At 40.2% G+C, this 70270-nt stretch overlaps 1 long non-coding RNA gene across 1 annotated transcript; it reads right to left on the reverse strand.

The window, feature by feature from the left end:
- Nucleotides 1-25093: 25093 nt before the first annotated feature.
- LOC129204255 (uncharacterized) lies at nt 25094-60313 on the reverse strand. Its single transcript, XR_008576306.1, has 4 exons — nt 60227-60313; nt 33421-33577; nt 28795-28862; nt 25094-27329 (listed from the first exon to the last, which is right to left on the reverse strand). It is a non-coding gene; the product is annotated as an uncharacterized LOC129204255 (long non-coding RNA).
- Nucleotides 60314-70270: the final 9957 nt, after the last annotated feature.

Below are 70270 nucleotides of genomic sequence, written 5' to 3' on the forward strand. Positions count from 1 at the left end.
TGAAGTAAAGGGAATGGGTGTTCTTTGGGACCTCTCAAACTTCGTGTCTTCTGCATGAATGGCAGAAAACATGGGTTCTGATTATCAGTCATTTTCTTCTGGGAGTTAAGAATATCCAGTACTCAGCAGAGTAGAATTGCTGCCACAGTTTTTATTATGTAGGAATAGGTTATCAGCTCCTTTAGCATTCTCTAGTTTCACTAAAGACAGCAGAATTAACCAATTTTGTCTGCTCCTACACCTACAAGGTTCTCTCAGAACCTCTTTTAGAACTGAAAGTACGGCACTTTAATCTGTGGGTACCCTGCGCACACTAATGCCACAGTCCATATTTACCACACCCAAATAATGTGATCACTGAGCTCTCTGGAGCAGGCTGAGATTTTTATCTTGTAACTGATATCAAACAGTCTTGTCAACAGAAGCAGGATGTCAGAGAGGCTAGTGATCAACCTGGCCAGAAAGTCTGTAAATCTTTCCATGGCATTCCTGTGACACTTCCACCCGCACAAAACTGCAGAGGCAGAAAGAGTTTACAGGGTAACTGCAGTAAAAATGAAGTCATGCTCACTCTTCCATCCAGTGTTGCAGACATATCATGCTAATTCTTACACATCAGTGCTCGGTTATAATAATTTTGTTTGGCTTGGCAAAATAGCTGGAAAAACAACAGAGAAATATCACTGGGGGAGAGGGGGGACTTAGATCATATTCCCATGTCATTTTTTCATGATTTCCGTTAAAAGTATAATTCCTGCTAATAAATCGTTAAGACCTATAAAAACTATGCTAAGAAAAATCTACAAGATGAAGAAAGAGAACATAAAACCCTTCCAGCTAAGATGGAACTTGCATGTATAAAAACATTAATGTTGCCATTTCTTTGCAGTTCTGACCTTTCACCACCGAAGTAGTCATGATACCTCCTTATTCTGAAAGATATATACATGTAAATGCATGCGTATAAAGGTGTACATATAAAGACAGACACATATGTAAAAAATGCTCTTAGATAGATACTAGGAAAAATTTCTTCACCAAAAAGGGTTGTCAAGCACTGGAACAGGCTGCCCAGGGAAGTGGTTGAGTCACCATCCCTGGAGATATTTAAAAGACGCGTAGATGTGGTGCTTAGGGACATGGTTTAGTGGTGGGCTTGGCAGTGCTAGTTAACGGTTGGACTAACTGGTGATTGTAAAGGTCTTTTCCAACCTAAATGATTCTGTGATTCTAATGAAAGAGTATTTTGGTACTGGGTGCAAGAGGTCTGGGGAGCATATGATAGGTCTGAAACTGGACAAATAGCAGCATGATAACATATCCAAATAGTGCTTTTATATAGGAGAAGTCCAAGGACTCATATTTCTTTCAGAATGCAAAGAAAACGGAAGTTTCCTTTCAGCAAATATCCTGGGCAGCACCTATTGCCTCATGAGGGTTGTGAATCATAGGTGATGTGAAAGCCAATGCTACACAAGAGAAAATTACAGTAATATTTATTTTTATCATACTTATCTCAATCCAAATGTGTTGTTCTTTGTACTTGGCACAGGAATGTGTGAGGAAGAAGACTGACCAAGAAAAAACTCTTGAAATTTTCACTGACAAGGCACACAAAAAGCAAAAGGCCCCAGAAAGGTAAAGCAACTGCCTGGGTGCGCAGCAGAACTGCAAGTTCCTTCACGAGGAGTCTGGTGTTCTCTGCATTGAATCATTCAGCTGTCTATGGAAACCAGCCCCTCTGTGGGTAAACTTTGTTAGTATTTCCATCCATCACTGCAGTGTTCTTTGATCAAGACAATAATAAGCCCTAACTCGTGTATTCTAGCATGAATAAGGTCTGCATGGTTTGGTCCAAAGCTCTCTTAATTGATGTTTGCTACTGTTCCAGGTTCCTTAAACTCCCGTTTAAAATGCAATCCATACTTGACTATTTTACAAACACTATTCTCAGTATGAAAAGGTAAAAAATTACTGAAAATTAGCATAACATCAAGAATCAAGTTGTTTACAGAATCAATTCTATCTACATTCTTCTAACAGTAAACACTAATTAACAGTATCTGCTAGCTCTAACATAAATCAAAACTGTTCCTTTTCCTCTCCTGGGCACTGCACTGGAAAATATCAGAACAGCAAAAATACTTGGAATGTTTCTTACTTTTTTTTTTATTTTATTAATGATAAAATATTGGATGTCAACATGCAATGCTTTGTGCATTGCATCAGACAGCTTGAACAGTAATTGTGATGAATGGGAGTGGAAGGGCCAAGGTTACAGGCATTTAAAAAGGCTCTGTGGATTGAAAATATTAGGATTGATTAAAGGTCAAATACTTTATGGATTTATCAGTGCTGTATACATTTTCTCATGACACAGAATCACTTACACTACCTACAAAATGAAATAGAAAAGAGCTGCAAATCAGATAATTTTTAAGTCTTTAACCCACATACAGGCTTAGCCATTGAGCGTAATTAATGGCACTGAAATGTTTTGATTAGTTAAGCAATAAACCAGCCAACCCCCACACCCCACCCTCCAATAATTCCTCTGGCTTCACGCAGGTTCATAGGTAATGGTCTTTCTCAATTAATGTTTAGTATTTACAAACTTACCATCTGGCAAAATATACTTTTTATAATGTTTGCAATCTGTATTTATTTAAACCAACCCAGTTTAGTCTAGAGAGGATCTTTAATTGCGCCCATGTTCTGTCTTCCTTGTTTTCTGGGAAAACAGAATTTGAGATGGATATCGATATATTATCCTTGATGCAAAGATTTTTCTAGGATCCAGACAAGCAAATGGCTGTTTCCATTTGTTTCACAGTGGATTTGAACTGGCCTTCCTGAAGTCTGTGTGTCAATTAGGACAGCACAGAAGTTAGAAGTGCAGGAATCCGTCAGAAAGGGCCTTGGATTTGGAACTTTTCTTTAAGAAATGGTGTGAGGTGACTCTGCTGGTCTCGCTAACATCAGGACTGAACCTTTAGCTCAAAGTCCACAACATACCTAAGTACAGTACTTACTTTAAGCAAGTGAAATCAGGTTGACTTCAGTGGCCCCATTCTTCTGCTTCAGAGCCTGATCGAATTGTCCTGTGGAGTTCTTTTCATTGCCTTCAGAGAGCTCTGCACAAGGTAGGTCTATGTCAGTGGCACATCTAGGGGCTTTTCGGTGTCCTCCCAGCGCAGCATTGTGGGGCTACTTCCGTGTTCAAGTCCTGTCCTGGGATTTGCAATACACCGTCTTTTGAACTTTACTGAAAAAAATGGAAGTAGAAACTTGATAGGAATCTCACCATAGTCTTGCACCTGCTTTTTAGGATAGTCTTTGCTATCCATGTGTCTTACACATTTGCACAGTTGACAAACACCTGTGGAGACTGAGCAAAGGGAGAGGAAGGAGAGGGTTTTCTGAGCCAAAGCTTTTCTTTAGGTAGGGTATGATTTCCTTCTGTTCTGAAAAGTTCTTGTAAAGATCATCTCTTCCCACACTACCAATGGTCTCATTCACCAAAGAAACTCTTCCCAGTTATCTGAGTTTCCCAAAAGATGGCATAAATTGCTGTGTAACTTATCACCTAAGGCTCAGAATGGAGAAATAGTCATCAGCTTAATCAAGGGATCCCAGAAGAAAGGCCCCAGTGGGACAGGTTACTGGTAGCTACATTGTGCTGTTCAATAACTGAGCAAATCTTGTTCTCAGTTATCCTGAGGGGTGTGAAATCCAACCCCAAAGGCTTTGTGCACAGCAGCATTGCAAAGGCTGTTTGAAGTGGGTGCCTGCCTCTGCTCTAAATCGATAGCAGTGAAGAAGAGTCAGAGTGTGTTGAGGGCATCCACAGAAACCTCTGTAAGGGTGTCCTGGTTTCAGCTGAGATAGACTTAATTTTCTTTCTAGCAGCCAGTATAGTGCTGCGTTTCGGCTTTAGGATGAGAATAATGTTGGTAACACACTGATGTTTTTAGTTGTTACTAGGTAGTTGTAGTGTCTATGCTAAGTCAAGGACTTTTCAGCTTCCCATGCCCTGCCAGGTGCACAAGAAGCTGGGAGAGCACAGCCAGGACAGCTGGCCCAGGCTGGCCAAAGGGATGTTCCCTGCCACGTAACGTCATGCTCCGTATATAACTGGGGAAGCTAGCCGGGAGGCGGAATCGCTGCTCGGAAACAGACTGGGCATCGGGTTGTGGGGTTTTTTCTGCATGTGGTGAGTAACTGCATTTGTGCATCACTGGGTGGTATTATTATTATTATTATCCTTTGTTATCCTTTGTTATCCTATTAAACTGTGTTAATCTGAGCCCATGAGGGTGGGTTTTTTTCCCATTCTCCTCCCCATCCCCTTGGCGGGGGGGCAGGGGTGAGCAAGCGGCTGCGTGGTGCTCAATTACCCGCTGAGTTAAACCATGACAAAGGGAAGAAAGATGTCTTTGCATCTGAACAACTTAGGCATTTTCCCATTCTGTCTCCTGCTAAGAAGCTGCTGGTCTTACTGGTTTCCTAAGACTGTGGACATGCAACTTCCAGTCCACAGGTTTTGGATGCTTGCATAGAAACAAGGGTTAATGCAATAGAACAAAGGCAACCAAGTTTAAATTTTGGCCTCTAGTACGTGCCAATTTGTCAGTAATTATGATTCTATTAAATTTGATAGCAACCTCTAGTGGGTGGACATATGAAAACTCAGACCTGTTTCCTCAGCAAGGAAACCTTAAAGAATAACACCCATTTAGTAATATAACATTTGATAAAAGCAGGCTCAAATATCCTAACTGTAAAGGTTAAGCACAGACATGTGTGTCACACATGATGCAGTGAGTAAATGATGTAATGTTGATAGACCCGTAACAACGAAAAACATTCCAACACCACATTTTGGCAGAAAGTTTGATACCACATAAAATACAATTAAATGGCTATAACTTGCATGGCGTGAGAATCAGTGTCCTGTAAAAATAATACAATATTTATCAGAAACTTTCCAAAATATTTAATTGCATTGCAAAACAACTGCTCTGCTTTTAAAATTGCAGGTTCGTACTGCGCAAGCTAGCTTTCGTAGTTTTATTTTGGCAGAGTAACGATATAAGCTGCAGGCTGTTTCAAGTGCAATCATTTATCATATCCCTGGAATTAAAAAACCCTGCTTTTGCAGCAGAGGAGGTCTAGCATGACTTTGCTTTTCTCTAAAAATGAAATTTAGTTTATGTCACAGGATCCCTGCACCACTGAGAGTTTTCAGGGGAACCGAGCCCCAACCTTTACTGGTTCATGGGTACCAAGGAAGCTGCAAATTTTTAAGAAAAAAAAATAATGATCTGGACTTATATAGAAAATGTGATGATAAGCAACATGGTTTTACCAAAGACAGATCAGACAAACCTTGTAGCTTCATTTAGAAAGTAAACCAGTTTCCCAGACAATGGAAGATCTCACCTGTCTATGCTTCTGTAAATATTCAATATAAGGCCAGAGGGTAAATTGTAAGGAAAACTAAGGGGAAAAAAAAACCCCAAAAACCCAAAACCAGGATTGACAGGGAACTGGCCAAGAGGAGGCAGTAACTGAGAAGCATTATCAGCTCCATCAGAGGCTACTCATGGAGTTGTTCACAGTTGGGACTGAGCACATTTGATATTTACACCAGCATCCTTTGCATAAAAACCTGAAACTGTGCTGGCAAAATTTGCTGATGATTGTGATACTGGCAGTATGGAAGTGTCAGAATGACACTTGAGGTCTTGAGGTCACCCAATTAACAGAAAGGAGATTGTTACATCATACAAGATATAAGATAATGTACAGAAGGAGAAATAACAAGAACTTCTAATGTAAGCAGTGTGTTCAGCTGCCAGAAATACATCCTCCTTGGTTGTTTCTATGGACCCATGTCTTCAAACCAATCATACAATGCCATTGAGTTGTCACTGTGATGTACCCATTAAAAAAGCTGAACAGGATGGACTGCAAGGTATTTTCTACAGTGAAATAGAAATACCTGGGCATTGCACAAGCTATTTCTGTGATCTCTTATGTCAAAACATACCGTTCTTGTCCACGGTGCTCAAAGAGCTTGCCAAAAGAGCAATGGAGAAATATCTGGTGGGCACGGCCTGGGAGGAAGAGTGTGTGGCATCCTATGAAATTGCCTTTCAGAAGGTAACAATTAAATGACTCAACTTCAGGGAGAGATCAGGACTGGTGTGTCTGCTCAATGCAATGCAGGACAGAGATGAAACTCCTTGCACTGAATAAGGTGACCTGGTCACTAAGCACAGCCTGTCTATGGCAACACCAAGATCCTCAGCCAAAAAACGAAGTCTGAATCCTTAGCTGAAAGGTTCCTTCTATTACAAAACCAAGCTCATTTAAAACTTAGCTGAAGTAAAAAGCTTTGTAGTAGTTACCTATAATTAATATCTTATTAGACTTCAGTAACCCAAAGAGCATGTAGATTCCAAATTTTAACCAAACTTAACCTCAAATGCATGGGGACAGCCCCACAGCAAATATAATCCTTGACAGTGTGAGTCCATCCCTTGAAATTACAATATTCTTTCTCATGCTCTTTCTCTAAGCAACGAGCAGACCCAAGCTCAATTTGGTTTTGTATGAAGTGACATTTGAAAATTGCTCCTAACTGGTTTGTGTGCACAGAACAGTTAAATGACAAGGAAGGCATCCTACTTCACAGTTCACATGCCAGCTTTACATATGCTCATAGACATACCAGATGCACATTTAAAGCTCTGTGATAATGTGAGAAAGAAACACTGACAAAGCCATCTGTGAAAGGAAAGGTTTTGGGGTCTGTTGGCTCCTTGCTTTCAAATGAGAACATTCTCATCCCCAGGCATCTGTGAATGGTGATACCAAAATCCATAAAATGGGCATAGTGAGAAATCCACAGCATATGTCCAACACTAGAAAGGAGACAGCTAGCACAGAAAAACAAGGAGTTTTATTGTCCTGCTCATATCATACGGAGCATGGTTAATTCATTTATTTATTTTTTTCTAATAGTCTTATCCTTTTATGTTATTACAGCGCTTCAGAAAATCTCAAGGTCTAGGGGGAAGTTTAATGTTTGCTGTTCTGGGATCATTTGAAGCCATGCATTCAAAGAGGACAAAATCACTTTTAAGTCTGCCTGTAGGAAATCTATCTTGGCAACCAGACAACTAGAATTAGTTATTAAAGGCATGTCAAATGAATAAAGACACCTCTGTAAGGAAAACCGCAAAAGCATTTACTTTTTCTAATATGAATAGTGGGCTAATACCAAATCAGCTTTCATTTTCCACTCTCCCTTCACCTCCTAGACCAGAGGTCAGATCCAATAAAGACTAACGCAACTGAAAATCATTTCAGTTTTTTGCATCTATTACATAGCAGATGTATATTAAATAACACTGCCTGGAAATGAAGCAAACTCACATAATCTGATGTGGCAATCTCCTTGTGGAACTGGTTCACTGCAAGGTAAAAAAGTGAGTGGTATTATTAAAAGTCAGGAGGCACACCAAATAGTGGGGGGGGGTTTCCCCTTCCAGAAGAAAAAAAAAAAAAAAAAAAAAAAAAGAGGTAGAACTTTCTAGTTCTGTAATGAAAATGAAGATACTGAGACAACTACATTCAGGATCAGAGTCTACACTTCTTCCTTGCAGTGGGCAACCTCCCTGGAATCACTTAGTCAACTAGTAAAGACAAAATAAGCATTTTCATGGTAGCCAGAGTCTGGAGGAGTGGGAACAATTCCTGGTTTTACCAAAAATTTCCTATGTGATACCTTCTAAATTCCTTAGATCAAAAGAAGAGACTTTGGGATTTTCATCTTTACCATCAGAAAAGCAGAACCACTGTGCTGTTTGACTGTTACGTCTGTCTCCACAACTTTACTTGAAAATGTACAATTTATGTACATACCCGCTGCTTTAAATCTTCCTTATCAGAATAAGGTCAGATTTGACCAAGGTCCAAAAGTAAGCGTAAGCTTCTTCTAGACTTTTTTGTTAACTGCTGGATAACATCTAATAAGAAAGGAGCCAGAAAACCCATGAGTGGGCAAATGACTGTCCCAGTGTAGTATTTGTTGCAAGAAGCGACTACAGATTGTGGTTTTATCTTGATCCACTTAGTCAGGAATATTTATTTGGACTAAAGTAGCCATAAAAAACAGCTTTAGCTGTAGCTATAAAAAAATAGGTAAATTGTTTTGACATCAGGTAGCATATACAGTTACTAAATTTGTCAGAACTGAGCATTATCAAAGGCCTTCTTTTTAAGAAAAATATACTACTTATACACAAAGTAATTCACCTGCTTAATCAGACACAGGAAAAATTAAAGAAAAACACGGGGAAAGGAAATCTTGTGGATGGAAAAATACTTGTACCATGTATAGAAGTTGCAGGTTAGCTGCCCAACACTTGTTTAGAAGACTTTGGAAAAGGAAAAGTTCCAAATCTTATAAAAAATAAGCACCTTTCAGTTCATGCAGTTCAGTAAAACGTAACCCAAAGGAGCTTCTAGCTTGTGGTCTACAAATCAGATAGAAGTTCTCCATACTTGCTAGCTGCTTTATCACTTCCCTGAGAATTTCTCAACCTTCTTCACTTACTCCTTGCTGAGTCCTAAAGCCCGTTGTCATATATGCTACCAGACCACTTGCACTGTCTCAGGAAGAAAACTCTTCATTCATACAACGTATGAAGTTAAACACTGGAAAAAGACGTCCCGGATTTCTCATAGCATGTGTTGACTTTTCTTCACATTACACTCACGGCTTAGCTCCAACGAATTTCTCTGTCACTCAGTCTAGATACAGCTAACAGAGTGAATCCAGCTGAAATGCCTATTGAAATTAACTCTTTGGAGCCAGACGCACCCACTGGGGAGGGCATTCTCTTAGGCCTTTCTCATACCTACCCCTAAGCAGCAAGAGAACATCATCCAGCTTGACTTCCACGTTCTCTGACACATGTATACCACAGGGCATAGAATTAACCCAGTTGCTCCGGTATTGAAACCATCACGTTCTGATTTACCAACAAGTATTCCATATGTCTCCAGTGTCAGCTTGAGAAGGTCAAGAAATGGAGAAGCCACCACTTAGTTGATACTTTGTTAACTCTGATGAACATTTTTGCGGCAATGATCATCACTCCAGAGGAGGCAGGATGGTAACTGCCCAGCATGTACCTTCACCTCCATATTTCTTGGTTATTGATCACATTACCTTGATGTTCTAACCTGAGTTCTAGAGGCTTAACCTCAGTTGTTGTCCACATCTTTGAAAGGCACAAAGCCCCATTTCTGAATCTTAGTGCTTTGATAATATGGTATTCACTGTAAAAAGGATTCAGTACTTACTGCAGCACCCAGGTTGTCAGCAAGGATGGGATACATTTATGTCTTCTTGGAAGTATATGGAGATACAATTCTGTGGTAATCACCACAGCATATCAAAACAGTAGCCCACTGCTCTTATGTAGTCTATCTTTGACTGGGATTTGGGGGAAAATAGCCCAGTACTTCAGCAGGAAATTGCATATTTAGACTTAAGATTAGTTCCTACCTAAACTTCCATAGAGGTTGTTTTGCGTCCTGAAACATGAAGATTTAAAGCTTCTCTGTCATAAATTTGAATATACTTTTATTCACATGAATCTTCAACATTTTGAAAATCTAGCTCATAAAGCTTTTTACCTGTTTTGATATCTTTGCAGCACACAAACTTCAGATGAACCATGGGTATGTAAATAAATATTATGCCCTTGGTGACTTTTTTCATGGGCATCATTGCATATTTACTTGCAAAACACAGAGCTGGCCTTGGATATTTCTGAAATGCCTTGTTATAACAATGAAGGTCTTTTTTGCTTTGAAAGTACACAAAACCAAAGTCTGCTGTGTGCTGGCAGCCCACAGTGCTATTTTGACTTCAAAGCAGTCACCTTTCAAAAGGTTGGTTAGTTGTGCTCACAGGAAGAAAACTACTTATACTAAGGAAAGAGATATCCATTTAAGGAAGCTTGAAGGAAGTATGTTTACTGAGGGGAAAAGAAATAATCTAACTTCTCTTGTGAAAATTAGTGAAAGCAGTGCTCTGCTCTGTAACAGTGCTCTTTATAGCGATCTCTTCACTAAATGGCCATGGTACAAGGCTTCAAAGGAGCAGCTGCAAAATTATTTTATGTTAACATGCTGCTTATGACACACTTATTTTTTCTGTCAAACTTGTTTCACAGCCAATCAGATATATCACATGAAATCAGGCAAGGGAAGAAGGCTCCAAACATTCCTTCCTTTTACTTTCCATAGGGCACAGAACAAGGAATAGCACTCTCTCATTTCAACAGATTACACCAAACTTGCATGTTATTACAGCTCCACCACTAAGCATATGCTTAATTTCCTGTGCATCCGCAGCGTACTAGGGTCTAACAAGGCTGAGCAATACAGCCTGTCGTATTTTCTCACATACCAAGACAATAAGGAACCACGTAAGTTGTCCCACAGATGTCTGCTGTTAAGATATGTTTTTAATCACAGAAGGACAAATCTAATAAACTGAGAATTTTTATTATGCGGTTCAAGTTGTCGTCTCTGGTGCCTACAATGGCATTGCATATCCGCTAGGCTTTTACCCCACAGCAGTAAATTGGAAAAGAGACAAAAGGAGCAGATCCAGAAGTCACTGCTATTCCTCTCATTAGTGGGTTTAGAAACAGAATAAACTAAAATTCACATGAAAGAGCAGATATATGCCATATTGGATTAATAAAATTAATTTCCTAGACTTCTGAATCTCCTTTACTTTCATTGATATGCCTCTCTCTTACAAGTTTAAATGGTTTTTTTATTACAAGCTGACCTGCTGAAAATGAATCCATGCTTGAATTTTAGACTACTATGGTTCTAGTTTGTTCGTCAAAATAAAAGTAAATAATAGGAGGAGGAGGAATATGTGCTTGAAGCAATTTTTTCATAGCATTATTGATTGAACATGACACCTCAGAGAAGGCAGTAAAGAAGAACTAAAGAACCGAAGAACTAAAACTTGGCTTTTTGTCATAAATATAAAACTGTATTCTACATCTGCCAAACATGAGTAGAGTAAGTACAAAAGTGTATCCTTAGGGAAAGAAATCGCAGCACCATCCATCGTCAGAGCAAAAAAAGACTAGGTAGGTACAAAAGTGTATCATTAGGGAAAAAATGATAGCATTATGCATCATTAGAGCAATAAAAGAGAAAGTGTAGTCAGTTTTTACTCTATACGTAAAAGGGAGAGGGTTTTAACCCAGGTTTAATAAAGTGGTCTTTGTACTTTTAGAATGGAAGGATGATTTCTATTATTCTCCTCTCAGCTTTCTTCTCATTTTCGCTTAAAACATGAATATATTCTACACAAAAAATACCTGAGTTTTTCTAAATGCATACATCAGGATATTTCATACCCAGCACCTCTTGCCACTGCCACTGGAAAAGACAAACTACCTCTGCTAGTCCGTAAGCTGGAAGAGAGGCTGGTAATGGTAATGTGAAGCCAGCACTGCCACCAATATGATACCAAAGGATTTTATAAGCAGAGTGTTTTTCTCACCTATTTAAATCACAGATTATAACTGCAAGAGGGTGTGACTGTTACCAAATAGATTCTTTCTGTTAAACTTCATTTTTAAATGTTTGAGGGTCTGCACAATCCCTAAGCAAAAGACTAAAAGCAAACAGTAGAGATTAAGTGCCACTGTCCACGGAAGCCTCACAGAAACAAAATATCCAGAGATCTGAAAAACTAGTTATAAACAGTCTTGCCTTTGGGTCACACATGCTATATTTCAGGAACATACTATACTATACTATACACATACTATATTCAGGAACACACGTACTATATTCCAGTACAGTTTAGTACACATTTAACAAAAGTTGGGTCATGCAAAGAGTGTATATAATCATTATACTTTCATCATTTCTAAGTTAGCACTGTAACCGGAACAACAGATTTCTGTACCCATTGTCCTCTTATGGCTGAAAAGAATTCTATCCTACCTCTGCTCTATTTTCAGAGTGGTAATTCATTACTGAAATATAAAAGAGCCCATAATGGTAGTAGAGCATCATAAGATTTACATTTTTCAATGCATGGGTACTCCTAGTCTGGTAAGTTTTTTACAAATGCTCCACAAAGTGACAGGGATTTCCATTAAACAGATTCCATGATGCTACTAGAACTTTCACAAATTTCAAACTTTTCACAGACTACCGTGGTATTGTGGAATCCTGACAAAAGGCTATGATTTCCAGTGCATGCTATAGTCTCCTTTATATTTTTGTATTTGTGAGGCTTATTCCTAACTGAATATTTTACTTCAGCCCTGGACCAACTGAACAGTTCTACATTTTCATTTTTAAAAAAAACCCAAAAAACCATAAAGGACGGTTACTTTGCATTTCAATTCAGTTCTTCCCTGGTAGCGAACCAACACCATCACTCCTTGATGCTGCAGGGAGAGTGGAGGGAAGACAACTGCTTCAATTCAAACCATGTGAAAGGCTATAGCTGCACTAGTGTCTCTTGTTCTGTTCGACAGCCTGATTTCAGAAGACTGTTTGAAGAAGTAATGCAATCCATTTGCTCAGTTTCTAAATAACGAGAACTGACAGCCCTGCGCTGCAACTGCTGTACACAACGCTAGTGCTGAAGCTTTACTCACAGCAACGTGTCACGGGGGAGGTGGCGGTGAACCTTATTTTTAAGTAGCTTGATGCTCTTGAATTCATTGTTTTTCTTCCCTTGTATGTGTTCCTTCCTCAGGAAAATGTTAGCAGCCTGCCAAAACAACAACAGAGCATGAACATTACGAGGGCAGACTAACACCGCTGGCAAAGCCGCAACAGCCACGTGTGATATCTGAGAACTACCAGAGCTATTTTAGCAGGTGAATTGGAGGGATGACAGCCATGCTTCAGCACCTAGATTACAATGCATTGCCTGTTTACACACGAATATTTTTCTTTCCCATGTTCAGCTTCTCGCACTGTAAAAGCAAGGGAGCAGATTTAAATTCGAGCAGGAACATTAAACAGAGTTAAAAGAAGGTGAGGGCCTGCACCTTAAGATACGTGCAGGCACACTGCTCATCTATTGGGCAGACCCCGAGTTATTTGCAAGAACAGCCAGGCGCAAAGCGAGGAGGTAGCACAAGCGCGCAGGCCACCAGCCAAGTGCAGACCCGGTACCAATACGCAGCAGTGTAAGAGCAGACCAAAGAGAGCCAGGGAAGCTTTTCTGCACAGCTCCGCCTGCTAGCCAGGAAAAACTACAAAAGAAAAAGATTCGTCTCCCTCTCCAGCGGTGACAGAATTTGGTGAACCTCTGTGGCAGTTGGTCCTTAGTGTTTTGTGTTTATTTTCTCCTGTTATAGGACTTTATTTTGAAAAGATATATTTCCTAACTCGGCAATGTGCTACTTCACAGCCTACACTCATCCAAAGCAGCTTTTTTTAAAGCATTATTCTCATTATTATATGAGAAATCACAAATGTTGCTATGAAACAATAGTCTGGGGAAGAATAATGAATTATCTAATGAGAAACTGAAAGTGCTTGAGAGAATTATGTAGTAGCATATTCTATCTTTGACATTTGCCATCTATAATAGATTCTACTGTATCTGTCATTTCATTAGACCCTGCAAAATACAGAACTGGGACTGTCCTGTCATTTGCAATTTAGTTTTCCTGTTCTAGTGAACTGCAATATTTCTACCATCTCTATATATTCCTTTAAGATTATGCAAAGTCATATTTATCTGGAAATTCTTTTTGTCATCCAAATAATTTAGATAAACTGCAATAACACCAGTAACCCCTAAAAGTTTCTGGAGAACAGTGTCACATGTTGAATACTTCTCACTGTTCAAGAATCAGTGCCACATGTCTGGTTCAATAAGACATTCCTTATCATCATCCTACAACCCAGGCTTATGGGTCACCGTCTGCCCACCACGACAGTTCACTTGGGACATCACCCTTTACTGGTCACACAGACTAATTGAGCGCTTGGTGGCTGCTCCCTGTTACCACCTTTCCACTCACCCTGCATGTGACAACGTGCCTCACATTGACCGCGCATGTGTCAGTCGGCTCTGTTGCCCATGGCTGCAGATTACAGAGTGGAGGTTAGGCACCAGCGACACATCCTACAGATACAGGTACTCCACTTCCAGAATTCATGCAAAAGCAGATTTGTTTAAACCCACAGGTGAATTTATTTTCACTCAAAAATCCCGTTCCCTTTGAAATTATTGTTTTGATAGGATCAAGGATATCATCAACTTGTATAAAGAGCTGAAGGGAGGATGCAAAGAAGACAGAGCCAGGCTTTTTTCGGTGGTGCCCAGTGACAGGACCAGAAGCCATGGGCACAAACTGAAACACAGGAGGTTTCCTCTGAACATCAGGAGGCACTTTGTTACTGTGAGGGTGACTGAGCACTGGCACAGGTTGCCCAGAAAGGTTGTGGAGTCTCCTTCCTTGGAGAAATCCAAAAGCCATCTGGACATGGTCCTGGGCAACTGGCTCTAGGCGGCCCTGCTTGAGCAGGGGAGTTGGGCCAGATGACATCCAGAGGTCCCTTCCAACCTCAACCACACTGTGAATCTGTGACCACAATTTGAAGAAAAATTCCCTCAATCTCCTGTGTAAAGTCCATTCTTAAATCCACCCCAAACACATATAAACTCTGCAAAGAATATGTGCTGTCAAGACGACAGTTCTCAGTTTGATTCCCTTCTGCCCGGAGGTTGCCTAGCTTAACCAAGAGTGAGACAAACTGACTTACTACATCCCAAAAGAAGTTCTGCTTTTACAAGAGCACATAAAGAAAAGTAGAAACAATTCCCTATTCAAGTCCCTGAAACTTAGTTCAAGTGCCCAATTCACTAATGATGCTGCAGACGGACATAAATTATCTCTCCCTACTCTCGAGTGACTGGAGAGACACAGAGGTCATTCACACTGTAGCTTTGCCTTCATCGTGGAGTAAAGGTTTATGTTTTACCATGGAGTGTACACATCACCTCAGTGAGGTTTTGCCGCTAGAAAAAAATCACAAAGAGGAGGCACCATATGGGGCTTAGCTAGCTGGCAATAAAAATGACAATTATGTTGTCTCCATTGGGATTCAATGCAGGTAACTAAGATGCACTGGCTAATAATTATTTGTGGGATAAGTATTTTAAACGGTGAGGGGCACATTTATATCCTGATGTAGGATGGCTAGATAACAAGGTGGTAAAGGCTGCTGTGAAGATAAGTTGAGAATGAAGCTTTTGCCAAGCCCTGGCCATGACATCCTTATAAACTAGTATCATCACCTTTGAGACTTTGTTGGCCTTCTATGACTTTCTGAGCAGGAGAGGACATACAGCTACTTGTTCTCCTGCATCATGTACTATATGTGAAAAAAGTCTGGAATTATACTCACTGGTTCCCCATCAGTCATTCTGATGTTGAAAGGCCCAGGTATGCTCTGGTTACTTGCACTTTCTGCAAGAGGTCTCACCTTAGCTAGTTATACTAATAAAGCTATTGGCTTCAAAACAGCTATTTTGAACAACTTAGAGACAGAATTTGGAAAATAGATTAAATACTACGACTCTCAATCCTACTGTAACTCAGACTAGGTGAACCTCATTACCTCCAGAGTTACTACTAATTGACAGTAGTGTAAGAGGAGGGACGAGTTTGTACCTATAATTTCAAAATGTCTCTCGCGTTAGAATACATCAGAAAGCTGATCTGAAAGACAGAACAAATTTTAAAAATCCAGACGAGTCCCCTGAAAAGATTTGCACACATTTGTCACACCACCACTTTGATGGAGCAATTCAGACATTGCAACAGTAATGGTTTTTGACCTTTTAATCAATTCCATTTTGCAAGTACTCCATCTGAGAACCACAAAGGGTTTTTACAGGACCCATTCTCTGGAGTCGATGGAAACTTTCTGTCAAATAACCATCTGCAGAGACAGATAAAACACATAATGACAGGATATGTTTGTGGAGAATCTGAACGGATTGAAAAAATAATCTGGACCTGAAAGCAGATGAGTTAGAACAAAGGGACCCAAGAAAGATGTAAGGCAGCAATTAGGGCTAGAAAATTAAAAATACTGAGGAATCTAATCAAACAGGACAGTCTAATCAATGAAAAGCATGCCACATGCTCTCTGGGTAATTGCACACACACACACACACACCCTTTTTTTTTGTGGTGGTAGTAACAGCCCATATTTAAGATAATTGCATTCCTATGAAACTCAGAAGTCTAGGACTACCATCATTTTCATATTTGTCACATGGGACTTCATGCTCATTCCCCTGAAGTCAGCAGCAGCTGTCAGTGATTTCAGTGGAAGCAGGAAGGGCAGTGATGATGGACAAGTAAGTGGCAAGTGGAGTTCCAGCACAAACAGCACCATGATCTTTTCTTTTATTGCCTTTCCCTAGAAGCCCATCTGATGACATGGACAACCTGAGTGCTCCTCCATGGCAGTGCGTACTCAGACACTGTGCAAGTAGGTTTCCTGTGCACCACTCCCCATCTCAGCCTGGTGTAACTATGTCACTTACTCAAAAGTGGTGAGTAGACAAGAATTAAGTGTAAATCTTAAAGCCAAGCTGGACAGAAACATGCAAACAAATCCTCTTATTAAACAACCACATCAATGATTATTATTTACCAGTTCGGTATCTCTAGTGCTTTTAGCCAGAGAGATGAATTAAGTCCTTTAGAGATGCTTCTGATCTCACATCTGAACCAGTATTTAAAGGTGTGATTTTAAATCAAGTTATTAGCATGATCTAATCAAAACTTAAATGAAAAATAAATAATTTTATTTATGTGTACACCTACATTACAGCCTTTCGGGAAAGACACATCTATGCTTGGTAAATGCATCTTACACACTTACTTGTTTTCGCATATGCCAATAAATTATGCTAATTCAAGAACTTCTGTAGTGATGCAACCGCACACACGAGGAGGAGCTAGACTAGTACAAGAGCAGTATTTTGTGCAGCCTTTAGGATTTTAGGTCCAGAATTTAGAAGGAGTTGTAATCGTTATAAACCCACACCACACACGCTCCTAAGTACATAGGGCTATCCCTACTGTAAAATAACATCAAAATCTCCGTGCCTTTGATCAAACACTCCAACAGACAATCAAGTGCTAATAACAGGGATACTGTTTGGACTTACCATATTTTCCTGACTAGCAGGCTAATGCCATTTTCCTGATGGGAGATTACAGAGATTTAATTAAAGCTAGCATGTTTTAATAATGGACTCATTTAATGGAAAAGCTGCTTTGGAAAAGGACAGTCGGTCTAAATGCCAGTCTGTGTCTGGGACCTTCATAAAGTTCTTTTGTACTTAATACTTGTAGCAAAAACAACAATCAAGTCTTTGTTAATAATGTCCCTGCAACAGAAGAGTGGCAGTGAAACTGTAGAAGTTAACTCTTTCATTCTATATCTTATTATTGGTTCCCAATTCAATGCATCTTTTTTAAGGTATAGTAAAATTACCTGCAGCGGACTCTATACCTACCTCCACAGAAAGCAGTCCGGACCTGACCACTGCTTAGCCAAGATTTTAGTCCAAACTGTTTTAGGACTAATGATAATAGGCTAGAGAGAGAAAATTACTATTGGCTATCTTAAGTTTAAGAAATACCTCTTTTAAAAACAGTATTATGTCTTATAATTAATGTAGTGGTAGGTAATCAGAAAATAGTTTGTATAAAGGTAATTTTGATTCTTGAAAAATCAGACGCAATATCCTTGGGATACATATATGCTGAAAGTTAGGATGCTTCAAGAATTTACATCTAGAACTACCTGAAGACTGACATATACAAAATAGACTCCAACATCTAGGAACTCCAGAACAAACCTCATATCTCCTACAGGCTTTCTAAAGCCTGCTTGCCCTAGAACAAAGAATATTGTGCAACGCCAGCCACTGAGTGACATCCAAAAGTAGTTTCAATCTCAGCTTCCTCTCAACCATCAATTGTGTTTACTTCAGTGTATCTTCATTTATTAATTGCTCTTTATCATCTCTTTTCCTTGGTCTCCATTTGTCTTTGGTTTTCCCACCACAAATGGAAAAGACGCATTTTATTTTAAATTTATTTTTTAAGATAAATTTGCTTCTCTCTGCTGTTCATTGTGTTCCATAGTGCAGTTCACATCTTGATAGTCTGACAATATACTTATTCCCGTACACTTCCCTCATCTGGGATTGTGTTTCCAATAAGTCTCCCAAAAGCACTGTAATATTTACTAGCATAGATTTTGGCACACATGAAATGTGTGATTGTATTTATATTCATGCCTTTTGCTTATATACATCTATACAGACCTTGAAAATATTGCAAGTGTTTTTCCTAAGCTTTTTAACAATTTGACCCTATTGGTGTTGCCTGCTTTAAATCCCAGTATGACTCTTTTTTTCATCCATATCATTATAAAAACAACACAGAAACTTTAAAACAGCCAGATGCAAAACCCCACCAACTGCAAGAATCCTCTAGTTAGTTTGAAGAAAAGGCTTGAAATATATCTGTATTCTGAATTACATCTTAGGTAACTTTTATTACCATCTGTATCAGCAGTAAGATAATTTCCTTTGAAAAGAAGCATGGTGATTTAGTCTCTGTGGTATTTATTGATATTAATACTATTAACAATTCTTTAAGATAAACTTTAAAAAAAAAACCCCAACAAAGTAGTCTCAAGCACGGTCATACTATATGTAGCATTTATGTGAGGAATGCACTAAGAGCAAAACGTGACATTAAAATAATGTCATATGTTTAAAAAAATAAATTTAAGTTAAAGCTGAAGTTCATTCTGATGACTGTCTGTTCAAAGTCATTCTTCCTTAGATTTCAGAATAGCTGCTTTTCACAGATAGGCAGCATACAGGGTTTAATATCCAGAAACACCTAGAAGAATTGTATGTAAAATAAATAGAAGCCAACCTGAGTGGATGCTATAAAGTAAATTTTAAAAAGCACATATTCCATGGCAGCTTTTAAAGCTCCCCCAGTCCAAAGAGGATTTAGATACTTGATTCAAAGACACAATAGAAGACAGGCTGCTTTAATGGATAAGCTTAAAGTCAGGCCCTTAACTCACCTCACAGGTTACTGAACCCTTCTCAGGACTCTGGAGGAGCAGCCGCCCTTCTCGATGGAATAGCAAACACCTGGAGTAGGTTGTTTGGTTAGGTAAGACTTTTAAAAATGTGGTCAGAACATAAAATAAAATTTAGTGACACATCCTTTTAAAAAACACTGCTGCTTCTATATAGCCAATGCTGCCAAATTGTATAATAGATACATGAAGAACAGCAGAATAAACCCATTTGGAAAATCCAGCAAAATGGTATTAAATTGTGCAAAGCAATTAGAACTGAACCTTTGCATTCTTTTCAGATTACTGAACCATGTATGGCCATTCAATTTTTTTCAATTACAACATTGTGCAGAGCTACATATTTCAAAGTGCTTCTCTAGGAACTAATATATAGTTCAACCAGGGTGGTATCCACAGTGTCACCACCAAGGGCAAATGGATAAAGTTACCAGAGGGAATTATTCTTTTGTGGCAGGTTGATTTAGTCTTTTTAAATGACAGCAGCTGAACAATCAACTCTTATTTGTTTCTGTTACTAATAGGGAGGTGTTAGGTGGGTCGGCTTTGTAATAAAGTTTTTCTGTGAGAAGAAACTGCCAGTCTCGATAACAAAATTACAGCATCGGTAATAGGAAATAGAAAGACCGAGCAGCCCCCAGAGGTGTTTGAATCCATCACTGAAAATAGCCTATCTGTTGTGTTTGGGAACATTGCTTTAGTAAGCAAAAACATTTTTTTTTTTTTTTTTACAGTTAATCAACTCTAATATTACTTTTAAATAAAGACCGAGGTTTGAGACCACAAATAGAAGCTTCAAAAACCAAGGATTGTGTAGCAAATGAATGTAGCATTAAAAATGAGTCCTAATAGCTAGAGACTTGAGAGAAATAACATGTCTCTATTTACATATTTGAAGAGCAACCATAATGTTGTATACAGAGCATGCGATGTAATGCCCTGCCCCTGGGACAGCAAATATCAACAGGCAAAAATAAAATAAAATGAAACTCTCAGTAGGATAATCACAAACAGATCATCAAGATAGCAGTTGCCAGTTCATCAGCAGCTTGGAGTGAAACAGTCACCTTACCCCTAATTGAACTTACCGTAACCTGAAAACTAACAGCCTCGAAGGCTGAGGTTGCTCCACGGGGGAGGTGAGCGCAGCACGTGCTGCACACCCTGCGTTGTGGGAGGGAGGCAAGCCGCCCGGCTGCAGTTTGACATGCCAGATCGCTTCGCACATGGACCAGGCTGTGACTCCCACCAAGCATGCAGGGAAGGCGTTTTCAGGCGATGTTTCTATGCAGGAGCACTGCGATGCCAGCAGAAACTCAACAGGTGAAGCCAAGTGCATCTCTCCAGCTGCATGGCAGAGACTTTCCCCGCGAGCGTGGCAGGGCTGTCCCCCCAGTCCCTGCTCCAGCAGCACTCCTGAACTTAATGTGATGTCCTGTCGGACAGTTTCATACAACTGGTCTTTACTCCTCAAAGGAGTATGGATACAAGGCATTCTCCCGCTGGCCGCCAGCTCTGCCCCCATCCCTGCAGCCAACTGGCTCACAGGAAGGCCTAAAAGACCCAGCCCAGCTCTCAGGAGCAGTCCTCCGAGCAAGGCTGGACCTCAGAAACCCCCACCCCATGCTAACAAGTTAAGCCAAGTTACTCCATTCCTGTAGCCAGTGGAGCCCAAATTTGTCACCGTGACACCATGGTTTGGCTACTTGGTCTTCCATGAACTCTGAGCAACGCACCTACCAGGCTTTTTATGAACCCCACATCCATAGCAAAGGAAGTCTTCCAGAGACAAACCCATTCCTCAGACCACTTCATATCCTGCTGGGAGCGTCCCTGTTACCGGAAAGACGAGTTCAAAGGCTTTAGTAGGTAAAGTCCCCTGCATTTCCAGTGAATATACCATCTTGATAGTTGACATGGCTTTGGTCTAGTAAAAGATATTTTTTCCCCAAATTCAATTGCAAAGTTCATCCTCATCAACTTTTTTACCCATATATGCTGAGAAATCCTTAGCTGTAAATCTTGTGTTTCTATTTCACCTGTTGTTGCCTACAGCCTTTCCTGAAGCATCAGTGTGTTGATCCCACCACCACACTGCCTACACCTAAACTAAAACTACTTCGGTCCTCTAAAATTGCCACGCAGATAACCAAATTGAACAAAGAGGGGTATTTCTCAATCTGTATTCTGCTTTAGGTAGAAGTTTTGCATCTAGTTCAGACTCAGAGAAGGCTCCTACATCGTGCTTTACGCAGCTACATAGCTTGGCTGACTAGAAGCTCTTGCCTCTGTATTCAGGCCTTGCCTCAGCTATACCCCCAGCCAACCACTAGCAAATTGTTTCCAGATTATTTTACCTGCTGCGCTGGTGTTCATTGCTCCTCAAGGAATTCCACTTGTTTACTGGCACTTTTATCACCCCCCTTCTGCACGCTGTGCACTCTCCATGAACGCTTCCAAACTCTCTCCGGGTGATGGTAGCTCCTCCAGTTCCTACACCTCCTTCCAAATGCCGGGCATCTTCGGGACTCAGGATTGCCACAAAACAAATGACAGGCTTCAGGCTTCACCTGCCTTGTGATTTTCTGCCTTTTCTTGGTAAGATTTTAGATTCACCAACATGTCCAGAGAGGCATCTTTTTATCTCCAGATAAAAATTTCATTCTGAAGCCTGCCCAGCAAATCCTGAGTGCTTCCCTAGGACGTCTTTCAGATTTCTATTTGTCTCTCAGCTTTTTCTCCTCTGTGTCAACGTGGATGTCACCTGCAATTGCTCAGGGCAAAGAAGATTTTGTCAGAGGTCTGCTTCACTCCAGAGAAGAGTTTCTAACTGATGACAAACCAGGTTTACCCATTACACAATAGGCTGCGGCAAAGGATGTCATTCCCATAACTCGTCCAGTGGCTAACACGTTCACAGGGAGAAGGCTTTGTGCATCAGTCCTTCCCAGCCACAACTAGCAGATGTTCTGACCACTGCGGTGACTAACAGGGCGAGGTCCTTTCCCTTTCTTGCCTTTTGAGTGAGGATAAACACGACCTGCTCTCAGAAGACTAAACCCTGCAAGTGAGACATCCTCGTATGGTGTCAGCCTGTCCAGGATTAGTCAGAACCTGGACAGAGGGAATTAACGAAGACTTTTAGTTAAGGAGTGGTGCTTTCCATATACATACTTTTGGACTGTGTACACAGAATCTATTCAGTTCTAGACCTTTCCTCTTTATTATTTCAATTTTTTAAAACAAAATCTCAGTCTGGGGCTTGAAAATACACTGACATTTCAGTGAATCACTTGGGACTCCTAGGCCCTGCCCAGCACTTACAGGATTTACATCAGGCTGGAGAGTACAGGGGTATATTGGGTTAAAAAAGTATATTGCGAAACACAGTTGTACTTAAATCACTGAAAACAGAGAACTACAGGAAACCTGTATTACTCTCAGCCATTTTAAGAGCCTGGCCTTACTAGATAGACTTCATTCAGAGGGGCTTTAGAGGTGTGATGGAGAAAGCCCGGCTCCGTTACAAAAAAACTGCACAGACAGCAGAGGCTGAATAGGCATGGCCCAGCGCAGTGATTCACCATCACCTGTCTGCTGAGCTGTGAAGCAGGAGTGGCATCATTTCTATTTAGTGATTGTAAATAAACTGGCCAAAGAGAAAGAAAATCAAAGCCAGGGGTGAAAGGGCGGGATAAAAATAAGATATAAATAGTGAGAAAGATTGAATACCAGAGATTTTATTGCTTGCTAATGGATTTAACAAACCCAAATGTGTGACAGACTAGAGCATCCCTGTTGCTTAATTGTAAAACCATATATTTTTCCAAAAGCTAGGGAAAACCACTACAGATATATAGCACTATTGTAGTCTTTCCTTGTAAAGCAATTAAATTGCACGATGAAGAAATGTTAACCCTGGAAAACTAAATTTATACAGAGAACTGGGTGTCAATCTGGGGGCTGAATTTACTGCAGTCTCCTAAAGGGAAGATCTTTGAAACCAAACCCAAACTTTATTTAAGCATTTCTGTCTTGTTAAAGTACTTTACAAGGTGCTACCATATCCAACTGAAGTTCACACACAAATGATGTCATTTGCAGCTACACTTGAAGAAAAAACAAGGAATTGTTTAAGAGGCGTTTTATGATAAGCTACATATCAGAAATGCAGATGATAATAATACACAGTAATTATTGCATGCTTTTGCGAAATCCTCAAGTGTCAGTAAAACACTGAACAAGGTGTGACAGCACAGAGAAGATACCCCAAGGCAAGCTCAGGAGTAACGTTTCAGGGCATTAACTGCTCTCAGAATAACTGTCTGTGTAATCAGCGCTGTACATAGCTGTGACAGATTTACCCTTGAGCAGAAATGCGGGGTGGGAGCATGTGATGGGGCACTTAGAGGAGAAGAGCTGACGAGTTGTGTGCCGTCACCCTCGGCCAGGTGCTCTCACCCTGTGACACATGGTGACCACAGCTACCTTCTGCCATCCATCTGGAGCTGCCAGCCTGAATCATAGGGCAGATCCCTGTGGGAGGCATTGGCCTGAGCTACCTCTGTCTGCCACACATGGTGGTAACCTGGGAAACTAACTCAGGGCATCTCCATCCCAGCCAGTCACATGTTACCTTGTTCCTGTAGTTCTGCTGCGTAGTTGAATTGCTTGGAGGTTTCTGCTTTCAGGCTCCGGTGCTGGGGGAGTCCACTGCTGGAGCCTGATGCAGTGTCTGGGTTATAGGCACTACTAAACAAGTGGCTGCTTCACCAGCAGAAAATACCACAGAAATGAGAAATGTAATTGCAGATGAGTTCTAATTGGAAAATCAAGGTATAAAATATTCTTCTGATAGTCTGGCTGTCAGCAGTCCTGTTTTTCTTTTGATATGAAGCAGATTTGCAGATCCTGGTAACCAACCAGAGCCACTGTTCTTTCAGACCCCAGTATTTTTCTTCTGTTCTGCTCAGCCCGATCATAGACAATGTCCATCCTTCAAATTGGACCACACTTGGTTGCTTGCTTCAATAGGCTTCTACCTGTCTTTTCATAATTTATTTGCCCTCTCTCACGTTCCCACCACTGTAACCATTAAATACTCTACTTTCATACTCTGTTATCCCTCTGATTTTTTAATCTTAAAATAATTTTTCTTTATACCTGATGCTTCTTGAAGAAACCATAGCAAATGTTTTACTTAAGGCTGTAGTTTCTGGTCCACAGAGTAATGCTGCTAGCTCACCAGTTTTATAAATTTCTTTTTGATGCCAGCACAATCCTTTTCACAGCCAGTGGTGTTGGTTTCTTTGTAGCACTCCATATATCGCATATCTTCTTTTATCTGATAAACATCTACCCTTTCAGTAGAAGCTCCAGCAACATCACCTTTCTACACGCCCTTTTTTTCCTACAATTGCTTTGTTGCTTCAGTTCAGCAGTTTGCCTATTGCTTTTCTCCCAAGATGAAGCCACTCTGTGGCACTTAACATTTAGTGCAAGTCTAGACCACGTACACCAACTCTGTAATGCATCTGAAGAGCATTACCAGTAACTTGAACATCCATGGTGTAATGCCAACCACATGACCAAGCAGCTTAGCCCTTGATCAGACAAATGCCATGCCTTCCAACACAATAGTGACCATGAGCACATGGTGACATTTGAAGACACTTGGTAGACTAAAATTTCACTCTGAAACATAGAAAATGATGAACCTTACTTGTTTTGTCAACAAGTCACTCACTGCCCCTACTGCATTTTTTCCTTTGGAAGAGATTAAAGGTCACAAGGAGAAGAGGAGCTGGGATGCATGAAAATGACATAAATAATTTGACATGGTCACTAATCAATAAAACACAAAACATCCAAGATGAAAAAATAACAATTATCTCATTTTGAGGTTTCATTGTTTTATTCTGCCATCACCTTCCTCCCTTAAGGAACAGAGTTTGCTTTCTTAGAACTTTACATAGAACTATGGTGTTGCCTGTAAATGTGGCTTTTTGTAGCAGCTTCTCGTAGGACAAACACCTTAATGCTGTTCCTTACCATCCCAGATCATGAGATCATCTGATAGTATTGGATTCCCAGTTCTTCATTTTATTTTCCCAATTATTCTAGTCCTTATTTTTCCCCAAAAGGGTAGACAACATGACATTTATCTGATGCAGTGTGGTCTTTTTAAAGTCTGCAATATGAACATTTATCTCAGTGAGATCTGCTGCTGCAAGGTCTCTTTCAGCATCACCCCAATAAAGGACTGGTCAAATATTACCAGGAGAAAAGTGCGGCAGGCTAAGCCAAGCCTTCAAAGCATGGGGGAACATAGCTGTCTGTCTTCCAAGAAATTTCCTGTCTGCAAAGGAAAAGGATCACTGATGCTTCCTGAGAGGGAAGCCTTCCCCCCACTGCAGTTCCAAGAGTGTGTGAGGGAAGGAACGAGAAGGGGGCAGGAGAAGCACACGGGATCTGTATGCTACAATGTGCTTCAGGCTCCAAACAGCCATAATCTGTCCCTTGATTCCAGTCTCTCAATTCATATCTGTAACTTCCATCAGCAAAAATCTTGAAATATTTGCAGTAAGCTCTTTTGCACATTCAGCTATTAAAATCAGTGACAAAAAACATCCAAGTTGCACCAGATGCTTCCTCAACATGCAGTGGGCGTTTCTGAAAGGGAGCATCAACTTGCTGAACATTGATTTATAGAATTTTTTTCATTAACACTGTGTTTCCACAATGCTGAATACATTTTCTGGCTGGTCTATATTAAATAGACTTCAAAAATTATGTTACATGCATCATATAGAAGAAAATACACATTTCTATCTTCTCTATTTCACAACGCCAAAACCAAACTAATTAAACACTAAGAATTAAATGTCTTGCTGCATTTATTAAAGTAATTCAAAATTTCTACAGCAAAAGGCCTTGCAAAGCATCATGTACGATACTTCAGACAAACAAACAATTTATTCAATTGTTATCAACTTGTCTATGGCAAGGGATTATTTGTATACACATGATACAACTAGCTCACAGCCAAACGCCAACTGAAGAGGGTTATCTTGATTTGCCTGGCAAGGTTGGGGTTTCTTCTTGTAATGGTGGCTTTCTTTTTATTAATAAAACAGAGCTTCCCTGGCAATTCATAGTCCTATAAGTTATTAGCCCTGTATTCTGGTAGTCTTAAATGGCTATCAAGGGCTTGAAATAAAAGGAAAATTATCTCTGTGCCACTGAAACAACACAAATTTGCGGTCTGTGCTACAGCTTTATTGGTTGGAAACACTCCCAAAGCTAAAAGAACATGAATTATATTTCATTTTTCTAATTAGAGTTAATAGTCAAGATGTGCTCAAAACAATTAGCTAGATTTAAAGTCATTTAGGACAACAAATTCCAAGTTGTTTGATCCTAGGTTAAACAGTCTGTGATGTCACACAAGCCAAACAAACCACAACTGTGAAATATTTCTCTGTTCTGATTTTTTTTTTTCTTACCATGACACATCGACTTCTTTGGAAACTGCAGCGCTGAGCGTGATGTTATGTTTCTCAGACTGAGGAAGCGTTCTGATTGACTGACGATCATTTTAATGTGGGGCTGTAATCTAGTTAAACCACAGGGCTCAGCCAGAGCAGATGTTCAGTGTGTTTCTGAACTGACAGCCCTATCTCCTTTCAGCAAAAATATATACACTTTTATTCCACTCCCAGAATCTCCAAATATAGTATTTTAGGACACACCAACCCAGGTTGCAGCTAGGACATGGCTGCACTCCTAGCAGCAATGAGATACAGTTTTCCTCATCTGGGCTTTCAAAAATCCCAACACAGGCATTTTGTTATAAACAAACATCTGTTCGTGTCTCAGTAACAGAGGAAAATAAAGTGTTTTTGACAGAACTTTGCCCTCTGGTCAAACTTCGCTTTTCACTAGTGTCTTTCATTTATTCCTTTTTGAAGACTATTTGCACAGGCCTCTAACAGGATGTCGATAAGCAGATTCACTGATATGGAGAAAAGTCATCCAACACTCTGAGTATAGTTTTTTTAGAGCAAAGAAGGAAAATTGGGAGCCTGTAACAAACAAAAAAATACATAATCAAGTATAACAGATCAAAGCTGATATGATATAGCAACAAGGTTTTCTGGCTGCTTTCACTGAGGTTTAAACATGATTATTTTCTCTCATACAGGACAAAGGAAAGCTACAAACTTTATCACAGTGCAGCTAAACTGCCATCCCTCCACACTCTCAGCCATGGTCTCTAACCATGAGCATCAGAGCCTTCTTTCCTTGTTAATCACAGTAAAACAAGCTGGCATTTTGAAGTTCACAAATAAATTCCATCTTTGCACATTCAACTTTACATGCACCTTTTTGTCAACTGAACTGTTATCTCAGAGGTCTCCAATGAAGCTGGGATGGGAACCACAGGAGAGACACAACCAGGAGTGCTGCCCTGCCTGGGAAAGTGTTCTTCCACATCTCAGTCCTTGCCTCTGTTGCCTGAACCAAGAAATGTAAGGTAACCATAAGCCTCTGGTTTGCTAAAGAATATTCACTGATACAACACCGTAAGTGCTGACATTTTACTGACACTCCTGTAATATGTAGGCTAGATTGAAACAAAGTAAGTAGGGTTACCCTTGAAAAGACAGGTGACATTAAGCATTTACCAGTTTCTTCAACAGTGTGAAATAGCAGATGTCAATAACCGAATCCAACTGGATATTAACTAAGGATGCTATCCTTACATAGCCCCTGAAAAGCACCTTACAATCCCAGTTCTTTTAGATATTAAGAGAAACTGAGGGAATTCATCAATTTGTACCTTCCAGAAGACAACACCAATAATTTCACAGAAGAAAGACCAAAGTAGGAGGTTTATTTTAAGTGAAGTTATTGGAGATTGCAAAGGATTAGGAGGGGTTCTTGGGATACATGGTGTGTTGGGAGGCAGTACTGATACTATGCTATGGTATCCTTAAGACATTCTGTATGCAGAGTGGGAGGAGGAGAAGTCCATTTAATGTTAATTTATTCTTTTCCTTTCAGAGCCTTCATCACATACCAGCAACTACCCTCTTGGCTCTTGGAAGTGTTTGGAGAAAAAAAAAAAACGACAAAAAAACCAACAAGAGAGATGAGGTTGAAGGCACAGAAATTCTGCAGCAATCTGTAGACAGAGTGCAGCTGGGGAAATTGGGAATTGTGTTTTACTCAGTCTACAAACTCTAAAAAAAATACTTTTCAGCACACGCAAATTTCTCCACTGAAACTGCCTCATTGGATGCTTTCTTAACATCTATCTATAGATGCAGCCAGAAAAAACAGTCTTTTTAATGCAAATCCGTAGTCTTCATATCCCCTGTGTTTGAACTGCACCACCACATTTTGTTTTCTCTTTAAGAAACAAAGCAAACACTCTGCAGCAGCAGATAGGCTAATGGTAGTAATCAAACCAATCTGCTATACGTAATTCTTGGAAGGTATACATGTTCCTCCTAAAACAACAAATGAATGATTTTCTTTGCATACCTTTCTCCCAAGAGCAGGGATAACAAAATTCTTGCATTGGCATGATGCTGAGATTTCTCTCCTGGGCTCTGTAAACAATACATTATAAGAGGTTATCCACATGTACTGCAAATACAACCTGTTTTTACGACTAAGCTACTACCAGAACATGAATGATAAACCAGTTTCTTCCATGTATTCCTGACATTTCTCTTTAGAAAAATCAAATTTCACTAACAATGAAAACTAATATTTTAACCAGAGGCGATTTAGCCTTTGGGGCTCCGTGAACAACATCCAACTATCTGTAATATTACACTGCTCTGCGGGTTGACAGCTCATATTTGAGCTCCAAGTGACTGAAAATAAAACAGCCTCCAAAAGCTCTCCTGTCATAAACAGGAAGAAAGAAAAACCCCACCTATCTACATAGACTGAGGTGCAGCATTTCCCAACAGAATAATGTTCAGTCATGATATGGAGGTTTAGCTAGTCCTGCACAGATGTCCACTCACACAGCTAATTAATGTTAAAGCTCATACAGTAGCAAAGCAATTTAATTCCACATCTTGAAGTTATTATTCTCACTTAGCTAGACCCAGTGTCCATGGATGTTAACTCCACTACAGGGATGGCTGCTTTCTTGCCCAGTTGTGACATTTGTCTTTTGTGTATAGTACAGCCCAGCACACAGTGTATAGACAGCTGACTAGGCTCCACCCAAGCTAACACATGGGGAAGAAAAGCAGCTTAGCTACAGCAACGCGGAGCCCTGCATATGCTATATACACCCTCGTGCTCTGCCAAAGACCTAGCTGAGCACTCTGGTGTAGGAGGTCTGGCTGTGGTACATCAGGTAGTGCATTTAAAGCCAGTTCTGGTATATCCAGATTACTGCACTGTGCAACATCCTATATCACCTTACAGCCCTCTGACGTTACACTGATGGGCACCAGCCGAGCGCCTCAAGTCTTGCTTCCAAAGAAAACAAAAGGAATGCTGCATCTGACTTCTTCAGCTCATATTTTTTGTATTTTTCAAGCCATAACAAGAGGTACATGTGCTCCCTGAGAGATGAGAAGCGTTTCTCTGTAACCCCTTTTATATCTTTAGGTATCAAGTCAGGAACACACCTTCCATCACCATGTACAGTATGGCTGACAGTGAGTGTTATTTCCTGTCTGGAAACATAGAGGCTATCACATTAGTTAGCTAAAGTTATAAAAGCTCAGAAATTGCAGCCAGACATCAATATGCCCTACAGAGGGTCTCAGGTGTGCAGTAACTCACCTTCACCATTACTGACACACGTAAATGCATTAATCCATGGAGCTGATCCACTCCTGAAATATCAGCCCTGCAATACAACTGCTCTGATAAACTGTTGCAAACTGAATTAAAATGCAGCTATTCCAGAATGCTATCCCAAAGAGAGGAATATATTTTTGAAAGGAAAACATACTGTTTGCAAACGTCTTTCACCCACATAAACAGGCTTGTAGCCTTGAAATTTTCCCTTTAGTTTCCTTGCTCTATTTAGCTTTTCAGCACCTAATCATAAAGCAAGTATCGATACACTTCAGCTCATCCCTGGAATTCTTTTCCCATATTTCCTTGGTTTATAATTACCTTTCTTAACAGGCACCAGAAATTAATCTGCTTTTCTATTAAATAGCTTATCAAACTGCAGGATGCCCAGGAGGGACTCCCAAACCTACAGCTATCTCAGCTGTTGATGTTCTTCACTGGTATCTTGTCTGAACAGGTTGCTTTTGCCCTAAACAGAAAGCCCTATTGAAAGCCCTACAGGACAAAAAGTCTTCATACTCCCTAGCTTTGTTGCAGTGCCACTGTGGACAGAAGATGCCCAACAGAGTAAATGCCACCAGGTGAATAGTCACTGTATCTTGTTCTTCCAAGGGCTTCTTTTCCTGCCAAGCAAGGCCTCTTAAAGCATTTTAGTCTTATCATACTTGCCATCTACTTGAATAAATTAGCCTTTAAAGTAATTTGTCAATCCATCTACATCAGCAACATTTATTTCATTAATTGGAAGAATTAGCTCTTTGTAGCAAGTCGAAACCTATGGAGCCAAAATATACTGTACTTTCTCCCAAGTGACCCAGAGACCCTTGGATGAACTCTTGGGGTGCCATTAAAATGAATAGTTATATAGAAAAAAATAGCATTTTAATGTTTATTTAACATAGCTACCTTTCCAAAAAAAGGAACTTTCAACATTTTTAAACATCTGGTTGCCTTATTTTTTAGTTTGTTTCTCCAGTGGTATGAGCAGAACGTCTTCAATTTAGAAAAGACAAGTCTGTATTCTTAGCCACATGGATGCTCTCAGGTTACAAGCAGTGTGGAGGAGGAGGAGGAGAAGATATATAAATACCTTTTAAATTCATTTTAGGACTGACATATTAAATTTTAGAGGGCCACGTCCTACTGTCCATTATGCTACTGAGATCAATGAAGCTAGTCTGGAGCTATAGTTGTATACACAATACTAGTCACACCAGATACTGCTGCATTTTAAGCATAAAAATATCATATAAGGTAAAGCAAGATGAATTACAGCAGCCTAATAAACGAATTAGTTTGTTCTTTTAAATGGCTAAGAATTTTACACAGACACTATTGTAATTCAGAAAGTATGTTATCACGAACCTCCTAAACATGCATGCACACATATATACATATTTCCTTATACAAATACATACAGAAATAGATAAAATTATAAACACTCGAAATACTGGTATACATTATTTGTTATACATGTTAAGTTGTACACTGTGTACTTGAGAGCCTTAAAGATCTATAATATCCATAGACCCTCAGAGTATCCCTGGAATTTTTTTCCTGTGTTTCCTTGGTTTATGATCCTCTTTCCTAACAGGCACCAGAAGTTAACCTGCTTTTGTAATAAATAGCTCATCAGTCCTATCTATGAGAATAATCACCTCTCCAATCCTATGCAATATTCTCCCACCTATTCATACAATAATGTAGTCATGATCCTAAAAGCAGCCTAAAAGCTCATGTTAACTTAGGTGACTACCATGAACTTTCAGGATCACTGATTTCTAGCATGCAGAAATCTCACATGCAGGGCCTTCTTCCTCTTAAATACAGACCTTTGTACTCGCATTTGTCTGTGATATAATGCCTGTTCTTCCAAACATACCCTATTAAACAATCCCCTCTGGTTAGCAAAAAGGTTCTACCAGAACAAAGTGTGATTAAATCAGGATATTTTTCTAACAATAACTTCATACTTATTTCCAAATAACTGGAAGAAGAGAGTCAATTGAATAGCACTGGGCTAGCAATCAGCCTTGCTGACTTCCTGAATAAAAAAAAAAAACCCTTCTATCCTTGTGATGATGATAATCTTTTTATAGATACTTTTTACAAAATATTTTTAATCCTTGCAATATGGAGTGAGTAGTTTTATCTCCTACTAATTATCTTAATCTAATCTGTTAAGTGAGCAGCTTGTCATCACATTTAACTTTACCAACAATATTTGAAATTTAATCTAGTTATTTGGCAAGAGCAGATTTAAATAAAACTATCTTCATTGGCAACAATTACTTTACAATCTTTAGCTAATTGTTTGTGCTAAGATTATTTAAATGATTTTGTTCAGAATCAGTGTCAGATTAGCCTTCCTACAGTTTCACAGATCCTTCTGTTTATTCTCCTTAAACACAGCCTCCTATAGGCTTTTATTTTTTATTCCTTGGAATTTCTTTGATGTTTCAGAGCTAACATTTACACTGAATTCCAGTAAAATAATTAAAATGGAATAGCAGCTCCATCTCTCTCAGGATCCCAAGACTTAGATGTGTTAGTATTTGTAGCTTCATGGCTGTTTTCTGTAAATTTGCACAAAATTTCTCAGGAGTCCATTCTTGCCAGATGGTATGATATTTCATAGTCACCAATACAAGAGGTGTAGAACCACCTGCTTTCTGGTTCAGTTCTAATAGCTCAGCTATCATTTTTAGAAAAGAATTAAAACTTGCACATTAAATCATATGCAAGGCATTAAACATCTCACATTACTACTGAGACTTAAAATCAGGTAAATCCCTTTTTGTTCTCTGTTGTGAAAATGAATAGTCTCTTTGGTGTAGTTACTTAGAATGCTGCGATAAGTAAGTGCTATTCTTCATGGCAACTCAGCATTCAATGCAATAAATTACTTTATGGCAGGTTAAATGGTAAGGCAAGGCTGGGGTGTTTAATAACCATGAAAAGCTGTTTATTGCACATGCAGTACATTGCCACTGGCACTGTATTTTCATAGGAGAAAGCACTGAAAAACTTTTTTTTTTTAAAGAAGGAAAATGGAAAAAATCAATACAATTCAGATTTGAAAGTATTTTGCATCATCTTTCCTAGCTCTCCTACATTCAGGTTTTCAAAATCCAGCATCTCTTTCTGAAATCATAATATGCACACATAAAAATTGAATCCACTCCCCTTTGCATGATATCATTTGGGAGCCCTTGAAATTCATGCAGGCAGGCAGTGTGAGCCTGTGCCACGCTATCTATGTTCATGCATCAAGTAGCATTTTCAAAATGAATGCTCTTTCTAGTAAGACAAGCAGTATTCTCAAGGAAAGAGACTCACTAAGCCACCACCAGCTGGAGCCAGGAGGGAAACTCTTCACGTCTCTGGGTTGAGTGGGCTGGGACAGAGACCATTTGCTATGTCAAAGGTTTTTGGCAGCTGAAGCAACCATCTGCAGGTTGGCACAGCAGAAGTAGGAGTAGGATGATGATTTCATCTGTGCAAAGAAAAATAGCATTTTGCTGTTAACTGGATCACAGAGCAATACAGCCTTAAGGATACGGATTTTGTGAAGATGTTTAGAAGTTTGTGCTGATCTGACACCACTGCCTATGACAAGCTGTGACCCTAGCTGCATCATTAAGTGGGAAAAGCGTATTGATGTTTTACTAGCAGAACAAGACAACCCAAAAGTATTGTTGGATGTATAACCATACATAACTTTAAATTAATATATAAAGTGGGTAAAGTGAGCTATAAAAGGACATGTTTAAAAAATTATTCTTTGAAATTTTTCCTCAATGTGACTAACATCTGTTGGTCATTTTGTCGGTCAGCCCAAGGAGGTTCAGAATATGAAAGAGGTAATGAACTGTGAGCAAGGCTTTGCTTTGCAAAAGTGTTTCTTTGATTTTTTTTTTTTTTTTGTCATAATTGTAGTGGCCTCTGACCAGTCACAAAATAACAAATATTAATTGAACCCCTTTCATTTTGAGTCTAACCTTGCAACCAGCATAACCATATCCTCCAGTCCATCCTCAACCACAAGCAGTGGAGTAAATGCTGACACGAGGAGAAGCCATTTAAAGCAGGTATCTATTTAGGGCCTGTTATAATCTCTCATTTGGAGTAAGAAAACCCAGGTGCTCCACATAGCAGCTGCTTGTCACCCTTCCTGATAGCTTGGCAGGTCTGAAAGTGAAGAGAGATCTGAAACCTTGTGCAGACATAATACATTTCATTCCCAAGAAAATTAAACCATACTTGGAGTTTCCCTAAGTGATGGTTGTAACAGGAGTCACAGCACTGTCAGCACCTGTGTGGGAGCACCATTTGATGGAAACTGGGAACCTTTGTATAGTGCAGACTCAGTCCCCAAAGGCCAAATGTGATCAGCCTCCTAAGAATAAAACATTTCTTCCTCAAATCACTGCTTTCTATGGGTGCTCTATCACCTCCAGGCTATACTAAAAGACTGAAATAATAGTGCTCAACTGTGCCAACTAATCCTACCATTCACACAGATGACTTGGTAGTGGACAAACAATCTGAAGAAAAACTGGTCTTTTATACAAATATTCATCTGTTAAAGACAGAAGATGCTCCCAGTTTTCTTCTAACATTTTAACCCAGAACAGTGTAATGGCTGTTCCTTTAAGTAAACAGGGAACTTCCATGCACTAGAAGCCCAAAGCAAGCTATCAAGGTCCTTCCTACCCCTCCTACCTTTGCCTCCACCGCACATTTCAGAGCTGTCGACACAGCTCCTTGTGTGGTCTTGAAACTGATGCTGTTCAACAGCAGCCAAAAGAGAGGGGAAAATCTGCTTTTTTTATTTATATAAATCTGGCTAAGAGTTTTTATTTATTTAGAATAGAGTTTAAACTGTGCTTGACTCTAAATAAATAAAACACGTTATTTTCCCTCCCTACTGGTTGCCACCAAGCCATGTGAATTTTACAGACCACACAGACAGCAGCGGCTGTGTGGTAAGATGGGGACTGATGCGAAGGGAGGCAGCACACCAGAAGGCTGGGGTTTGCAAGGCTTGCAGGTGAAGGAAGCACTATGAAAGGCATGCATTAAGAGTATGGGGAAGTGTGACTCTGAAAAAAACATCAATTCCTTAGATATTATGCTGATCCTTCTCCTTTCCTGGCTACCAGTACATTTCTCCTCCACAGGACTGAGCCTTACTCACTCCTATCCATCACAGTGACAACTCTCTGTGAGTAACAGCAGCCCTGTGAGAGTGTAACGGTGTGGGGACAGGCAGGGAGAATGGCAGGACAACACATTTCAGGCTTCAGTTAAGTGGAGAGGAGAGGAAAGGAAGAAAACATCTTTAAGATTTACTCTAGGCTGGCCATTACCAAGGACAAATCAGCTTCAGTCAGAGCCTTGATAAAAGAAATTATAAGGGAAGAATCCCAACAGAGGTGAACATGCTGGGACAAGGGACTGGACTCTTTTTCCTCTCCAGTCAGTCACAGGCAACATCTCTGTAACATGTATGTCTTCTTTTTAGCCTTTAAGTCACCAATTCAATGGACCAAATAAAACTCATCTTTGGAGTAGCCCCTGGGATGAATTTAGATCTAGCTTTAATAGAAGTAGTGTTAGATGAAAAGTAGATTAAAATTGTGCAAAACAATCCTTCATACCCTGCTTCACGGGTGAGTCCCATCTCACTCAGTGATGAGACTGACTCCTAATGTCCCACACCTGAACATCCCTTATTTCTTCACATGGTCAATAAATGATAACTTCAGACAAGTTGACAAGTTCAGACAAGTTCAATTCAGATCTTTTGGAAACATCAGGTTCCCGAGATACCTGTCTGCCAAAGGAGGCACCTGCTAAAGCTCCCAGTGTTTGGAGGAAGGGAGAAAAGCAAAAGGGAAAAGCACTAACTGCTTCTCCTTTTAGCATCCAGTCACAAATATATTGCTGCTCTCACACTACCTGCTTATAACAAATGCCATATAAAAGCCATGCATTTATGGAAAGCTCCCATTTTAGACTGTCAGACAAATAAAGAATAGATCCATCCAATACTCCACTTGTCCCTGAACTGCTGCACCATTGATCTGCATTCTTATTTCTCCTATCCTTCCATCATTTCCCCTTTTGAAAGCCAATAAAGAGGAAATCACAAAATCCATCTTCTTTGCAGACATCTTATTATCATTGACCAAGGACTCCATCATACCATGTTTTGCCCCTCTCTTTGTTTTTGTGGTTTACCGGTTGTTAACCAGAGGAAGAGATGATTGCAGACAAAGTAATTTTTCTGGTGGACTGTGATCTGCATTTGATCTAAAGAGCTTAATCTTAATCTCATTGATTCAACAGAGGGACCAGCATTTGCCTCCAAAATTACGATTGTATTCACCAATATCAACCTGAAAAGCCTACCCTTGGAACATGAAGGGTTCCAATAGGCTATTTCTCAGGACACATCTACAGAGCCTGCTTGCAAAGAGTTGAATTTGCCAGTTTATGCTAAAATGCAGCAGGCAATAGTTCTATGAGGCAGACCTGTCCATACTCATGATTAAAATAAGCTATTTTACAAGTTTCAATACAATCTGCAGCAGTAGCATCTGCTGACCTGGTGTGAATGTGAACTTGAAAATGTCTTATTCCTGGGATGAACATCGAACATCAGCAGAAGGATTGGAGCACAATTAAGCAGCAGCCTCTGAAATTTTCTCTTCTTTTTATTGGGAGAGGGAGAGGTATCAGTGAACTCTTACATGTGAAAAAGAAAAAAGCTTAATACAAAGACTGGCAAGGCAGAAACAGGTCAAAGGAGAGTAGGAAACTTACTGGGAGGTCAAGCCAACTGAAAAGCCTACATTTTTCTCCAATAAAGGCAGACATTCAGAGTCCATAGCTTGTGAGGCACTTGGCCAAAGTCAAAGTGAGACATACAAAACCCTACCACAAGACAGACAGAAAGAAATAAAAACATCCATATCTCAGCAGAGCAGTGCAGTTGGCTCAGAATTTACTGTTGAAGGAAAGGTCAGCAGACAGCCCTTATTCAGTGATGATTGCTGAATATGAAGACACATGAGCACGGGGAAGATAAAGAAACTGAGATTATTAGAGCAGCACCAAACCCTCCCCAGCTGGGAAGGGTGCTGGACAAAGCACATATCTCCCTGTACTCCCATGGATACTAAAAACCAGAAGCAATTCTGAGAGGGGAAGAGACCAGTAACCCTATCTGGATTCACCACCTCTTTCCAAATTCAGCTGTTTCAGATAATGATGCAGCACAAAGATTTCTGCAAAGAGCAACTTGTCATTTCAGGACTGTCTTCTACTGACAGGCATGGCGAATATGTTGTTTCATGCTGGCTGCAGGGGACTATCAGAATCCCACATGGATTCAGGATCCCTGCCCCTCAGTTAACACACTTGGCACATTTCCACCATATCTGTTCAACATGAAAGCTTCCTATCCTTTCACCCCCTTACCTTCCTCCTTCCCCTCTCTGATGTTCTAGGTGTAACATATACTGTAAGGCTACCCCTACACCCAGCAGTACTCCCTTGCCCCCATCTCTCACATCTTGCACCTCAGATGAAATAAATGCATAAACGCAGCCAAACGTAAGGACAAACCACGAGCAACACGTGTCAGAATGGCTGCAGAGGACAAACGTAACCCAGAGTTCCCTGTTAACCCTAGTCTGCAAGACATTTGCCTGCCATATCACCGGTCTTTGCAGAGTAAGGACCATGAATTCTTACTACCAAGATCAAGGATGTGGATACCACCAAACTCAAACTCCCCATCTCCTCTCCTCTGTGTCTTCTTACTAGATATTACAGTAGGACTGTTCCAAACTACTCAGACATGTTTCGAAAGAAATTTTCAATATACTGTATTCTAACAGACTGGGTTGAGGGTGTGTGGTTTGACTTTCCTTTTTTTTTTTAAATCTTTATGCTGATTTCTGGGTGGCAAAAGAGAGAAGACAAATTTAAAATGTTTTAGAGATTCTATGAGAAACCTCTTTATATTTGTGTGTGGTCCTGTAGTTTTGTCAGTTGTCTGACATTTTAATTTCCTGTTCCCCTCTTATGGTGGGATTCTGATTTCCTTTCACTCTTTCCCCTTTCTCCATTACAGAAACCTGACAGGCATTGCCATTTCTACCATCTGTTTCCTATTCACTTTTATAAATATTGAAACAAATAATTAATTTGGCAAACAGGCATGATGTAGCCTGGCTCATCTTCTGTCAACATATAACTCCTACCATCCCTTTCCAGTCTTCCAGCCTCTTACAGATATTAGCTCCTTTGCACCAGACTATTCATGGTCTAACTCGTCAGTGAAACTGGTCCAGCTTTAAATGGTTTAATGCTTTTGCATTAGAAACAGCCATTCAGGGTATTCTGTGTCCTCACAAAATGCTGTGTCAACACAGTCCAGTTGCAAACTACTCTTTGACAAACTTTCTGTGTTTACACAATACAGAATATGAAAGAACTATCCATGAACAGTCTGATAAAAAAGCATGCTGAACAATCTATACTCTGCCCTCAGCAACTAAATACACATAGTCCTCTGCGAGCAGGGATATGATGTTACTGGGAGCAGAAAGATGCAGTCTACCTTTAATGCAATCCCAAACTGTTCAAATGGATATCACCCAATGTCTGTCTATTCCTGTTTCAGATGCCAATGCAGCTCCCGGTGTATTGGGAATCTCAACCCATGAGATCCTTCCTGAATGTCCAGTTGCCATTTCCACAGGGCAGAGACTAACCTTTTCTTCTGTGGTTGGCTATGGCTTGTCTCAGAGCTGGCTCAGTGTCATTAAATAAAAAACCCTAACACAGTACCTAGGAGTACTCCTATTGCTGCAGGAGCATACATGTTATGAATGTCAAGGATCAATTTAATAGATTTTAATTGTTCTTTACCACTGCTGAAATGCTAAATCATGCCTTTCAATGTACCAAATAAGCTTTACTGTGAAAGAACACGCTAATGCACCATCCATGCTAGCCAGAAACGTTACACAATGTTGAAAATCTCCCGTGTTGCAAAGTGCCAAAATCCTGTCTGTATTATTCACTTACTCCTCACACACCAATAAATACTAATGATTGTCAGAACTAAGACAGACCTCAATGTCTTGTAGCCATTTCAGCAGCCCTCAGCCAGGAGTGAGTGCAATTTTTTTCCTTTCTGTTTTTCCACCCTTCACTGTAAAATTCCTTAGGAATGCACCATTGTTTTAGCATCAACCCTGTAAGACCACAGGGCCAAGCCAGCCATGGGTCCGGTGCTGAGCTGGCACAGCCAGACTTTGCCTGTCACCCACAGGGCCGAGACCTCCATGTCTAAACTTGAGGAGAATCCACACCAGCCCTAGGAGAGCTCAACACGCATGTGGATCTCCTCGGGATGGTGGCAGGGAGCAGGGGACAAAGGGGACAAAGAGGCAGCTCAGGACCTGTCTGTCTTTCTGCCAGTCAGTCCAGCCAGACAGGGACCGGACCTTGCTCTCCTGGACCAGGGTTGTGCTGCCTTGTGCCCAGGTCAAGTACCAGCCAGCAGCATGCCCCTTCCCCCCTTCTGCAAACAGCCAAGGACGTGCCAGACTACACCAGGCACTCAGCGCTTATCTTGCTGGCCATCACAGCACTCACCAAACCTCATCCAGACCATCTTTCCTTCCTCAGACTTGTGGTCATGACTCTGAATTCACCTTCTGGATGTTTTCCCAGATGAACATGCCTGTAACTTTTCCTTGGGGCTTAAAAAAGACTTTTCAACCCATTTTTCCATATCACCACACACTGCCCTGGAGATGTCTCTGAGGTAGATATATGGTGAGGTTACACATTCCTAGTCCTCACCGGGAACGGGATTGCAAAAGAACATTCCAATTATTTTAGGTTATGGAAAAAGTAATCAAATACATCACTCACCACTAAAATGTCATCGTTTTATGCATTTCACAAAGAATTCTCTCATTATGTTAGATAGGCCTGGAGAGACTCCAGTCTCTGTGGGTTGCACGCATTCCCCTGTTCTGTTCAGAAATTAAAAGCCTTAGTCTGTTTTTCAGAAAGCCAAGTCACTTGGTGCCCTGCTACTGACCCAAAACTTGATGGCAATACACCTGATTTCTCTTACAAACTGACTTGGCCTTTTCTGAATTCGTTCCTCACACAGCTGTGTGCACAGCATTCTCCCCACATGCTTCGATAAAAATAACAATTGCACATGAAGAAAAAAGAAAGCCCAGAACAATAACAACATCAGCAACCACTTGAGAAAAATTAATGAGTGCTGCTGAACAGCATAGCTGTTCACTGACACTGAATAAACAAGACAGCAAGTTTATAAGATCATTAGTACCCCAATTTTTAATTTAACCAGACTTCTTTTTTTAATTTTGGCACAATGCTGTAACGATACAACAGCACTATACGAACACTGCAGCATCAGCAAGAAGGCTTAGAGTCTGAGCAAAAGAGTAAGTTAACAACACAGACCTTATGAATGTAAATGAGCAATTCTCACTGCAGAAGAGAGGTGAAGTGTGTCCTTACCTCTTACTCTCTACCGTATCACCATAATGACTAGAAGTTCAGAGCGCCAAAGACACCAGTGACTGGGCACTGTACAAATACATAAAAGACAGTCCTAAACTTATATTATACAGCTCTAACACTGCAACACCTGCATGAGAAATCCAGTGGCATGGTAGACATAAAGGTTGAGTAAGAAATGTCTGTATTGAAAAATACACTGGTTTTCAGTCTTTGTTGCTTTAATCTGAAATCCTACATCACTGGATTTTATGTAATAAAATACATCTCCTGATAACTTGCTGCAAAGTTTCTCCTTTTCCACAAGATCTTCATAAAATATCTTTCTGCAAAATCAGAGAAGTAGAAGAGAAAATCTATATAAGGAACAAGTATAACACATGTTCCAGATTATCTGAAGGACCAGGGTAAAGGAATGACACAGATTGCATCTTACTAAAAAAAATCATTGTTTCTTTTGAAATGTCATAGATTTCTTTTGAAAAAAAGTATGTATTGGGACAACAGACATTAGGGAGGCACTAAAGATCATTGTTCAGGAGGGCTAAGTGTAAGTAGTAACTTTTAGCACAGGCATTGGTCCTTTGTCCTAGTGAACCTATGATGATAATAGAAAGTATCAGATATTACATCTGATCCAACAGACTCCCACTCACATCAGCAAATCCCATTGCCCTGGTAGGTCACACTTCTGTGCATAACTCCCAGAAGAAAAGGTGTATAACTGAGAGCAGTTATTGAGACCCTCTAGAGTTGCCTTTGGTGGGGAGAAGAGGAGGGGAGAAACTGTGAATTATTCACGACTTTCAGTTTATCCCTAATCCCTTAATTCTGTCATTCTGAGAGTAGAGACTTTTGCTTAATGGGAGTGCCAGAAATAACAAGCTAGAATTGCATGTTTATGAAATGGGGTCTTAGTTACTTATTAGGATCAACTGGGCTTGAATTAATGTTGGCTCACATTCAAGAGCACTGGGTGAACTGAATAAGCATCACAGTTTTAAAACTCGTTAATGGTTGTTTGTTGTACATATTTAACATACTAGAAATATCCAAGCACGCTAGCCCATAGTTTTCTTATAAACATAGAGACATAGAAAAATATGGCTAATATAGCCCTACATTCTTTGGATGTGTAGCTCTACTTACACCAGTGATTGACAGATGAAGATAATCCCAAATTTAACAGGACATCTTTTGCTCCCAAATTTAAAGTTGGACTGGGGTGTGTATACACATCACACTGTTATCATCTGTGGTTTTATCTCAGAAGGTAGGTGACTATTTTATAGGTGATAAGCTTGAAAATAAAAGCAAAACAAACTCACGGGTTTCACTGAAAATGATGGCAATAACAGTAAACACATGGCAATAATAATAAAACAAACAGGATCTGATTTTTCATCAAAACATTGGAAACTTTGACAAAAATTATTCATCTTGTCTGAGCACAAAGGTTTTCTAATTTAAAAAAAAATTTTTTAGAAAAAGAAATCCTTGTCTGTCATACTCAACCACAAAGTAATGGTGAGTCAGGCCAGACTTACCTCAAGCTGAGATGCATATACAATTAACATGATCCATACAGGACACAGACCTGTCATACATAATCGCAACTATTTTTTAACAGAAGCAAAGGAAATTCTGCCTATTCTAAGCCCTATGGCCAGAAGAAATGTCATCCTCCTCCCCTTCTGGTAAGAAGGGAAACATGCTACCAAAGACAGTTTCATTGGCAAAGGCTCTCAGCCAGCATTTCTGGTAGGAACATTATCGTAAGCAGACATCATGTGGGCTGTGGAGGAGCACTTTCCTGCTCTCACAGCCCTGTAGTGGAGGACTCTGTAGCAACAGATGCAGGAGAGCTGAGAAAAAGCCACTGAAACTCCCAAGTCAGGTCTAATAAAGTCTCATCATGTTTTGAGGTGAGGAGAAAATGAGAGTCAAGTTTGGCACAGAGTCGTGTAGATTACTGCCACCAACCAAGCCCAAATGGTATCCAGTTTTGGGGATGGGTGAAGCATGGCAGTGGAGCATGACTGTGGCTCAGCAGGTGGGAAGGAGGTCTGATCCCAGGCTGAGGCTGCAGCACGTTCCCCTGGCTGTGTACATGACATGTCACTGTGCCCTACAAGGCACCCACTACATGTATTAACATCTGTCTGATGGCGACTTTCCATCACACCTATCTAATGAGGACCAACTACCTGCTAGTATTCCCAAAGCTGTTGTATAGGAAACCTAGACAAAGGTTTGCTCTGCACAGTGAAAGCAGACCACTTTACTGCTTTACCAAGAAGTCAGAGACATTTGATGGCTTGTGTACCACAGTACATTTATAAGCTAGTTCCTAGATAGGTCAAAACTGCACTTCGGTGAAAACTCATTAAAGATTTTTGAAAGTAATCTGCAATTTTAGGCCCCTGCTTTGAATCACCCAGCAAACTTGAGACTGAGACCTCAGTATTTTTGGAAAACAACACCTGCTTGAGGTATCTCAAGGTTTCAGGCATGCTACTTGATGCACTAGTTGTTCACAAAAGCACACAGAGAAAAGGAGAAAAAAAAATAGTTGTAAATGTCAGATAGATTTACTCCTATACTGTAGGAAACACCAATAGGGAATGAAAATCAGAAGTCATGCTATGGTACCTTCCCAAACTCTAGTAATTGTATTACGATTTGAAGGCTGTGCTATCCCATTTTTCAGCTCAAAGTATTTCTTTGCTTCAGCAGATTAACAGTGTTTTCTGAAGAAAACAAATAAAAATTTTGCATTCTTCCCACTATTCCTCTGGCTGCTTAAGAACTATCACCTGAAGACAGCAGCTGCAGAACAAAGGTATTGAGAAGGCTGGGGAAAATGGGAGAAGCACACATCAAGTTATAAATGTGAAAGAGCATAGTAGCTTTTAAACTAAAGCATGTTTAGCAGACCAAGGCAAATAAAGGTTGCTGAATAATCTGAAAAAGGTGAATTGGGTTATTTTACACTGCCAAAGAAAAGAAAACCAGCATCATTCAAGTTTCTCAGCAATTAAAAGACATGATGACAACAAAACCTAAGTGCATGCAGAAGATTGCATGAAACACAAACACTAATATTAAAAAAAGGCAAACATCACCTTCCTGAAAATCGTTGACACACCTACGGTTTTTTGGAATCAGAGTGGATGAGATATCCACCCCACAACATCTGAGTAAAGCATCAGATTCCTTGTGGTTAAAGGGTTTCAGAAAGGATTCATCAGACCTAGTATCATTTTGCAATCCCACATAACGTTGATTTCTTCATAATCTCGTCTTAATTCCCTTATGGTTCTGGCAGCAATAAATCACAGCAGTTTAAAAGAAGGTCATGTGCACATTTTTGTATTTCATACATGATCCTGTTGCACAAAACAAATGATCTGGGGGTACTTTGCTTGAGGGTTGTAAAGTCATCGGTTCACTTTGGATTGGCTTTAATACGTCTCCATGGAATACTCTCATCCTTTTCTCCTTCAGAAGGACTATCTACACTCATTTGTTCCCTAGCTACTTTCAGGAAGGCCCAAAACTCATCCAAAATTTAACAGGCCACAAAGCCTTCTCTTATAGGCAAGCACAATACATGAGATCATGCAGTCCACCTCACTCCTAGCTCCTAAGTGGGATACCTAACTCTCATTTAGGCACCTCAGCTCCCTGCATAGTTCGTGAGGAGGTAAGACACAAAACCTAGACACACCTAGCACCTGCACCTCACTGGGAACCTCCAACCTCCCATATTGCTCCTCAGGAGCCTCCATCTAACTGTCTCAGCCTGCTACCACCCAGCAAATCCAGCCCTGAGCCACCTCCTCAGGGCATACCTGTGCTCTTCCCCTCAGCCCGTTCAGCAGGGCTGCTCTGGTTCTTATTATTTATTTTATGTGTTCAGCACAACTCAGAGCAACGGGGAACACGGTACACAGGGACCCACATAATCCCAAAGTGACCAGGTTACACTTAGCAGGGCTGGTGTTGGACTAGAATTAATAATTTCAGCTGGATCAGACCTGGCTGCGTGCTAAGTCAGTCTGAAGCTTTTGGTCCCTTTGTGCCCTAGGGAATCTCTGTTATTCTGGTTTTCCCATCAACCATGGTACATAAGCGCTTCATTATGGAGAGCTGTGTGTGGTATTGTATGCATGGTAATTATGTCTGATATGATGACGCTACTACACGAGATGATTTCAGGATAGAACCTAAACCTGAGCATATCCATCCCTGACACCTTTTTACTCCTTTTTGAGTTTAATTTTAATTTTGCATCTCCAGGTTTCATAATTGCAAATCAGAAGATATTACTCTGTAACTTTGCCATTTAATTTAATTTCACACAATCTCTTACAGTTATTACTAGTTTTGTTTGGAAATATGATTGCATGTGCTGATCTTATGTATGAGTGTCAACTTCTACCTAATATAAAGTACAAACCAAATTGCTGCATATCCAGAGTTTATTCTGTATTATCATAGAAACACATCTGTTTACATTTCCATTACATTTTTAGACCTACATGAAAATCAAACTCAAGACAATAAAGAAAATGAGCACCAGTACCTAGAATAGGTCTTATTTTAAAACAGAGGTATGGATTTCATAATTTATGCACCCTTTTTAATGCCAAAACACTTTACATGCTACTAACTTGAACTGCAACTTTTATTGCGATTGAAATCCTGACCCTTCTTCCCAGCAAAACTGTCATACTCCATACTATAAACCCCAGAGCTAGCAACAGATATCGATTAGCAAGAGATTAAGGGCTAAGGGGATTGCTCCAGAGCCCATTTTTCATGCTCCAGAGAAAAGCTATTGTATTATTTCTGCTGCTACTGCCTGCAGTCTCCTCACTCCATACATGGTCGAGAACCCTCCCTGCTCCCTCTCTCTCACGCCTCCAGCCAGGCAACAACTTGTAATAAAAAGCTGACGCCAAAAATTAGAATCATAACTATACATTGAAACACTCCTCTGAAGTGCTTACATCCCCAACACCATATGGACCCAGCAAAGGATCTCAGAGAGAGAGGGGAGGAGAGAGAGACGAGAGCGTCTAGCTGAGAAGCACGTGGATTCATGCTAGCAGCAGCACAGCAAGCTGCTGGAATTGATTTACCGCTAAAGCTGTTAACCAATAACTGACTTCTTCCAATTATTGGTTTCACAAACAATAATCAGGTTAAATTTAGTAATTGGAATGTAAAACTTTTCTTAAAGGAAAGGGAGTGCTGTCCTGCAAGGGGAGAGGAAGAGGGAAGGCTCAGGAAGGGAAGACATGAAAAAGCATCCTGGAGGTAGGAAATGTGTTTTGTGGCAGAGCTGCAGGACATCATACAGCACACTTTCAGCTCCTTCTCTCAGCTCAGGGACTGCCAAATGCCACTGTGGTGACAGCAGGGGTGAGCTGGGAGCCAGAGCAGAGAGTATGAGCCTTGGGGACGTGTGTGCATAAGAGAGGGAGAGAAAGAGAGAGAGAGAGGGAGATTCTGTGGCAGAGATTAAAGTCTCAAATATATAATCCAGTTTTGCATGACTTTTCCTACTCTATTCTCAGTTTACGATTACAGACCAAAATTAACAACCTAGTCTACCTTCCACACATTTACTTTCTTAGATTTAATCATTGCCCTGCAAACATTTACCAAACAGCCAAGTTTGTTTTAAGCAATATAGCATCATTGAGAGTTGACAGTTCAAGAAAGAGGCACAAAAACGAGGAGGTCCTGATTCTGGGGTGACCATCTTGTTTATCACAAGCCAGAGACTTTTTTTTTTAAAGCTTTGGTTTCGGTGACTGTAGCCAAATACAAGAGAGAAAACTGGAGCCTGAACACAAATGTCTGGCTCCTATCCTTTTCTTAGACCACCATGCTGGATTACCACCACTGCTAACAGCACTTCCACTGAGAATTGGCAGCTGAGCCCCTTGACAAAATATGGAGATATGTTGATGGGCTTTGAGTTGAAAACACTGAAGTATTCACTCCATTTAATAAAGAAAAGCATCTAAATCTTTTAAGTCGAAAGTTCTACTGGGAAATAAGCAATAGGCATTGCTGTGTTCCAAATGTCAGAACTTCCATCCTTCTATAAATCGTAGGCAGGGCTCAAACGCAAGGGAGGAAATTCCCAGCACAATCCTGCATGCCGCACAGACCAGAGTTCTGGAAAAGGACAACACTGAACAACGGCATTATCCATATAGTTTTCCAGCCTTTTCATATGCCCAAAGAGAAAAAAAAAGCCCACCCCAGGACAGGAAGTGATTTTACTTAGCATAGTGGAAATTAAGGTACAAATTATGGGAAGTACTTGTACAGGAAAAATTCAGCTTCCTGCACACTTGGCAGTATCGCTGACTAGGAAACAATAATAGTAGCTGTTCAGAGATTGCACCACCCTTTCTAATAACTTTGTGCAGAGTGAGATGTTTCTTCCAGTCTGCAAAATCCTGTATAATTCTGAAGCATACTAGAGGTGAAGGAAGTGAGGACCACTGGCTATAAAACACAAAGGTCAAGTTACAACCCCTGCCCCGGGAAGCCCCTACACTGCAGATTACCAGCTGTTTTGACAGTTTAACTATGAAAGCGTCACTCTAATAGTGCTCTGGTTTTACACTCCTCTCAGTACACCCACTACAGAGAACTGCATCCTGAGCTAGAAAGGAGAGCGTTGGCATTTTTCTCAACAGTTCTTGAATTTTTGCCCCATTTTTGCTTTTAGGGTATTTTCTTCCTTTTTCTGCAAGTAAAAAACTTTCAGTCAGTAAACCATAAGAATTTCACAGCCATTATTTTAAAAAGCACATAGGAAATCAGGCTCTAAACTCCATGTTTCAGTAACGAATAATTCCTAATCAGACCAAGTTCTAGTAAGATTTCCTGATGTGCTGAAATACAAGATAGGAAGTATCAGGGCAGCCAGGCTGACCTAAACTGATCTCAGACAACAGACTTTCACATAAGGCTTCTTGCCCATAGTGTCACCACTTCCTGCTCTTCTTTGTTCCACAAGATAGGATACTTCATTAGATTTGCCACCTCGAGGTCATTCCCATGGCAACTCATGGCGCAACAAAACATAAGACATTAATCACTATTCTCAGACTTCATCGGGAGAGAAGAAACTGGGCTGTGAGCTGACAGCATTGCATGACTCACAAATAAATCTGTGCAACAGGGAAAGCAAAAGTGTGATAGCATGTTATAGTGCCTTAGGAATAAAGGGGATCTGAACCACGCTGCGTAGATCCCCATCCAGATCTGGATCTTAGCTCCCCCACTCTTTGGCAATATTAAGAGTCGGTGCTTCAACCTGTGGCATTTGGACTCAGAGAGGGATGAACCTGGGCTCCACAAAGATCGTGTATAGTCATGTTCCCTGGTCTGCTCCTGCTCAGGGCAGAATCAGACCTAAGCCACAATGAGGTCCAGGGTCAACTGACCCAGAGTTCAACTGACCCAATTATTTCTCCTAATTGCACCTCTAGTGGAAATGTTTCCTTATCTGAAGCCCCAGTTGAAAGATTGTCTTCTGAGGGCGTGTGAGAGAGACTGTTTATTCTTACGCTTCACTCCTTTGAATGTTTTCATTTCTACTGATAATCCCATTTTATTGCCCGGCTTTTCTCTCTCTCTCTGAGATAAAGCCACATCAGCACTAGAATCTTACCGCTGATGGTGACCTGCTTTCAGTGGGACTTTTCTGTAAAACATTTTCAGAATAACAGATATTGCAAGACTTACATCCAAGTATTTTTTGCAAGCATTTGATTTTGTAAACTTGCATCCAATACTCTGGCTTCCAAAGAAAGTTATAACCATTCTTCGGATGGCAAAATAAATATTATCAATACTAAGACAAAAGAAGAGGAATGATGCGATTTAGATAAACTAAAAAAGTTTCAGACAGTGAACATCTGAATCAATTTTATACCTATATCTCAAGCTGAGGCTAAGAGTTTGATCTGTGGGAAAGGCCCCAAAGCAATCTTTGATCATAAAAAGTTCACTGTGTTGTATCCTTCAATTAAGTATAACTCCCCTGGTTCAGATCTCCTTGGACCTTGTGTATAGAAGCTAATCTTCTTTGATTTACTATGTAAACACAGTTGCACATACCAGGTTAAGTATATCTAGGAGGCATTCCTGCATCCTGCTGGCACGGACATTTCTCCTAAGCCATTACCTCTAGAGAATTTGTTCATTAATATCTTTCTCCCACTCAATGCTCCACTGCATTAGTTTCATTAGGAGAAAAAAACCCCACATTTCCAATAGGATGTTTCTAGAAGCTGAATGAGTTTGGAGAGTGTTTTTATTGAATCATACTCTCCAGGAGGCAGTATTTTAGAAAGACTGTGTGCAATGTGAAGTAAGGTGTGCAATGTAGGTATACCACACTGGAAGTCTCCATTCACAAGGACTGATGAAAATCATTCCTTAAGCTACAGCTTTCATAGCTTCACATCGATGAACTTCATGTCCGCATGGATCCACACACAGAAGAAAACAGAAAGCTAGCCAAATTTCAAAAATCTGGAAATCCCACAAAAATACTGAATCTCAAATAGTTCCTGTTCAAAAGTATAAATTAACTGCCATTTGTTTGAAAGTCCTGTCAAAAATCTGTGAACAAGCCCAGTCTGAACTCTGCAACAGACATTTCATGTGACTGAAGGACCTAACAGCAGTCCTTAAAGTTTTGAAGATATCTCAACATGCAGCCACTCCCACAGAGAGAAGCTGATGAGAGCAGCATACCCCTGAATACCGAGCTCTTCAGAAAACCCAGGAGCTCAAACCACACGCTGATGGTTTCCAAATTCCTTTGAAAATAAAATGAGCTCTTCTGGACTTCCCCTGCAGTGGCAGGCAGCTCCAAAGAAATAAATGATTGCTGCTGTGGTAACACAGTCATAGTGATTTCATAAACATTAGAAGTATAACCCAGGAAGCCTTTTGGGAAGTAAGCTTTCGATTTATCCCTTGTAACTCCAGGCACCACCAGAAAGTGAGCCAGATCTTACAGTGTGGTCACTAGCTCCCTCTCCCCAGACTGGAGGAAGCACTGAAGGCTCCTAACAGTGGTACTCACATAGGTGCCCCAAGACAGGTGACAGCAACAGAGGGCATCATGTTTCCAAACCTCAGCAATGAAGCACACTGCCTCTTCAGACTTGCTACCAAACCACTAATCTGCAGGTTCACCAAAGGAAATTGAGTTATGAGTTTTTCTAGCAATTGCTTCTCTTGCATCTGGAAGGGCACTGGAACACTGTTTTCCCCACACCTATTTGTTAATGAGTGTAAGACCACTGTCATCTCTGATACAGTTGAAAAAGGGCAGAAGACATGAAAGCTAAGCCAGGGTAGCACTTCTAGGTGTTTTCAAGCTGGAGAACCCTCAGGGAACATATCAGGGTTTCCCTAAATGTAATACAAGAGTACAAATTTGAGCCAGTGATAACTGTGGTGGATGATGGGGTATGTGTGGATAGTTTGACAAAGTAGATAGAAATCTTGTCTCCATCCCTCATTCTGCTGTTGATTTCTTACACTAACTTCTACTAGTAAAATCGTGCAGCAAGAAATCAGCTAGTGCCTTGCCTTTGACATCAAGAAGGCTATGATGTTATCTTTGGTACTATAGAAAATTCTTTTCTGTAGAATAGAGATTATAAACTGCTCCTGGTTCCCAGACATCTCCATAGATCAACATCAAGAACTCAGATGCTGTGATTACAAAGTCAGACAAGGAGAAAGTTACTATATTCACTTCTAAAAACTTGACAAGAATGAACACTACATATTCATGTATGTTTGTTTAATGAGCTTTCTTTTCTTTTTATTGCTTTGCTTACTATAGCTCACTAATTTTGTTTCTAGTGGGGTTTTTTTTGTAAGTTATCTTCATCTGACATGAAAGACATTGTTAGAGGCAATGTCAGGTTGGAAATAGTCATCTGTTTTCTAGCTAAATCTTCCTACAAAGACAGCAGCTAGCAACTGGGATGTATAGCAGCTGAAGCTGTAATGATGCATACAACGTTTAATTGTGCATATGTGATACACACTATTTAGCTTTTTCTTTGTTTAATGCAGCACATAGAAATTCTCAGGAGGTTGAAGAGGGTCATATCCATGGCTGAATGAGAAAAGAACATTAAAATTATCATTATAGGCCTTCCTCCCTTTGACTTAGCTGAGTGAACCCTGGAAGATTTAGAGTTCAGGTTCAGTTCAGATAAACATCCAAAAGTTCACAGGTTTACTCAAACTATCTGAATCTCTAGAGCCCCAACATGAGCTGGAAATCTCCAGAACTGCCTCTCTTGAGGGATTTCCTGAACTTCCACTTTTGGACAAAAATCAGAACTGGGAAAGAAAAAAAAAAAAAGGAAAAAACCCACTTAACATCAATTAAATATTGCAGAACCTCAGCACACCTTGTTTAAGTTTTTTTTAATGTCAGCTTTTATGTCTGAATCAGAGCATATTTACTTTTTCACCTGACTTCTCAGTCTATCCTACTCATTTTTACCATCAGATTTTTGTGAGTGGAACTCAGAGCAGGTGGTAAAAGGAGGCTCCGTTCTTCTACACATTCACAGTACATCTACACAGCACATTTAGGTCTTGCAGAGAATATCTCTCCATCTAAAATATTTATTAAAGCAGAGGCTAAGAGGTGAAGGGAAGAGACAGGGAGTATAGTGAAGTAGTTTACAAAGTGCTGACACTCATAACAGATAGCTCTCTCATTGGCATAGGAGCTGCTGGTTTCCCTCTTTGACACTGATATGGAAAAAACATCAGCAGCCGCACTATCAGCAAGAACGTGACCCTCTGATCAGCCGTTGTTCACTTTCCCAGAGCAGATTCCCATCTACCAAACTAACTGTGGCCGTTCATTTTCTGTTGTAAAAATGTGTTTTCAATCACCTTTGGGACTAAGACAGATGATTTGTATTAAATGAAGAGCATGTTGCCTTGTAGTACTTTCCATCATCCCTTCCACTTGTAAAATCAGAGAGGAATGCGGGGACCCTTGCCACGAGTGCAGTTATCCTGGCACGCTGTGTGGAGCCCACCCCATCATGAAACACCCTCCCCATTCACTTGGTGATGTGTTGTGCCATTTGTACCAGGCTGACAAGAAGTCATTTCTTACACTACCAAGTGGGGAAAAAATATATTTCATAATCTAGCACTACAAATCAAAGGTCTATGTAGTCCAGTCTAATAACAGCTACAAGAAAAAGGGTATATACAGAGTAATTCTTTCCCTGCTGTATCCATCTAGCTACCAACAAGGTACCAGCTTAGAGACTTCCTGAGTGAGAGTTTGCACCTGCACCACCATATTTAATAGCTACTTATGAACCCATTCTCTAATTTGCCTAATCCTTTTCTGAACCTGATTATACTTTTGTCCAGGACAACATCCTGTGGCAATGAGGTCCACGACTTCATCGCACTTCCTTTTGCTTGCTTAAAATCAGCTGAGAATTTAACTGAGTGTTCTTAGTTCTTGTTTAGTGAGAAACGATGAATAGAGAAATAGCTCCTTATTCACCTTCTCTATCCTTCATTGACCCTCACTGCTTTTAAAGATCATGATCATCTTTCCCGTACAATCACTCTTTCCCAGCCTAGGAAGTCCATCAAGCTCTTTGTCACATAGAAGTCATTCCATAGCATCCTTATGATCCATCTCTCCAGTTTTTCTTAAAATCCTTAGGATTTTTAAATTACAATGTTTCCAGAGTTTCACACAGAAGGCCAGGTGTGAAGGCTCTGTGGTATGATGCTCTATACTTTGATTTCTATTCCCTTCCTACCAGCTCCTACCATTCTAGCTGATTCTGCCATTGTTTTGAGATGACATTGTCAGAGCTAGCCATAATGATACCTGAGGTGCTTCTCCCAAGATGGGAATAGCTATTTCCTGCTAGTAATTACATATGTATAATCTACGCTAGTTTCTTCACTCTTCCTTTGCTAAGATTGGAAAATAACCTGAGAAAAGAGATTCAGCCATTCAGCATTATAATAGCATCTGCAACTCCCCAGGGTTGATTTCAGTTTAGATTTTCCTGAATAGTTTTGTGTCATTAGCAAATCTTGGTCTTTTACTGCTTATCCCCATTTTTAGATCAGGAATAATTTGAATAACATAGAACAGATTTTTGTCAGTAACTTCCTCCTCCTGTGATTGCCATTCCTTCTATTACATCATTGTGATGTTCTAGCTAATTGGGGAAGTGTTTTCTACATGATTTTCACCCATTTCTTGGAGGCTTGCCACATCCATCCTCATAAAAACGTGAAATACCTCTTAACCGACATGGATTATGAGTTAGTAAAGGAACATGTTTCTCTTTCTTACCTCCTTGCTGGGTCTCCGTCAATGCTATGATACATGCTAGCTCCTTCAGAAAAGGCCTAATATAGGAAGCCCAGCTTCCTATATCCTTTTTGTTTTTCTTGGTTGACTTTTTGTTTTGTTTGGGTTTTTTTTCAGACCAGTTCAGTGTTGATGTGGGGCTTGCCTGCTATCACTATTGGCTCAAATGCCTGACATTATCTAATATCCCTAGCAATGTTCTCAGGTTTTTAGCCCTGCCTCTCTTCCTGCAGAGCAAGCTCAAAGCCTGCTATGATTTCACACCCTCCAGAAAAACCTATCAAACTGACAGCTGAAACTCATGTTTGATGCACTTTTCCAGAGAAACGTGTCTCATGGGGTTTGTGCAGCCACTGATGAAAAGGCAGGCTTAAGCATGAAATCCAGTGCAGCTCCAGCAGTTGCTGTCCCCGGTGCGTTGATGCTGGGGTAAGAGGAGGGGCACACCACACATGTATAGCAAGGCACACACAGTACATATTCTTACCAGATGGTGCATCAGACCTGTTGGAGTTTAACTTTTAATTAAACTAAGAACTAAGGGCCACATTCACTCACAGCATCAGTTTCCTCCAAACCAGATGTCTGCAAGATACCACAAAAATTGTATTCATGTGAGCTCGAACCCAGGCTGCGGGTGGCCACTGCCCAAACCTCATATACCATCTCCGCCATGACAAGAAGTCTTCTCTGGCAGCAAACTGACAGCCCCTTTGTTCTGGGCCACCGTGCCCTGAAAGCCTCCTCTATCCTGCACGGCACACGTGAAACCCACACTCCTGCAGCACTTTGCTGTTACTAACCAGGCATAGAAAACAGCCTGGAACAGGGCAGGAAATGCTCCGTAGGTTTTACCCAAAGCTTCCCAAAGCAGCATATTTCTTGCCAAGGCACCCAGTAACTGCGCAGTGTGTGCATAGTTACCTTAATTTTTCCCAGCAGCTCAGCATGCTGGCCAAGATGCCCGCTGTGCCGAAATCCCAGAGGTGCGCTGTAGTCCTGGCTAAGAGCAAACGGGCAGGAGGTGTCTCAATTGATAAGCCTACTACACTTCTGGAAAACATGGACAAATCTATGAAGCTTTCAAAAGCCCCTGGATAACATTTTCAGCAGGCGGACAGAAAGAAAATTAAAAAGAACCAGGCCAAGTTGCATGGCAGCCCTACATCTTTCCTGGAGCCATGCCTCTAGATCTCCTTCAGTGCCATACAATGATTTTAGAGAAGTGAGGTCCGTAAGGCTCCAAAGAAGCAATAACCATTTAATTTATGTGGGTAAAACCTAAAGCCAACAGCCTACCTGTAATGTTATTTGTCAAGAAATGGTAACAGTCTAGTACAGATTTTTATATCCTGGGCATTGACTCAGTGTCAAATATTTAATGAAAAAAAAATAAGAAAAATAAAAAGTAGCTGATCCAAGAACTGGCAATGACTGTACTCAAGGATCCAATCCCTCTCTTGCCTCCAGTCCCCTCCCCACACTTCGCCCTAACTTTCCCCTCCCTCTCTGCCTTTCTCACTTGGAAGATGTTATTGTTTAACATGGCACATTCCCAAGCTGCTAGACCAAGACAGTAAAATTATTCACTGACTTTACTGTACTCTTCTACCAGTCACTCATTTTTTAAGCTTTCAGCCCTCCTTCCCTCCACCCCCACCTTCTCTGTTCCCCAATGAAATTCCCTTTTTCCCTTCTCTCCCTCCCTCTTTGCTAGGCAGAATCTGGAAAAAAGAAATCAAGGCCAAACTCAACAAAACTACTGCTGCGTAATAGCAGTCCATTTTCACACACAGATGGTCAGTCAGAAGAATGAGGGCTTTATAAGACAGACATCATGCTGGTCTTTGCAATCCTGTTCTCCCAGACCTCAGCAGGAGTTTTTCATCACCAAAGTGGATAATAACTCTGTCAGACACCTCATACACACAGGTATTAATAAAAAAAGAAAATACTGTAGTGACTGATTTTACAAGAAACTGGGAATCTTAATGTGATAGTTAAAAATGCGCACGATGATTACGCACAACCAATAGCTATGTCAACAGGGGTTTATAGCAGGTTGCTAATAAGCAGGGAATGCGCTTATGTATACATCTATGGTTTTGCACTTTATTGACAACATTTCTGCGGCCAAAGTCCATGTACCGTTGCATAGTCATAAACATGCACACGTTGTGTGCTTGTAAACGCCTAAGTGGCCATAGACATCTCCATGTTTGCCTATGGAAACGCCATTTGCATGGGCAATAGCCATTTACAGCATTGCTGCCTGATATACCACAAGGTGCTAGCAGTTACACATGCCTTTATTTCTGAAATTTGGCTGAATCTATAAATAGGCTTAAACATGTTATTTTTTAAAGAAAATTCCTTTTTCCCAAAACTGAGTTTTGATGACAAAGAAGGTCGATCCCCATCATTATTAGACACAAAAACCTCAATTTTTCTTGTGATAGATCCAGAGTGTCAAGATCACGTATGAAGACAGACAGAGCACCAGCATTTCTGGGTTACCTAGAAACACAGCTCCTTTTCTTTAAAATGAAAAAGCATGTTCAGAAGGCCTACATTTTCCTACATCCCTAACAAAAGAAGCAATGCTAAAGAAAATCACGGCAGTAAGTTTGAAGTAGGAGCTCTGTTATAGTCATCTTTCTCTTTCTTCCACAAATGGAAATTATTAGCACTTTTGTAGCTCAGCATTTTCAAATTTAAATAGAATGAAGTTATGCATGAACTCTTGCAACTCTCACTTCATTAGTCATTTCCTTCATTAGTCAAATGAGAAGGGGCAGCACTTAATGCTTCTGCTCATGAAAAGTTCTGGCATTAATGTATTTGAGAACTATTCTGACACTGAGGTTTAAAAAATTTCTACTTTGTACTTGATCTGATTCAATGATGACATAAAAAGAGAAAATACACTATCTTTGAAGAGTAAGGATAATTCAGACCACAAACAGAAATTAATTTGCTGACATCCTTTTGTTACCAGCAGAACATTGCACACTAAGTACTAAACAGTTAACTCTGTACATGGAAGGAGAGACCTCTGCTAATTTGACGACCTCAGATCATCTAGTCCAACCCCTCTGCTAGAGCAGGATCACCTAGAGCAGGTTGCACAGGATCGCATCCAGGCAGGTTTTTAATATCTCCAGAGAAGGAGACTCCACAGCCTCTCTGGGCAGCCTGCTCCAGTGCTCGGTCACCCTCACAGTGAAGTTTTTCCTCATATTGAGATGGAACTTCCTGTGTTCCATATCCTCTTCTCCTACTCTGTCTATCCCATTTCTCCTGTTCCTCCCTCCCCCATCCTATGTTTCAGAATCATTTCTTTGCACTACTGAAGTTTCTGAAAAATAAACACCATCGACAGCATCACACTGATGATTTGTACTCTCCCCTGAGTGCAAAATTAATTCAGGATTTTGTTCAGGAGTTGCCAAAGAGCAGCATATTACTTATCATTAAAGAGATGCATGGGCAAAGCTATGAGTAAAGATTGCCAAGAACTGGGCTTTGCTGGGCCCACCTTTGTTTGGTGCTGTCAAGCCTTCAGCTTCATTCTCCAAACATAATGAAACAAATTAAGTCAGCCTTTTCAGCATCAATCTCATCCATCATAAATTAATTTTTAGGGGCATTTTCCCATGGATTCAATCTGACTGACCCAGATTCCATGCTTCTCTTTTACATCAATCATAAAAATTAACCTTAAGTGTTCAAAATGAGATCTCATACATATGGAGCACAGAATAAGATTTAGGAAAGGGAGGTTAAATATGTTTAGTCACTAGGAAAAAAAAGTTTAAACACTAAGTCTCTGAAAGTAACAAAATGTTATTTAAAACTAATTTATATTATACTGTAGCACAGCACAAATAGACTATGTATTAACTTTGAATGCACAAAAATCACATATACTCCTGTTTTCAATCAGTCTTTTCAAACTTGTAGACACTGTTTTTTAATTATTATTAATGACAAGCACTCAGACTTCACCACATCAGCAAAACTCTTATTAAAGGGGGTGAGAGGAAAGAAGACGCTTACCCTAAAAACGGGTTTTTCAACAACACCTATCTCAGTGACTTCTGAAACTTTCTCTGGCATGGACAGTGCTGGCCTCTGTGAAACAGAACATAGGACTGGGCTGGGAATGAGGTTAGCAGGCCAGTCCCAACAGTAAGCAAACCAACTTTTTAATTAAGGAGCTTAAACAGGGTAGGAGAAAATATAGTGCCAGACAAGAAAATATATGGAGAAAAGGAAAACTGTGTGTTTCAATGTATACTCTCACCCTCTCTCCCTGGATACCTCAGTCTGACAAACCAAGTTTCCACTCCTAAGAGCACCAGTTGCAATGATTACCACAGCAGCAATTTTTGATGGCTAAAGGTAGGGAAAGTCTAAAAACAGATCGAGTGATGCATCCTCAATCTCCCACATTTATCAAGCCAGCTTTGGAGAATTTTTATAATCCTACACCAAGTCCAGAGTATATAACAGAAAATTTCTTTCAGAATTTCACTTATTCTGAGTTGGGTTGCAAAATGGTTCCATCTTAGCATGAAAATAAGGGAGGGTATAAACCAATCCTGCAATGCTCTGGCAACCTTGTGCAAGTCAGAAATACACGTATGTGAATGATCTGACAGGGACTGAAACCCCAGGCTTGTAAAACAAACCAGCAGACTTCTGTGCCCTCAGTGGAGGCAGGATCGATCCCTGGCAATCCAGGATTATTAAGGCTGTAATTTTGAAACAGAACAGAGAACGTATTTCAGCTAGATTTTTAATCGAAGAAAACTCTTCTGATTGTAATGGCATTACTACCTTTCCATTTCCCCCTTCACTCCTTCCCTGCTTAGTTACCTCTGCCAGCAGCTCCCCACCTTGCCCTCCAACACACAATGCTCTTTCTCCATCTCAGTCTCAGTCATATAAATTGCTCTGAAAGGCAGGATCCCCAGGCTCTCATGAAGCTCCTGCTGAAGTTAACGAGACTTGGCACAAGATGTTGTTATAGAGAATTATTTGCAAGAGCAGCACCTTACTATTGTAGACAGCACAAAAATCACTTCTCCACTGACAGTTTTCGTCCTCAGCTCTAATTTCTACCCAGCTTAGGAATATTTTTTGCTTTATACCTGACTTGACAGTTATTAATACTACTGTGAGTACATACCACCTGACTTTATATGATTTAAAAAGAGGAGAGAGAGCAAAGATAACAGTTTCATTATAAGTTTTAAGTGCCCATAAATCTTTCTACATCAAACCATTCCTGATCTCCCAGGAGGGATTCTCCAAACACTGAAGCCATGCCTATTTGGCAAGAACTACAGACAAGGATTTCTTTTTTAGCCTCCTTCGTCTCTACAGAGGGCAAAAATCTTGGATAGAAAACTTTGGTCCAGAAGCCTTTTTCTTTTCCTGCAGCAGTTAGAGGCACAGTGATGGTTTTAGTAGAGTTCTCTAATGACTCTATTGCTACTTTTTACGACTATTTCTTGGAGTAATAAAGTGGCAGAGGCAGTGATATTGAAGCACTAACTTTTCTGCAGCGAAGAAGGGAGCATAATGAGTCCATAAAGTTATTTCAGTCAAAGCCCAGGGCCCAACACGTTTCTAGCTCCTGCAAAACACAGAGTAAAAATTCCTTCTCACCTATGTGCTCTCCTAGTTAATGTCAGGAGGTACGCTCACACTGCCCAGCTACTTGGGAGGTAATTCAAAAGTCTCACCTTGACTTCTGTTTTGCGATATTCCAGTGACTGTTCCTCAGAATGCCTGCCACAGAGCAGACCAATGCCCCATTGAGCACCTGAGGATCTTGTGCTCTCCAGGGAAGTGCAGAAGTAACGGGCAGCTCCTCAGCCTGGCTTATCCCACCTGTGCAGAGCACAATGCAGCTACCTCCAGAGGATGAATCAGATCCTGGAGGGGGATAAATTGCCCCATCTCTCAAGGTCAGCCCCTGACTGACCTTGAAAAGGGTCAAGGCTCCTAATACAGGCACTTTAATTTGATGACAAAAGTAGAACAGGATGGTTCTAGACCATCACACAAGTAGTTTTTCTAATGTCAGGGACCTTGCAACCTAAAGTGAATATTTTTTCATCACAAATCTTTACAAAAGTGCAGACTGAGATCAGGAGACCCATACAATGGTTGTGAGATAACATCCAAGTTCCACTGAAGGAAGCTGATAAGGTTTTTACCACTGGTTTCAATGGCCCTGGGGTTTCACTCCTACCTGTGCCCAAATGGCTAGGTTTATTAGCACGAGATTCCCCTATCTATTCAGTAGAAAACTTATTAACTTTACAAGAATGTATCTAAAATTGCTATTTAAACCAATCATGGCTGAATACATGTACCTCATTAACCAAAACCAAATGTGTTTTTCTCTACAGTTCAGTTCTTGCTACAGCTATAGCTGTGACATGGTTCTGTGTTATGCTCTACTCTAGCAAGGCATGTCAAAAATGCAAACTGAAAGGTAAAATGATTTCATTCCCAAGATAAATAAGTGTCTTTGGTTGACACTAGTATACAAAAGGCAGGTATTTTAAATTAAGGGACCTGCAGGGAATTGTTTCCTCACAAAGCTTCAATTAGCTTTCGAATTATCTCTCTCAATGTGTACAAATATTCCTAACCAACCTTCATTGAAAAATGGATTCTCAATACTTTTATTTACCTAATACTTAACACAAGGATAACAACACACATGCAAATTTAAAATAAAAACATATGTGGAGATTTCTTACCCCAAGTAAGAATTTGAAACAGATGTGCTCTTTTAACTGTATTTCTTCACCCAATGCTTTTCTCTTCACTGTTTGTATTTTTAATGTATTTTTTCCAAAGGTACAGTAAGATATAATCCTCATAAATTATTCTCCCTTTTATCTGAGAAGCATGGCTTTCAAATAACATATTCTACCTTTATTTCTTGCTGGCATAACTCATTCATATCAATTGGTGTTATGCACAAAGGGAGCTGACTGCAGTTCAACTGTAAGCAGGGATACTATTTTCCTTAGAATTGCTTTTAAAAATCAACATAACAAAGTTTCAGGATAAAAACATTATAATATTTACCCGTTTCTGCCAGTCCTGTATTCTTACATCTTCCATTGAAGCCATATTCTTACATCATCCACTGCCATCCTACTTCTTTCCTCATGTTTTCAAACAGCAGTGCCTAATGTTTAGATGGATAAATTAGCTGTAGCAGCTTTTCAGTCCCAGAACCAGAAAATATTGGAAAAGATACTTGATGTCTCTTTTTCTCCTCAAAACTTTAACTGTAACTTTTGCAGAAAAGCATCAAAAAATGTGGTAAAGCAAAATTCCATGCAGTAACAAAACACAAGAGGTATCAAAGAGTCAGCTCTCTACCAAATGTACCAAATCTGAATGTCTTCAAGAGTCAGCTCAAGTTATTGAAGAACTTAATAGCAAGAAAGATCCCAACTAGGAAAGAGCAACTTGAATTTCTCTAACAAAACATCTTCAGATTTTCTTTTATAACAAAACGTCTTCAGATTTTTCAGGGACATTTAATCATGTCAAGCTTCATTAGCACTCACCTGGTCATGAGGTGTCTTGGCCCGTCATTACAACACAAAGTGCCACTGCATGAAAGCATTTTCTTTCAGCAGAATCCAATTCCAAATAACACACCCATCTATATGACTTCATATTCAGATGCTCTGAAAACATATTTATAACAAGCCCTGTATTTATAAAAAAAATGCAGTTAAGGTGTAAATGTAAAGGAAATGTTCCTAAACTTTTACTGAGCCTAAACGGGAGGGCATGGGTAGCAGGGGCCCTGTGCGGAGGAGATCCGGGGCTGGTCACCACAAGGTCCTGCTGGCTCTGACACTGCTGTGAGCACCCCAAAATTGCAGCCTGTCAGGGGAGCCCGCGGCAGCTCCGTTCACACGTAGTTAAAGAAAGCAGCTGCTGAGGCAGAGCCATGTTTTGAGAAAGAAAATGGGACACGTGGAAGGTGGCACCACTGGGGACACGCTCTTGGAAGGAAGTGCTCCCTGACAGAGGAGGGACACCCCCACAGGACTGAGGTGACCCCACCCCAGGGTGGGTACACCCCGAGGGACTGCACCTGCCTGTGCCTCACACCAGGCCAGGGATACCCCTGCGGGACTGCACCTGCTTTTGCCCCACACCAGGCCAGGGACACCCCTGGGGGGCTGCAGCCATGGGTGACCCACACTGGTGCAGAGGAAAACAAGTAAGGAGCGGCAGAAAGCCATTAGGCCAGTGACCCCAATCTGCTGTGCCACCTGTCACCTCGCTGAGGAGACTGGGGTAACATGGGTGGCAATGAGGGAGGCTGAGACCAGGAAGGAGGAGGAGAGGTGTTGGACTAAAGCTTAACCTGGGGAAGGGAGAGGAAAGGTGTTTCCCTAAGTGTTCTTTTAATTGTCTTTTTTTGTTGGGTTGTTTGTTTTTCCTCAATATCTGGATCAGTAATTACAAATTTATGTTAAATGGCAATAAATTAAGTAAAATTTCTCCAAGTCAAGACTATTTTGCCCATGACAAATTTAACATTTAGGAAAATCCTTATCTGCTGCTTTCCAGTATATTCATTCAGCCTTTTCGGTGTATTTGTTACATGACAGGATCTTCAATTGCATGGCTGTAGCCACCTTCACCATGTAACCCTGCCAGATCCACTATGAATAATTTAACTATGAGCAAAGAGACAAGTGCCTTCATATGACAATGAACTTTTTTTTTCTTTTTTACCATGCTTATTTAAATTATTCCAGAAATCAGAATTAGGAATTAACCTCTTGGCTTTTTCAATGGTACTCCTCGTAACTTCAAAATACGAATCCAAAAGCATTTTACCACATGGCATCAGTGAAGAAATTACCCTGATACTAGCTGAGCAAAACTAAAATTCTCAACACCCAGGAATTGTCAATTCTTCGTATAATTCAGACTTTATGAGCTAAAACATTTCTGAAAAATATATTTGAATTCTGATTTCTAAAAAGGTGATAATTTCATCAAATAAGGTAAGATTTTTTAGGGTAAATATCAAAAGATATATTTCTGGCCCAAAGACTTGAACCTCTGGCCTTGTCAGGTCTCTGATCCAAAGCAGGTGGCTACAAATACTTTATCTTTTTAATATTTAACAGTTAAAATATAAATGAAACAGTGCATTTTTTTTTCCTTTGCATTAGTCTGAAAAACGTTAGACTACGTTGGTGTATTTTTTGTCCAAGCAAACACATTTTGCTTGATACAAACACCTGACAAAATTTAAACCTAACAGTTAAAGTCTGGCAAAGCTTAAGTGACTGAAAACTGGGTCTTTTTTAAAGGGGTTTTACAAGAATAGTTTTATGAAAATGGACAGAAGAGTCAGGCAAATTCAATAACTGGGGTACTTACTAGGACCGTGATTAATTTGGATACCAAACAGTAAATTAGAATATTCTGGGAGCTTTGGCATACTTGAAGAAGTGCAGTTTCACAACAATCAGATAGAAGGGGATGTGGAAAAAAATAGATCCATCTTGCAGACCTGGCACATCTCACTGAAATACCACAATAGAAAATGAAGCTGCAATGGCCCTACACCAATCAAAAAAAAAAAAAAAACCAAACAAAAAAAAAAACAACCCTATAAAGACCGAGACTGGGAGATGGCACTATAAAAATCGTAATCAGACTCAGGAACCAGACTGAGTGAATTACATGTTGGCCTTTGAGCAGCAAATCAAAACAATCAGCAGAGAAATCCAAGCAGGAATTGAACAATGACCATTGGAAACTATGAGCAGCAGCAATTCACTGAGATTTTTCTTTTTTTTTAAAGTGAACTCAAGTAAAGCTAGTAAAACTCAGCAATTGCTAACATACCACCATAACTACAGGTTTAATAATGTCCCATAAACTTTAAGAATTTGAAATTCATTGCCGCAGAGCAGCTTATGCATTCGGTTTGCAACACACCCATTTTCACACTCAAAGACATCAGAAAAGCAGATGAAAGTTTATTTTTCTTTTGATAAAGAAGTTAAGCAGATTTTGGCAGCTTGCCATCAATTTGACCCCATCCTCCAACTTCCCCTCTGCCCAAACACTATACATTAATCTTACACTGGTGGGGGGGGAGAAAAAAAAAAGAAAAACCCACCCAAAAAAACCCTACCCACCAGAAAAACTTCCAACATTCAAGTCCTTTGGCTGAACCTCTCAGGGGCATATCCCATGGTGACAATCTTTATTCTTGACTATCTCAGCTGGCCTCTTCTCCAAAACTATGCCTATAGCACAAACTTCTGCCTTAAAGTCCAATTCCATTTTCTCTTGGTCTTGATGTCCAATTCCATTTTCTCTTGGTCATCAACCACAAGTTCTTGTTCAGACTCTTCAGAAATACCCACTGCGACTCTCTTCTGGACTAGCTGCTCGTCTCCACACAAGCACATTTGCAGAGTAATTTCACTCAGCTGAAGTTACTCCAGGTTTCCACTGTGAAACCTAAGAGCAGAGTACGGGCCCTACAAAGTTAGTCCCACAAATTAGCAATTAAATCCAGGAATTATGCAGGGAGGAAAAAAGTTTTAGTTGATTTTGACTGCAAGGCAAATTAGATGAAGATTTTTAGAACTTTTCTGCATAGCAATGAATATACAAACAGTGAACAAATAATACAAGGGGACTCCCACTTTACACACATATCTAAGTGCAATGCACACAGGTTTTCCTAGGCCAGATTTTAACTTAATCCTGAGAATATTGACATCACAATCTTCCTTCTGAAAGTTTAACTTTTTCTGACAGTGATTCTGCAATGATTTCTTACAATGCTAAATCCCCAGCTTCCTCACTTATATGAGTGACTGCCTGAAATGATTTTTCAAGACACACTGAAAATGGAGGAAAGTTTCAGAGTTTCTAGTAAGTCTGAATTTTTGTGAAACAAAAAGCTGGTTGTTACATCACTCTGTGAAAAAATATTTATATTGGCTCTGGCTTTAAGGTTACATTTCTCAGTTCATGCAAGTGGCAGGAAACATGCAGAATCTAATCAAGAGATAGTCCACAAGGCTTGTTAAATGAAATGTTAAATAAAGACTTGTTATGAAAACAAAAAGATGCAACTCAGGAAATGAGCTTGGTCATCTCACAACTCTCTTGTTCCACAGCCAAACATTGGCTAAACATTAGATTATCATTATAAACAATACACAGGGAAAAAACTGCATTCAGGATTTACCCTAAAAGTACATTTGAAGAGCACCTAAGTGACTTATGAGCCTCAGCTTTATTTTCAAATCTGACCTAACAGACTAACGCAGATCTTAATGAAAACCAGGGAGTGTAAGCTTCCAAGTCATGCGTTTTTGAAGAATTTACCTAAAACCTAAAATGCAGTTTTATGTATGAGCCAGAAAAACCTGCAAAAAAAAAAAAATTTACAAAATGTGAACTTGTATACAAGAAAAATCTTTTCACATGGAAGAGTCCTTCCTTGAGGAGGAAACTCTTTTTATTTTTCAATGCAAAAGGTCAGTGTTACTAGAAAATAAATAACATGAAAGAGGCGGAAGAGGACAGGGGAAATTGCTCTGCAGAAGAAAAACAAAGAACAGCAGCCACAAACTTCTCATGAACTCCTGAACTACCAAGTTAACCAAGGTAATCTATTGCTATCCTCCATATTTCTGGTCCAGCCCTTCTTTCATTTCTTTGGCCTCATTGCTCTAACTTTCATACATTTGAAAGGGTGAACTATGTGTTACCACAATGAACATGATCTCTGAGTATCCAGTGGGGTTCTCAGACTGGTACACATCAGTCTCAGACCGAGCATTTCTTCAGATTATAGAAGTGCAACAGCACTGTCCTGTATTACGATTGTTACCTCTGCTTTTTATTTGACAGCATGATTGCACTTATATTTGGTAGAAAGCCTGTACAAAGGGATGGCCCTTGAGCTTGGCTCCTGTATGCACTCTTAGCTCCTAACATGGTGAAATGAATAGCTATTTTTATTTCACCTGGCAGGGAGTTTTGCAGTCAATGTAGGATTGCGTCTCCTGTGACCACAGGGTTTCTCGGATTTCCCAACAGTTTAATTGCTCTATGCTACGTGGGGTTGCATTTTCAGAGAGAGAAGGAGCTATCTCATACAGCCAGAGCTGTGCAAATCAGCCAACATTCTTGAAACGCAGTCTTTTTTCGGTGACTAGTAGGAAAAGAAAATTAGTAAGGTTTCATTGGATAAAGAACCATAATCAAATAAAGAGCTTATGCTTAAAAGTTACTACCAGTCCGATAAAATTAAACTAATGAAGTAAAGGAAGTTTAAGGCAAAAATTAAAGTATGCAGCAAAAACTTGAATATGATGGAATGATTTGTTTAAATATCTTCATTGTCAACTTTAAAAATTCCATAACCCCTTGATTTCTAGAAGGGAAAAAAGGGGAAGGGGGAAAAGAAAAAGGCAGCCAAGTGAATTGGGTGTCTGGACATTCAGTGAAACCTGGACAATCAATGAAAACAAATACTTGGTTTGTTTTTACTTTCCTCTCTTCCTGAATGAATTAATGAAACTGTTGAACTTTGGCCTCTTCTTCAGGCTAGAGCAGCAAAGAAACTGGCTGACTTAATATCCCCCACAACCCACAGCAATGCTGATGGAAGATTTTAATGTGAGAACACTGTGTGCTCGTTTGGCATTGTATTCCCTAGAGGGAATATGGCAGACAGTGTATAGATTAAATTTAGCTAGAACTGGACATTAAGAAACACATACTTGGTGCCCTGATGGTAAAGATCAAGAGTGGTCACTCTATACTTGGTTTCCTTTGTACGTTTATAATACTTTTGCCTTTGTCATTCCCTTTTTTCTTTTTATGACAAAATTGTTGCATAGCAGCCAACCATTTTGCCTTTCTTAGTGAAGCTACTTAGAAAATATAGGAAACTTGTGTCAGGAAAATAATCAGGATTCTCTGAAGCACTCTTGAAGTCCTTTCAGCGTGCCTCATAATTGATTTCAAGTGTCTGATGAAAAGTCAGGCCCCGTGACACCATTTTTCTTTGGCTTCAAAATCAGAAGAAGAAAAATTCCTGCCATGGGAAAATCAAAACTTCAGGTCTGAAAATGAGAGTTTTCTTGGATTTTCTTTTTGTACATGAAATGCCGTTATTCAGAGGTATCTTCAGCATTGCACTTACCAATAATAACACAAGGACAGTGATCTGCAGCTGCTGCTTTACAGACAATAAAAAGGATCACTTTTAAAGCATGGTGCCAACAACAGTTTCAGGTCATTTCCCAACTGGTTTTTCCTGTCTGGTATGCCTGTCAGAGTTTTGGCTCTGTTGACACTGCAGGTTAAATGAAACAAAAAATCCAAACAGAAGCCACAAAACTCAGCAACTCAGCCTTTTTGATCTACCTAAGTGTTTTTAAGCCTGCTCATCACCATGGGATCCAAGTGCCCTTTTTCACATTTCAGTGTTTCCAAAAAGAGTCAAGTCATAGTAAGACCATAATGCTTGAGTGGTAGTTGCAAGAAAAGATTGCTTCTTCAAAGAAATGAGTCCTCTTCTCCAGAAATAAACCTTAACAGGACAAATTAAAGGTGGAAAAGGACAGAAAGGGCTGTTTTTCCTTGGCAAAAAGATTAGTAGAGTTGGCAGCATATGGAAGCAGAGTTGTAAAGAGTTGGAAGAAAAAGCTTTTCTCTAACCTTCAAGAGCAAAGAGGTCACAGTTCTTTCGAAGGGCTTCCCTTGGGATAATGTGAATATGGACCATCCTGTACTTCATGGATTGAATAACCATCTTAAAGTACAATAATTTGAGATAAACTGAGATTAGTTTCTTGCATTGACATCTGCTTCGAAAATAACATGGAAAATCTAGTGCAAGGGTCATTTGGCTTGCTATGTTAACGATAATACTGCCAACATCCAGTACCAAAACAATGAGTAATTTGTAAAGATTTGGCATATTACATCCTGCTTAATAAGTTCAAAGATCTGAACATGACAGCATATTGTAATGTAGTAATATAATATTGTAAATTCGCAGAATCAGATTCAACCCATAGGCAGACCCAACATTGATTTGAATATACATGCTTACTGCAAGCTGAATGAATAATTTGAATAAATACTTGGCTGCATACATCCTAACCTCACTATATATGCAATGAAAAAAAAAATTGTGCTGATTCTTTCTAGTTATTTTTATGTAGTCATGTAAAAATGTATTTTTTTTCATACATATTTGCATCTATATTTTGGCAATGAGAAAAGTATACATTTAAACGAAGGGCAAGATAATTGGTCTTTGAAGACCTGGCAGGCATAATGCTTTAGTTAGCATAAGTTAATAGAAGCACAGTCAAGGTATTCATTCAAAAAAGGTACAGCTACTTTGGGATGAAGGGAAAGTAATTAAATGAAAAATAAGACCTGCTTTGGTAACCCAACATTGCCAAATAATAATGGAGAGGTCAAACTAGTCGAGGAGACAATGGAGAGGGGGACAGGATAACCAAGCATCAACTACGGCACAGGGGAGAGGCAAGTTAGTACCGATTTCTTGATTCCCCCCAGCACATTGCTAGACTGATCACCCACTAGAATGCCTGAAAAACATCTCTCTGTCCATCTTACACTGTTACTCAGGGAGTCAAAATGAACACCCAGGATAAAAATCCTGATTCTGGGAGTCCAGTTGGCAAGATTTTGTCCTATATCTTCCCAGAAAGAGGGAAGTTTTCCATTATCAGAGATCAGTCATGGCATTTCTGCTGGGACAGGCTAGCCCCCACTGCTATCTTCTCCCTCCTACAGAACACCTGATGAGACTGTGGTCAGAGCAGGAACTCATCTGGAAGGACCGCAGACTAGGCGTAACGCCAGACAATTCCTACGCTTCCACAAGATATAAATGGAGAGACACAGAAGAAATGGACAAAGACTAACAATTCCTGTTCTTGCTTGAAAAATGGGTTAATTTGCTGTGTGAAGAGTGAAAGTTTCCTCTAATAACAGAGTTCCTCTGTCAGTAGCAAAGATGGGAAAAGTGACCCAATGCTATTTTGCCGTCCAAGACCCAAGCATGCCTCTTTGGCCACATAGAGAGAGCTGGTGGAGGCAGAGGGGGAAGCTGGGCAGTGTGGAGAGATGGCTCGCTAATCCTGTCAGGAGAAAAAGTGTTTCATGTCACTCAACAGCATCTCCACAGGGCAGTTACAGGAGAAGCGCTGACAGCCTCTGAAAGGAATCGCATCCAGTCATCCTCTAGCAGGAAGAGGTTGGCTTTGACATGAATCTTATAGGGTGGGTGAGATGAAAGTAGGGGGAAGGGGCCTCTGGGCTCCACATAGGATTTTGCCTTCCTCTGCTCCACAAGGAGATGGAAGAGGAATGCATTAGCAGTCCCGACTGCTTTCAGCTAGCCTGTCTGTCCTTTCTGACCCCTTCACCAAGCAGTTCTGTATCTCTCTCATTCCCTGCCTTTCAAAATTTAAACTTGCTAACCCTGCTGCCAAAAATAAAGACAGAAATAACATCAGAGTTGAAAGCAATTTCAACATAAGGAAGAGCTGCAGGGACAGACTGGGGATTCTTGCCACATGACACACAGTACATACCACAGCACACGCTGATAAGTACATTTGGCAACCAATTTTACAGACTCGTCCTGCTTTTCTTTAGAAAACGTTTAGTCAAGATCTCCCAATCACTGGGGCGTTTGAATGATTTTCAGCAGTACAAGCAGTAAATAAGCGTAGACAGAGGTGAAACATCTACAGAAGGGATGAAGTGACCCAAGACATCAACGGGGTTAAATAAGAATGCACTTAAATCATATTACAAATACCTGTATTGGTGCAGAGTTACCATCTCCAATGTACAAATCAGAAAGCATACAAAATGAATGGAATTTACACTCTACCTAAGAGCAACAACTCCTTACTGAGTGTATGGGATTCACCATCCCTGTACCATGCCAGAGCACTCCGAGGGACAGCTGTGACCAAGGATCTAAATCCTCCTCCCAGAAGACACTTCTAGAGTCATGTTTTTAGAACATATAGATGTCTAGGATTACAGATGGGCATCTGGATTTTTACACAAGGTATTCCTAACTGTCTAGGAGGTTTCTACAGCATTTTTACTGCAGCACACCACCTACTTTCTGCCATTTCTTCTGTGGCAGCAACTCCACATCACTCTCAGATACCATTGTCCTTCTCTTCTAGGCCCCCAGCACCCCTTTAACAAAACAATAATTCTTGCCTCAGAAAACAAGTGAAAATTGCTTTTTTTCTGATACTGAATGACAACACAGAGAGCAGCCCCTTGTCCATCGGTGGGAAATAAAATTCAGAGGTCCGGCTGCTCCTTCGCTTCAATTGTACTTCATCATCACATTTTTCCCCCCTTTGGTGAAAGCTGAAAGGCTTTACAGGAGACATGTCTGTTGCAGTAGTGTAAACAATAAATAATAATAGGAAAGAGAAAGGAAGACTGATTTATTGAAGGCTATTCACTTTTATAAAGTAAATAACTGAACTTTCAATTTAGATGGATGTTTTTACTGCCAAATAAATCTCCTTGCACAGATATAAGAGGAACAGAGATTTCATGTAGTACACAGAAAAGGAAAAGTTAGAGAAATTCAGATAATGCAAGTGAGGCCTGAGGGCCAGACTCTTGATGGATGCTTCTGTTTTACACCAACCTATGACTGTTTATGTATTCATCTCCCATTGAATGATAGTATTATATACTAAGATACAGCAGAAATAAACAAATTGCTTACGAGTAAACGAAAAAATAGCCACATGCCTATTCAGCAGCCTTCACATCATGAAAACTCCAAAGAAGCTGATATTTGCTTTGCCCAAACAAGGACTACCAAGACTTCTGAGGCAAGCCCCCGAAGTTAGGCACTGCACCAATTTTTATGCTTCTAAATGTCCTGCCCTGAGTACCCAGCAGTTCCCCCGGACCACAAAGAGAAGTGGCGTTTTTCAGCACTGGACCACTGATCTACCTTTGCAGATTCTGATGGAGACGGGTCTGTGGACTGATACGCACATCCAGAACCGGAGTTCA

The sequence above is a fragment of the Grus americana genome, chromosome 3 (assembly GCF_028858705.1).
Source record: "Grus americana isolate bGruAme1 chromosome 3, bGruAme1.mat, whole genome shotgun sequence".
NCBI lineage: Eukaryota > Metazoa > Chordata > Aves > Gruiformes > Gruidae > Grus > Grus americana.